This window comes from Nicotiana sylvestris, chromosome 4 (genome assembly GCF_000393655.2).
Source record: "Nicotiana sylvestris chromosome 4, ASM39365v2, whole genome shotgun sequence".
NCBI classification, from domain to species: domain Eukaryota; kingdom Viridiplantae; phylum Streptophyta; class Magnoliopsida; order Solanales; family Solanaceae; genus Nicotiana; species Nicotiana sylvestris.
The window spans coordinates 152,689,647-152,761,735 of record NC_091060.1 but is presented as its reverse complement, the minus strand read 5'-3'; the positions used below and the strand labels follow the sequence as shown (position 1 = coordinate 152,761,735).

Genomic DNA, 72,089 nt, shown 5'->3' with positions numbered 1-72,089 from the left:
TATGGCATTGCAGTAGGCGTGCTGATCACGGACCTGGATGTGTAGAGGATCAACATACATTTTGTCAGGGTGGTGCAGCATTGATGCCAAGGTGGCCAAGGCATCCGCAACCTCATTGTGAACTCTCGGGATGTGTTTGAACTTTACCGATCGAAATTGCTTGCTCAGATCATGCAAGCATTGTCGGTATGGTATGAGCTTTAGATCTCGTGTTTCCCATTCACCCTGAATTTGATGTACCAAGAGGTCCGAGTCTCCCAAGACCAAGACGTCTTGGACATCCATGTCGGCAGCCAAGCGCAGACCCAGAATGCAAGCCTCATATTCGGCCATATTGTTGGTGCAATAGAAGCGTAGTTGAGCCGTAACAGGATAATGCCGTCCTGTTTCAGAAATGAGTACTGCTCCTATTCCAACCCCTTTTGCGTTTGCAGCTCCATCGAAGAAAAGCTTCCAACCCGGTTCCTCGGGTAATTCCAACTCATTCGTATGCATCACCTCTTCGTCAGGAAAATACGTTCTTAAGGGCTCGTATTTTTCATCAACGGGATTCTCTGCCAAATGGTCTGCCAGTGCCTGGGCTTTCATGGCCGTCCTTGTCACGTAGATGATATCAAATTCTGTGAGCAGAATTTGCCATTTTGCCAACCTCCCCGTGGGCATAGGTTTCTGAAAGATATACTTCAATGGGTCCAAGCGGGATATGAGATAAGTAGTATATGAAGACAGGTAGTGTTTCAACTTCTGAGCTACCCAAGTTAGGGCGCAACATGTTTTCTCGAGTTGAGTGTACTTGACCTCATGCACTGTGAATTTCTTGCTAAGATAGTAGATGGCCTGTTCCTTCCTTCCTGTGTCGTCATGTTGCCCCAGTACACAACCAAATGAATTTTCCAAGACTGTCAGGTAAAGGATTAGGGGTTTCCCGGGCTTAGGCGGGACCAATACGGGTGGATTAGACAGATACCCTTTGATTTGGTCGAAGGCTTCCTGACACTCTGTTGTCCAACCTACTGCAGCGTCCTTTCTCAGCAGCCGAAATATGGGCTCACAAGTTGCTGTGAGTTGAGCGATGAACCTGCTGATATAATTGAGTCTACCCAGCAAACTCATTACCTCTGTTTTGTTCCTTGGCGGTGGCAAATCTCGGATGGATTCAATTTTGGATGGGTCTAACTCAATCCCCCGTCGACTGACGATGAATCCTAGCAACTTTCCTGATGGAACCCCGAATGCGCATTTGGCCGGGTTAAGCTTGATATCATACCTCCGGAGTCTTTGGAAAAATCTCCTTAGGTCTGCTACATGGTCCTCCTGACGCCAAGATTTGATGATCACATCATCGACGTACACCTCAATTTCCTTGTGTATCATGTCATGAAACACCGCAGTCATTGCTCGCATGTATGTTGCCCCAGCGTTCTTTAACCCGAACGGCATTACCCGATAGCAGTAGGTTCCCCATGGCGTAATAAACGTTGTCTTCTCAGCATCCTCCTCATCCATTAGGATCTGATGATAACCTGCATAGCAATCCACAAAGGATCCGATCTCGCGCCCTGCACAATTGTCGATCAAGATATGAATGTTGGGTAGAGGAAAATTGTCCTTGGGACTTGCTTTGTTGAGGTTGCGGTAGTCAACGCACACCCTGATTTTTCCATCCTTCTTTGGGACTGGTTCCACATTGGCCAACCATTCGGGATATCGAGTGACCCGAATGACCTTCGCTTGTAACTGCTTAATCACTTCTTCCTTGATCTTTACACTCATTTCTGTTTTAAATTTCCTTAGTTTTTGCTTGACCGGAGGGTATGCCGGGTCAGTGGGTAATTTGTGAACCACTAAATTGGTGCTTAATCCAGGCATATCATCATATGACCAGGCAAAAACATCTTTGAATTCCCTGAGAGTTTTGATCAATTCTGCTCTGACATTCGGCTCAGTGGGTTTTGGTTGATGTTAGGGGCCTCCGGTGTCTGGACCTCGATCTTATTGGTGTCAATAAGATCCTGTATGGCATGCCTTAACTTCCAACACTTCTCGGTATCGTGCCCGAGCATCCCTGAACAGTATTCACAACTGATTGAACGATCCAAATTCTGAGGCGGGGGATTTGGTTCCCGAGTATGGACAGGACTAACCAAACCCAATTGCCGCAGCTTGTGGAACACAGCGGTGTAGGTTTCTCCCAGTTCGGTGAAGGTTCTTTGCTTCCGCAACCTGTCATTCCTGGCATCTGGATTTCCCCGGAAACCTGCCCCTGAAGGATTTCTATATGCCCTTGGTGGAGGGTAAGTGTTTTGTGGTGGTGCATATATGTTCTGGGGAGCCGGTGCGCGCCATTGTGGGCGAACCGGAGGCTGAGTGTATACCTGGGCTTGGTGTACGGAACAATGTGGTTCTCGAGGTGGATAGAAATTTTGTGGTGGGTTGTATGGGTAGTTTGACCTGTGAGGCCTGGGTTGGTTGTAGTGCGGCCTGCCAGCCCTGGACCAACTGCCTGCCTCGATCGTGGCAACCTCTTCTTTCTTTCTTCTCAGCGCACCTCCCGTGCCGCTTTGAATAGCCTGGGTTGTGGCCTTAAGCGCCGAATAGTTCAAGATCTTGTCCGACCTCAAACCTTCTTCTATCATGACCCCAATTTTGACCACCTCGTTGAAAGATTTTCCAACCGTCGTCACCAAGTGACCAAAGTAGGTTGGATCCAATGTCTGCAAAAAATAGTCCACCATCTCTCCCTCTCTCATGGGAGGATCGACTCTAGCTGCTTGTTCTCTCCAGCGGAACCCGAACTCGCGAAAACTTTCCCCGGGTTTCTTCCCAGTTCTCAATAACGTGAGACGGTCAGGGACTATCTCTAGATTGTACTGGAAATGACCTGCAAAAGCCTGCGCCAGATCATCCCACGTGTACCACCTGCTGAAATCCTGCCTGGTATACCATTCCAGTGCAGATCCGCTCAGACTTTGGCCGAAATAAGCTATCAAAAGCTCATCCTTGCCTCCTGCCCCTCTCATTTTGCTACAGAATCCCCGCAAATGTGCCATGGGATCACCGTGCCCTTCATATAAATCAAACTTGGGCATCTTGAACCCAGCCGGGAGTTGGACATCTGGGAAAGGGCACAGATCTTTGTATGCCACGCTGACTTGATTGCCCAGCCCGTGTAAGTTCCTGAAGGATTGCTCCAGGCTTTTGAACTTTCTCAACACTTCATCCTGTTCAGGGGCCTTAACCGGCTTCTCAACCTCTGCCGGAACTTCCAAATGGGGATTGTAAGCCTGTGGTTCGGGTGCATGGAATGTAGGCTCAGGGGGATAGTATTGTGTATCGTGAGCCTGAAACAATGGCTCACTGGTCGTTCGCTGCAAAGGGGCTGATGCAGGTCCCACAAAAATGGGAATATTGGGTGTTGGGAGAGGTTGATGGGGTGGTGGAGCTTGGGAATCATGAGGGCTTCTTTCTTGATGATAGAGGGGATTTGGGCGGCTTGTGGAAGGGCCAGAGTGAGGGTACTCCGGCATGTGTCCCAGTGTCTCAGGGCTCTTTTGTGTTTTGGCCAGGGCTAGCTGCATTGCATGCATCTCTAGTCCCATCCTTTCAATCTTTTCCATTGCCTCTTTTAGCAACTGGCTCATCGGCCTTTCTTCCTCATTACTATTCTCTGAAGTAGTCATGCTTGTTGCTACCGGTCCTTTGGATCTGGTTTGGTATGAATGTGTTGCCAGAATTCTTTAACAACTAACTGTCTGGTATCAGACAACAACAAACTTTGTTAGTGTTAGAGCTTAACAGATTTGATCGTAACACATAGAGGATGCAATGCACCTAGGCAGTTAACCGTTTCTACATGCTTTGCTTCAAACCACATGCGTCATCCCGGCTTGTTCATTCGTCTCTTTTAAAGTATTTTGCGAAACTCTGCGTTTTATTTTATTTACATTTTCTTTATTTATTAAAAGCGGTCGAATCTTATGGGGATTGCCTACGTATCACGTCCCCGCGTGAATCAGACCAGGCGTAGTTCTGCCTCAAAGCAAAGACACACAGTAATTCTTCTGGAGTCACTTAATTTTATTATCAAAATTTGCTATTACACAGTACTTAAAATAAAAATAGCAGAAGTACAGACTCCACGGTTTTAAACTTGGTTTAATGAAAAGAAAACAACATATGGAAAAACAACCAAAGCCAAATAAACAGGACTTGACCAAAACTAATTCTCCAATTTAAGGGCCCGCGAGGCATCATTCGGCCTTTCCGCGGCTCTAGGTGTAAGGTCTCTTTGCAGGTTCTTCAACTCGTTCATAATCCGGCGGACGCAGCCCATGATGGAAACAAGGAGGGTCTTCCGAGGTGTTCGCTCACATGCCAAGCATTTCATGTAGATGTAATGCCCTATTTCATCAATCCTTGCTCGAATGCTATCTCTTTCACTGAGCAACTGCCTGATTTGTTGGTTTTTTAACCCCAGTGCCTGAGCATCGTCAGCAAGTTGATCCTGAAACAACTCCATTTGTCTTTCCATGCAGGCCATTGCATCGTAGCACTGTCTTCTGTCGGCCTGGGCGTCTCGTGCTTGTTTGACGATCCGATCATGTAGAGTGGAGCTCGTCTCCCTTAATATTCTGACGCTCATTTCATAATCCCTTATGACCTGTTGCAAATGCTGCTTCCGGGCCATTGCGTACTTTGCCCCTCTGACCTTCATCCTTGTTATGCAAGCTCTTGATTGTTCTAATTCTTCTTGGCCTTGGATGACCTGATTTCTCAAACTTGCTATCAATCTTTCATCAGAGCGACGCTTCTGTCGGTCAACGTTACTCTTACTGGCTTGGCGAAGGCGGGCCTTCAAGGTTTGGTTTTCTTGGGCTAACTTGTTTCTTTCAGCCTGCTCCGAGGCGACTTGCACATTGTTCTCAAATACAAGCCTTTCAACTTGTTGCTTTAGCTTCCCGATTTCGACCCGGTAACCTTTCTCCCTTTTTAACCATCCCCATTGCTCTTGTGAATCATCGGTGAAGTGTTGGACGTGGGCCCTTTTAGCAGGTTTTTGCCGAGTCTGAAACCTTCTTTCGAACCAAGCATCGTACTTTGGGTCTACCTCACCTTTAGCTAGCTCTCGTACCATGGTTTTGGGCTCCAAGAATCTACATTCATGCCACAGTTTTCTAATCTTCCCCTCGGGGAATATGACTCCCGGGCTTAATTCCAAGGCATGCTTGCTCAGATTTTCATCATTAGGGACTACTTGAAACCTGCCCAGTTGTCGTAATACCCGATGAGGGGCATATGGCTGGATGCTGCGAAGCCCCATTAAGAGAACATGACATTCTTCAGCCGACATGTAGATAACCTCAGTATCAGTCAACCAACCAAATGCCCATTCAATTTGGTCAGATGTTGTTGACCTTAACCGTGTAACCCATTCTTCGACACCTTCAGGAAATCTGGCGCCTGTCATGCGCTTCTTGAATCCGCTGATACAATTCCTCTCGGTCAACCCGTGGTTCATGTATCCTACTCGGTGATGGAGGTGTTCCTGCATCCATAGCTGAAGTAACAGGTTGCAACCTTGGAAGAACGTACCTCCTTCTCGGCATATAGTTAGAGCCCGGTAGATTTCGGACAAAATCAAAGGAACCACAGTACTATTGGTTCTTTTGATTGCCACGTCGGCCATCCCTACCAGACCTATCTCTATCTTTTTGTCCTTCCTTGGGCAGACCATGACTCCCAAGAATGCTGTGATAAAAGCCAAAGTACGTCTTGCTTCCCATTTGTTTCTGTTCCCTCCGTGAGTTAGCCCAAGGTTCGGTTCCTCGAAACCCTGCGGGGTTCCGTACCGCTGATACAAGAAATGGAGATCACAACACCCTCTCGATAAATCGTCATGTTGTACCTTCCGACTAATGCTTAGTAGATCCAGAAACGCATGCGGGGACACCGGCCTTGGCGAAAGCAAATATTGCCCTCTTAACTTCTCATTCAGTCCCGCATATCCGGCAACTTCCTCAAGTGTCGGTGAAAGTTCGAAATCAGCAAAACGGAATACATTGCAGGTGGGGTCCCAAAATGGTATTAGAGCTTCAAGAATATCTGTCCTCGGCTCAACACCCAACAAATTTACAAAACCTCCCAATATTCTTCCTATTACCCCTTTGCTATCGGCTTCCAAGTCATTCCACCACATGTGGAGTTGTAGAGGGACCTCGCTGAGGGCTGAGAATGGTTCATTTTGCTCTGTGTTCATCCTGCACATTTATTAGGGTGACCTTTTAGGTGAAAACAAAAACCTTTATTTGACTTTAACCAAAATCTTTGGACGAAACAAAAAAAAGTTTATTTATATACATGTGTATACATATATAACTATGCTTTATGGTATACCATTTTTGGTAAAAACGGGAAAAGAGTTGGACCCGATGAGGGTTGCCTACGTATCTCACATCCGGTGAGAATCAAACCGACGTAGTTCGGGTGATAAACTAACTGGTTTATTTATTTCTATTTTTTTTTATTTTTTTATTTTTTTTATTTATCTATTTATTATATATATATATATATATATATATATATATATATATATATATATATATATATATATATATTTTTTGTAAAAGTTTCCCAACATTCAAAACCAGTCATCATGCATGTTTGAAGCAAATAAATGCACAAGCATTGAGTAGGATGCATCAGGATGGCCTTTTCTATTTCAGGTTGCTATTCCTAGACGGACCCAACCCCTGTGTTGAGTCCCCTAAGTCAAATGCACATGATGCAAATAAACGTTCCTACTAGGGATCCGGCATGTGGCTTTGTTATACTAGGTTCAGAACCTGGGTGTTTGTTCTAGACCTGGCTTACCCGAGCGGACAGCTCGAGCCGAGGGGGGGCAGCGTACCGGGAATACAGAAGCTTCACCGGCTTAGCAACTTGTCCGAACCTCGTTCTAAATTAGGATTTGACACTATACAGAAAAGAAGTCGTACGAAGTACACCCTTCTTCATGATTTAGAAGACTCAGAAAGGATATGGGTTTCGGCACAGTTTATATACAGTTCAAATAATATCAAAGCGGTAAAAGCAGCATTTAACACGTTAGGCTCAAACATGTAAAAATCAGATAATAGATAAAGCCAAATAATAACAATTATTTTAAGCTCGAATTCTTAACCCTGAACCAGTGGTTCTGGGTAAGATCCCCAGCAGAGTCGCCAGAGCTATCACACCTCCTTTTTCCGCACCAGAGAGGTGCAAGGGGAGCTTTTTCCAATTAAAGGACAATCGAAACGGGATTGGTTTAACTATTTCAGAGTCGCCACTTGGGAGATTTAGGGTGTCCCAAGTCACCGATTTTAATCCCGAATCGAGGAAATGAATGACTCTATATTACAGTCTGCGTACCAGAAATCTAGATAAGGAATTCTGTTAACCCGGAAGAAGGTGTTAGGCATTCCCGAATTCCGTGGTTCTAGCACGGTCGCTCAACTGTTATATTCGGCTGATTTATCTGATTTTAAAATACAATTATGAACCAATGTGCCAATTTTAACTTTTAACCGCTTTATTATTATTGTATTTACAAGAATGTGAACATCGCTTAAAACACGTCTTTGGACTGCGTCACATGAAATGCACCCACAATCCGGAACGCATTTTATTTGATGTTTTGAGATTTGGATTTGGGTCGCATGAAATGCACACCCGAGTTTAAGAAAGTAAACTATTAAACGTGCGCCTAAAGTGACTATCGCGTTATTATTTTTGCGGAGGCCGTGAAATTCGCTAAACGACCCTCCCGAATTCTAAGTAATTTAAAACAAGTATTTACTGAGGGCCCCGCAATTTGTGTTTTTTATTCGGCGAGGCTCATCTCATTCTTATTTTAAAGGATAAACCTATAATGACTATATTTCCTATTAAGTTCGTCTATAAAAATAAAAGAAAATCTCTTAATTATTTACATGCTTGCAGATTATTTACAGCAGGATCCGAAATGCTTTTACAGAATAAGGAAACATGACCATGCATACGGACAGCTGATCGAACATTATGGGCCCAAATCCAGCTCATGCGGAATGGGCCAGACCTGGGCCACTGTTTATCCGAGGCGGGTCTGTTTGGTCTGTTTTGACCTGGGCTCGACCTTCATAAGGTTGAGGGGCGCGGACTTGTGCCAATTGTTATAAGGTTGTGGCTTGATAATTATAACGAGGCAGTTTATCAAAAGAGAATGAAAATTAACTAAGGCGGATAGTTTTATTCTTTGACATGCATTAAAAGAGAATGCTAATTACAAAACACAACTAATTTCCAAGACATAGCCTAGTATACTGCCAATCCTTTTGTCTGTTAACCTAACCAACATATGATATTAAACCATACTACATTTTTGTATTCACTCTATGAAAGGACCAACTCCAATACCCAAACAAGATTGTAAACCATTACACACTACATAATCATCTATATAGCAACTACATGTGGACATAGATGTCTTCAGATCTTCCCTTTTGTATTCATGCTCGACTTTCAAATTACATGGACAATATTAGTTGTGTACCTGGTAAAGAGGAACAAAAGAAGAAGGAAAAGGATCAGTTGAGTAGTGAGCAAACAACAGCAACAGCAGATTCGCAGCAACAACACAGCAACAACAACCAGCCAACAATGATGAAGCTCAGCAAGGAGTCGAGCAACAAATAAACAATCCCGGAAAAAACAGAGTAGGAAATAACAGCCCAGAATGTTGAATGTAACAGCAACAGAAATCCAATGACCACAAGAAAGCTTGGCAAACGACAGAAAAGCAAAACCACAAAGACAACCTGATCCAACTGGACTCTTACACAGTTTCTTCTAGACAATACTCATTCACAATGTTCTGAAATTTATTTCTGTTTTTCCTTTTCAGTTTTCTTACTCACAGAATCTCTCAAGACTCCAAAAAATATCCCCTTTTCTAATGGAAGGTCTCCTCTTTTATAGCCTAACCTTAACACTTTACAGTCTGTTTTACAACTCAAAATTGCCCCCCCCTGTTGTTTTTCCACTCACTTGTTTTAAATAACCAAGCTCCCATGAAATCCCTGACAGCCCCTCTCTCTTTTTGGTTGTTAAAGTGTACTGATCCCTTGTTTATTTAACCAAAGTATGGGCAGTAGGAATATAATCTGACAGCACATGCTGTCCAATTATTTTAATTCCTTAAAGCTAACCATACACATGCTGCCCACGGTCTAAACCAAATGGCATCGTGTTTTAAAATCAAAGTCTGAATCTGCCATTATAACCTTTCCCCTAGATGTTCTTTAATTCGATTTGAACAAAATCAATAGGCAATACAATTCAGTTCCTAATGGGACTCAAATACGATCACAGCAGAAATAAGCAATACGAATCAAGTTGTTACCATTAACGATTGAAACTAATTGACGACATATATCGACTCGACTATATTAATCGTAACACATAACAATCAATCGTTCATATAAACAACACGTATAGAGTCCCGAATGACTTCAGACAAATTTGTTCAAACACTGGGAACTTATGTGAATTAAACTCGTTTGACGACTAATCTAATTGATGAGCACGTATATCACAGGGTATATTCAGAACACAAACAGAAGACAATTGGCCAAATAAAAAGGCCTTTAACAGAGATGGAAGAAATCCGAATGAAAAATAACAAAATAACAAACAAACACAAAGAAATATGCTGACAACTTAATTAGAAATAAAACAAAAGAAAGGAAAACTTACCAAAAAGAGTTTGAAATCAAAATGACCCAAACCTGACTCAACTTCGAACTCTTGAAGCCGAACAAACTTTAATCAGGGTGTTCTCACATGAGAACACCTTGATTAAGGTCTATTAGACCTCAAACCCTTGTCAAGGCCGGCCAGATTCCCCAGGTGCATGTGTTCTAAGGTCTGGATTTCCAGATCTGATTTTTAGGGAGTTGTGGGTAGATTCGGACCAAACCAAGCTTGGTTTGGTCACGAGGAAGGTCAGGGGAGTGTCTGGTATGAAGATGGGGTGGTTTGGCATAGATCGAGTTTTGTCTCGAATCTTCAAATCCAGATTCGAGACGATAGGAGGTGATTCGAGGTTCGTGGTTAGTGGATTCGTGTTCAGGGTGGTTGGATGCTTTAGGGGTGTGAAGGGGGTGGTCACCGGCGTTCGTGCCGCCGGGTTTTGGTGGAGGGGAAGCTAGGGCGGCTTGCTAGGGTTTGGGGTTTCAGCTCGGGGAAGGAGACGAGTGAGGGGTGGGGTTCGGATAGGGGGCGTGGGGTGAAGGGTTGAGTTTATATATGGGGAGGCTGATTGGATCTGAGCCGTTAGATCAGATGATCTCAACGGCTTGGATCTGATGCTGAGAAATGAGACGGGGTCGTTTGGTAGTTAAACGGGGTCGTTTGGTTTAAGTGAGGGGTTGGATCGGATTGGTTCCTGGGTCGGGTTTTGAAACGGGTTACTGATAGAGGTCCTGAGCCGTTGGATCGAGAGTTTGAACGGCCCAGATCAGACGCATGATGCGGCGTCGTTTCGGGAGGTGGTCAGGGCAGGCCTGGTTTGGACTGGGTTTGAGTACCGTTTTTGGGCCCCTTTTGTTTCAATTTCTGGGCCCAAATCGATTTTAATCCTTCACTCTTTTGCTTTTTTTTTTCATTTTTTCTTTTAAAACAAAAATAAAAATAATAGATAATAAAACAACGAAATTAAAACTAAACAACAATGTAACATTTTAACACAATTATCACAAAAATATTTAAGTAAGTTAACTAAAAGCCTAGAACGAACGATGCACACATATATATATATTTTTTTGAATTTTCTTTTACCGACACATAGTTTTGTATTTTTGTTTGATAGTGACTGGATGCAAAATGGGCAGACACACAAATGACCAACAACATATGTTACGGAAAGATCGAAAAATTGTGCAGCGAAGCCATTTGTCACTATTTTTTATTTTCTTTTGGAGCGATCGTCCGTGAAGCAAAAATCACGTGCTTACAGCTGCCCCTCTTTGCACGAAGACACGAAGGGTTTTCGCGCAAAGATAAAGCGAGCGATTTTTGCCCGTCCGAATACTCCGTGTGAAGCATTTTTTGAAAAAGATTTGACCGAACCTTTGCTTCAGAGGTTTCCTACATATCCTGGGCTGAACAGGAATCAGGTCAATGTAGTTCGGGAAATTTTGGTAGCTGGGACTACCGTGTGACTGTAGTGTTTGCTGTTGTTGTGCGCTGTTGTATGCTGCTGTAGGATGCTACTGCTCAACCGATCTCCCTATTACATTGCTCTAAAAGGAAAACAAGAAGCTAAGCTAAACTGAGGATCCTGAAATCTCATCCATCTTCAACTTGTTCTTGTTGCCTTGCTTTCTTGTCGGCTAACGCTTTCCTCCGACGCCTTTATTTTGTGAACTTGGAGATGATGCTGGTCCTTCACCTTTTCTGAATGTCAGTTCTCATCACTTTGCTTGATTTGCTGGGGACACGGCTTTCTTCTTTAGATCTTCCAATGGTTTCTTCAGTGGTATGGCTTTTCATCAGAATTGTTATACTGGGCATGCTACAACGTTCCCAAACTACTTCTTTTGAGACGCGTTCCTTTTTCCTTTTGAATTGCGCGCTTACTTCTGCAGTTGTCTGCTTCTTGGTGCTGGGGATTTTATTGTTTCCCGTTTGGGGCTCCCTGTTGTACCCTTCCGTCTTCAGGTGGGGTGACTGATTCCAAAATCTAGAGCTAAAGAGTATTCCCGCATTATACTGGTGGGCGACCTAGAACTTAAATGTATTCCCGCATTATACTGGTGGGCGACCTAGAACTTAAAAGTATTCCCGCATTATACTGGTGGGCGACCTAGAACTTAAAAGTATTCCCGCATTATACTGGTGGGCGACCTAGAACTTAAAAGTATTCCCGCATTATACTGGTGGGCGACCTAGAACTTAAATGTATTCCCGCATTATACTGGTGGGCGACCTAGAACTTAAAAGTATTCCCGCATTATACTGGTGGGCGACCTAGAACTTAAAGTATTCCCGCATTATACTGGTGGGCGACCTAGAACTTAAAGTATTCCCGCATTATACTGGTGGGCGACCTAGAACTTAAATGTATTCCCGCATTATACTGGTGGGCGACCTAGAACTTAAAAGTATTCCCGCATTATACTGGTGGGCGACCTAGAACTTAAAGTATTCCCGCATTATACTGGTGGGCGACCTAGAACTTAAAATGTATTCCCGCATTATACTGGTGGGCGACCTAGAACTTAAATGTATTCCCGCATTATACTGGTGGGCGACCTAGAACTTAAAAGTATTCCCGCATTATACTGGTGGGCGACCTAGAACTTAAAGTATTCCCGCATTATACTGGTGGGCGACCTAGAACTTAAAGTATTCCCGCATTATACTGGTGGGCGACCTAGAACTTAAAATGTATTCCCGCATTATACTGGTGGGCGACCTAGAACTTAAACGTATTCCCGCATTATACTGGTGGGCGACCTAGAACTTAAATGTATTCCCGCATTATACTGGTGGGCGACCTAGAACTTAAAAGTATTCCCGCATTATACTGGTGGGCGACCTAGAACTTAAAAGTATTCCCGCATTATACTGGTGGGCGACCTAGAACTTAAAGTATTCCCGCATTATACTGGTGGGCGACCTAGAACTTAAAATGTATTCCCGCATTATACTGGTGGGCGACCTAGAACTTAAATGTATTCCCGCATTATACTGGTGGGCGACCTAGAACTTAAAAGTATTCCCGCATTATACTGGTGGGCGACCTAGAACTTAAAGTATTCCCGCATTATACTGGTGGGCGACCTAGAACTTAAAGTATTCCCGCATTATACTGGTGGGCGACCTAGAACTTAAAGTATTCCCGCATTATACTGGTGGGCGACCTAGAACTTAAAAGTATTGGAATTGCTTTCCCGTTCTTCCGAGAAAATTTTCGACAATTGGCAGAAAATTTTCTGCCCCGGTTTTTGGTGACTTCCATGGCGGTGCATCTTGCTGCCATCATCAATCCTTTGTTTTCCTGCAGCAGACAAAAGGATTTAATCAGTTTTAATCGTGGTGGTAGAGGGTGCCTTTCTGGCGAGCCGTCTTTCTCTCTTCCCCCTTCCTTGCTCTTTATCCCCATAATTGGTTGGCGGGCAAAGTTGCCTGTTGGGGGTCTCTAGCCTGCTGGGGATTGGTTTTCAATTTATCCCTTTTTCTGCTTTTTCTTTAAACACATGATGTGGGAGTCTGCTTCTAACTCCCGGAACCACTCCCTTTTGGAGCTTACTTCTTCCAAAATTTCCGGGCACAATCACTGCATTGCCTGGGACCGGCCCTTAAGACTGTTTGTATTATCCTGCATTGGGATGAATTCCCCTTCGGTTTCTGGTAGTAAGCTTTGAAAAATCCTTTCAAGACACATTTTAGGAAAAGAAATAAAGATATGGAAAAGAGAAAAACTTTCTGAACCAATATTTTGTGGGAGGAGACAATCCAAAGAACTTATCTGGAGGACACAACTGGTCCCCGTGATCATGGCGTGCACCATAGATTCCGACCCAGTCTATTTGTATCAATTGATCTGCTCGATGGTTTGACTTGCTGGGGATGATAAAGGAGTGTTCATTTCGTTTCGAATGTGGTAGCTTTGCTGATCTGTCTTGTCGCCTCATAGTGCCCTTCGAGGGGTTTTCACTAATGAGACTCTCTCTTTTCTCTCATCTCCCGGCGCCTTATGGTGCCTGTGAAGGTTTTCACCGATAAGACTCTCTCATTTCATATCCCTCATCTTACATCGCCTCTTCGGTGCCTGTGAAGGTTTTCACCGATAAGACTCTCTCATTTTATTTCTTTCGAGAATCCGGGGTGTTGTAGATACGACCCTCTCTTCCGGGGATTCTTTTGACTATCAACTCATTCCCATTCTTACGATCCTCTTCTTTGCTGGGGATCAGTGTATTATTCTCGGCCTTATTTGCCGGACTTAGCATCTCTCGAACATTGATCGGGAGGTCTTTTGGATGTTGATGTTGGTTTTGGTGTAGGTTTGAAGAAAGGCTATAAAAATGAAAACAACTTGAAGGGTGATGTGCTACAACTTTTGGAATCAAACCTTTGTTGGAACTTAAAACATAACCTCTGCCCCAGTTTTCTTACTTGGGGAATTTATTTATTTTATTTTTTACGCTTATGTTGAGCTACGGGCGTTACGCATATTGTGCCCACTATGTACATTATGCATCCTATATTTGCTATGATGCATACTATGACCGAGACGTGAGGCGCCTACGTATCCTCTTTGAGGAATCAGGTCAAACGTAGTTCCCAACGGTTTTATATTCCTTGATTTTTCTTTTCTTTCTTTTCATTTTCTTTTCTTTTCTTTTCCCTTTTCTTTTCCTTTCTTTTCTTCTCTTTTCTTTTTCATATCTTTCCCATTAGTGATTCCAAAAGAGGGGTATGAAAGAATAACTTAAGGCTCAAAAGGGGGAAGCAAGGGTTAAACAGTGTTTGGGTATAAGAAAGAATTGCCTCCGTCATCTCATTATTCAACAAATGCCAAATACAAACAAATAAACCAAAAATTGCCATAATTAAAGAAATTACGCATAATATCTCTTGACTGCATCTGAATTGATAGCCATGTCGACACATCTACCTTCGACATCTGTCAAACACAAAGCACCGTTGGACAATATTCTGGTCACGATATAAGGCCCTTGCCAATTTGGGGCGAATTTGCCTTTTGCCTCGACCTGATGTGGGAGGATCTTCTTTAATACCTGCTGCCCTACTTCAAACTTCCTGGGGCGCACCTTCTTATTATACGCTCTTGCCATTCTCTTTTGGTACAGCTGACCATGGCACACTGCTGCCAATCTTTTCTCATCTATCAGGCTCAACTGTTCCAATCGAGCCTTGACCCATTCATCATCATCAATCCCGGCTTCAGCGACAATTCGGAGGGACGGAATTTCGACCTCCGCTGGTATCACGGCCTCAGTTCCATACACCAACAAATAAGGAGTTGTGCCTATGGAAGTCCGGACGGTAGTGCGGTAACCCAACAAGGCAAAGGGTAACTTCTCGTGCCATTGTCTGGACCCTTCCACCATTTTTCGCAGTATCTTCTTGATATTCTTATTGGCTGCTTCGACTGCTCCATTCGCCTTAGGACGATATGGGGTGGAATTGCGGTGTGTAATCTTGAATTGTTGGCATACCTCTCTCATCAAGCTGCTATTAAGATTCGCACCGTTGTCCGTGATGATCACTTTTGGGATCCCAAATCTGCAGATGATATGGGAGTGAACAAAGTCCACCACTGCCTTCTTGGTTACTGATTTGAAGGTTTTAGCCTCAACCCATTTGGTGAAGTAATCAATGGTCACTAGAATGAACCTATGACCGTTGGACGCTGCTGGCTCGATGGGCCCAATGACATCCATGCCCCATGCTACAAACGGCCAGGGTGCTGACATCGTATGTAACTCTGTTGGCGGAGAATGAATCAAGTCTCCATGTATCTGGCACTGATGGCATTTCCTCACGAAAGTGATACAGTCGTGTTCCATGGTGAGCCAATAACACCCTGTTCGAAGGATTTTTCTTGCCAATACATATCCACTCATGTGTGGCCCACAAACTCCAGCATGTACTTCTGCCATAACCGTTGTTGCCTGCCTGGCATCTATGCATCTCAACAATCCCAGATCCGGGGTTCTTTTGTACAATATTCCCCCACTGAGGAAGAAACCATTCGACAACCGCCGGAGGGCTCTTTTTTGGTCTCCAGAGGCATGTTCTGGATATATCCCCATCCTGAGGTATTCCTTGATATCATGAAACCAGGGTTCGCCATCTGCTTCTTCTTCTATGGCATTGCAGTAGGCGTGCTGATCACGGACCTGGATGTGTAGAGGATCAACATACATTTTGTCAGGGTGGTGCAGCATTGATGCCAAGGTGGCCAAGGCATCCGCAACCTCATTGTGAACTCTCGGGATGTGTTTGAACTTTACCGATCGAAATTGCTTGCTCAGATCATGCAAGCATTGTCGGTATGGTATGAGCTTTAGATCTCGTGTTTCCCATTCACCCTGAATTTGATGTACCAAGAGGTCCGAGTCTCCCAAGACCAAGACGTCTTGGACATCCATGTCGGCAGCCAAGCGCAGACCCAGAATGCAAGCCTCATATTCGGCCATATTGTTGGTGCAATAGAAGCGTAGTTGAGCCGTAACAGGATAATGCCGTCCTGTTTCAGAAATGAGTACTGCTCCTATTCCAACCCCTTTTGCGTTTGCAGCTCCATCGAAGAAAAGCTTCCAACCCGGTTCCTCGGGTAATTCCAACTCATTCGTATGCATCACCTCTTCGTCAGGAAAATACGTTCTTAAGGGCTCGTATTTTTCATCAACGGGATTCTCTGCCAAATGGTCTGCCAGTGCCTGGGCTTTCATGGCCGTCCTCGTTACGTAGATGATATCAAACTCCGTGAGCAGAATTTGCCACTTTGCCAACCTCCCCGTGGGCATAGGTTTCTGAAAGATATACTTCAATGGGTCCAAGCGGGATATGAGATAAGTAGTATATGAAGACAGGTAGTGTTTCAACTTCTGAGCTACCCAAGTTAGGGCGCAGCATGTTTTCTCGAGTTGAGTGTACTTGACCTCATGCACTGTGAATTTCTTGCTAAGATAGTAGATGGCCTGTTCCTTCCTTCCTGTGTCGTCATGTTGCCCCAGTACACAACCAAATGAATTTTCCAAGACTGTCAGGTAAAGGATTAGGGGTTTCCCGGGCTTAGGCGGGACCAATACGGGTGGATTAGACAGATACCCTTTGATTTGGTCGAAGGCTTCCTGACACTCTGTTGTCCAACCTACTGCAGCGTCCTTTCTCAGCAGCCGAAATATGGGCTCACAAGTTGCTGTGAGTTGAGCGATGAACCTGCTGATATAATTGAGTCTACCCAGCAAACTCATTACCTCTGTTTTGTTCCTTGGCGGTGGCAAATCTCGGATGGATTCAATTTTGGATGGGTCTAACTCAATCCCCCGTCGACTGACGATGAATCCTAGCAACTTTCCTGATGGAACCCCGAATGCGCATTTGGCCGGGTTAAGCTTGATATCATACCTCCGGAGTCTTTGGAAAAATCTCCTTAGGTCTGCTACATGGTCCTCCTGACGCCAAGATTTGATGATCACATCATCGACGTACACCTCAATTTCCTTGTGTATCATGTCATGAAACACCGCAGTCATTGCTCGCATGTATGTTGCCCCAGCGTTCTTTAACCCGAACGGCATTACCCGATAGCAGTAGGTTCCCCATGGCGTAATAAACGTTGTCTTCTCAGCATCCTCCTCATCCATTAGGATCTGATGATAACCTGCATAGCAATCCACAAAGGATCCGATCTCGCGCCCTGCGCAATTGTCGATCAAGATATGAATGTTGGGTAGAGGAAAATTGTCCTTGGGACTTGCTTTGTTGAGGTTGCGGTAGTCAACGCACACCCTGATTTTTCCATCCTTCTTTGGGACTGGTACCACATTGGCCAACCACTCGGGATATCGAGTGACCCGAATGACCTTCGCTTGTAACTGCTTAATCACTTCTTCCTTGATCTTTACACTCATTTCTGTTTTAAATTTCCTTAGTTTTTGCTTGACCGGAGGGTATGCCGGGTCAGTGGGTAATTTGTGAACCACTAAATTGGTGCTTAATCCAGGCATATCATCATATGACCAGGCAAAAACATCTTTGAATTCCCTGAGAGTTTTGATCAATTCTGCTCTGACATTCGGCTCAATGTGGATGCTAATTTTGGTCTCTTGGACGTTATCAGCGTCTCCTAGATTCACAGCCTCGGTGTCATTTAAGTTAGGCTTGGGTTTCTCTTCAAATTGGCACAGTTCTCTGTTTATTTCTTCGAAGGCTTCACCTTCGTCACATTCAGATTCATCGTCACAAACGACCTTTTGCATCATTGAGTCGGTTTCAGATTGATTTATTAGACTAGGTCGAAGATCCGCTGTGCATGCCATGTCATTAGAACCAGTAAAAAGAGAACTGTTCAGAAAGAAAAAGAACAAGACAAAAATTAAAATGAGACAAAAGAAAAGAACTTTATTAAATTTGCGGGATAAAAAGGGTTCACACTTTTACAAAACGAAAGTAAAATTTGGATTACACCCTTGAATAATCCGATCAAACAAACAAACAAACAAAACATTAATCAAAGCCTACTACCAAGACTCCCCTCGGACAGGAAGAGGAGTAACCGTCCAATTGTTGGTCTTGGCCTCAGGCCCCACAAATTGTATCTCTGCTCTGCTGGAACCTTCTCCAGCTTCCACCATACTGACATCCGCGAACAGCCTCTCAAAACTCTGATTCAGGTCTTCATTTATACCGATCAAAGGTCCTCGAATCTTTGGGATCGCTGACCCCTTGGCACTTGCTTTAACAAAAGACCTTGAGAGGCGTGGCACTGGTTTAGGCAGAAACCAGACCCTCTTCTTCATTTTTCGCGCTTGCTTCCTGTCTGCTGCGGTTGGTTTGAACCCCAACCCGAAGGTTTCCAGATTCTTAGGAAGGGAAACAGGTTGGACTATCCCTTGAAGTTCAACTCCCAGGCCTTTTCCCGGCACAAATCCATTACCCAGCATTTCTGATACCATCATGACTGTTGCGGCAGCTACCCTAGGGTGCGGGATGATTTCTCCTTCAGAAATTTTGTTGGCCGACCCTGTATCGAGAATCTGGTAGACCCAGGGACCCTTGTCATCAGTGGTCTCTATGAAAGGCACAATGGTTCCGCCCATGGTGCATGTTGTATCCTCGCCGTGCAACACGACCTCTTGTCTTTCCCACTCGAACTTCACTGTCTGATGTAGGGTGGAAGGCACCGCTTTAGCTGCATGAATCCAGGGTCGTCCTAACAGCAAGTTGTAAGATACCGTGGCGTCCAATACCTGGAATTCCATGGTAAACAGGACCGGACCAATGGTCAGTTCAAGTACAACATCCCCCACAGTGGCTGTTCCGTTTCCGTCAAACCCCCGGACACAGATGCTATTCTCCCGGATTCTTCCACGGTCAATCTTTAACTGGTCCAGGGTGGATAATGGACAAATATTGGCGCTTGAGCCGTTATCCACCAATACTCGGGTTACCACCGAGTCTTCACATTTGACAGCTAGGTATAGAGCTTTATTGTGCTCCGTTCCTTCCACCGGCAGGTCATCATCTGAGAATGTCACTCTGTTCACCTCGAAAATCTTGCTGGCAATGGTTTCCAGGTGGTTTACAGAAATCTCACTGGGTACATGGGCCTCGTTCAATATCTTTAACAGGGCCCGACGATGTTCCTCGGAATGGAGGAGTAATGACAATAGTGAGATCTGGGCAGGTGTTTTTCTCAGCTGCTCAACCACAGAATAGTCTTGTACTTTCATCTTCCTCAGGAATTCTTCAGCCTCTTCTTCTGACACTGGCTTCTTGGTTGCCACTGGGTTGGTTTTTCTTAACTCCACCGGAGCAAAACATCGACCTGATCGAGTCAGCCCTTGCGCTTCACAACTGACTTCTTCCACCTGTTTTCCTTGGTACGTCACCACTGCCTTTTCATATTTCCAGGGCACAGCCCTGCTGTCAATCATCGGCAGTTGGACCACCGGCTTTATGGTCACCCGTTCTCTACATACCCCTTTCAACATGACTGCCGGTGTGGGCAGGATCCCTGGTATTACCAACTTGCTTGGCTCGGGTTTGCTTGCTATGACGGACGGGCTCTTCCCCAATATCACTACCGGCTTGACGCCTTCTCCCTGCGATTGTATACTCGTTGCTCCACTGGTTAAGACTTCTTTCGGGGCGGCTTGGATCATCATCACTGTTTGTGAGGGTTTTCTTAATTCTCCTCCCTCACACACCAACTCAATCATGTGAGCTTCGTGGTGCGCTGGCAGTGGGTTTTGGTTGATGTTAGGGGCCTCCGGTGTCTGGACCTCGATCTTATTGGTGTCAATAAGATCCTGTATGGCATGCCTTAACTTCCAACACTTCTCGGTATCGTGCCCGAGCATCCCTGAACAGTATTCACAACTGATTGAACGATCCAAATTCTGAGGCGGGGGATTTGGTTCCCGAGTATGGACAGGACTAACCAAACCCAATTGCCGCAGCTTGTGGAACACAGCGGTGTAGGTTTCTCCCAGTTCGGTGAAGGTTCTTTGCTTCCGCAACCTGTCATTCCTGGCATCTGGATTTCCCCGGAAACCTGCCCCTGAAGGATTTCTATATGCCCTTGGTGGAGGGTAAGTGTTTTGTGGTGGTGCATATATGTTCTGGGGAGCCGGTGCGCGCCATTGTGGGCGAACCGGAGGCTGAGTGTATACCTGGGCTTGGTGTACGGAACAATGTGGTTCTCGAGGTGGATAGAAATTTTGTGGTGGGTTGTATGGGTAGTTTGACCTGTGAGGCCTGGGTTGGTTGTAGTGCGGCCTGCCAGCCCTGGACCAACTGCCTGCCTCGATCGTGGCAACCTCTTCTTTCTTTCTTCTCAGCGCACCTCCCGTGCCGCTTTGAATAGCCTGGGTTGTGGCCTTAAGCGCCGAATAGTTCAAGATCTTGTCCGACCTCAAACCTTCTTCTATCATGACCCCAATTTTGACCACCTCGTTGAAAGATTTTCCAACCGTCGTCACCAAGTGACCAAAGTAGGTTGGATCCAATGTCTGCAAAAAATAGTCCACCATCTCTCCCTCTCTCATGGGAGGATCGACTCTAGCTGCTTGTTCTCTCCAGCGGAACCCGAACTCGCGAAAACTTTCCCCGGGTTTCTTCCCAGTTCTCAATAACGTGAGACGGTCAGGGACTATCTCTAGATTGTACTGGAAATGACCTGCAAAAGCCTGCGCCAGATCATCCCACGTGTACCACCTGCTGAAATCCTGCCTGGTATACCATTCCAGTGCAGATCCGCTCAGACTTTGGCCGAAATAAGCTATCAAAAGCTCATCCTTGCCTCCTGCCCCTCTCATTTTGCTACAGAATCCCCGCAAATGTGCCATGGGATCACCGTGCCCTTCATATAAATCAAACTTGGGCATCTTGAACCCAGCCGGGAGTTGGACATCTGGGAAAGGGCACAGATCTTTGTATGCCACGCTGACTTGATTGCCCAGCCCGTGTAAGTTCCTGAAGGATTGCTCCAGGCTTTTGAACTTTCTCAACACTTCATCCTGTTCAGGGGCCTTAACCGGCTTCTCAACCTCTGCCGGAACTTCCAAATGGGGATTGTAAGCCTGTGGTTCGGGTGCATGGAATGTAGGCTCAGGGGGATAGTATTGTGTATCGTGAGCCTGAAACAATGGCTCACTGGTCGTTCGCTGCAAAGGGGCTGATGCAGGTCCCACAAAAATGGGAATATTGGGTGTTGGGAGAGGTTGATGGGGTGGTGGAGCTTGGGAATCATGAGGGCTTCTTTCTTGATGATAGAGGGGATTTGGGCGGCTTGTGGAAGGGCCAGAGTGAGGGTACTCCGGCATGTGTCCCAGTGTCTCAGGGCTCTTTTGTGTTTTGGCCAGGGCTAGCTGCATTGCATGCATCTCTAGTCCCATCCTTTCAATCTTTTCCATTGCCTCTTTTAGCAACTGGCTCATCGGCCTTTCTTCCTCATTACTATTCTCTGAAGTAGTCATGCTTGTTGCTACCGGTCCTTTGGATCTGGTTTGGTATGAATGTGTTGCCAGAATTCTTTAACAACTAACTGTCTGGTATCAGACAACAACAAACTTTGTTAGTGTTAGAGCTTAACAGATTTGATCGTAACACATAGAGGATGCAATGCACCTAGGCAGTTAACCGTTTCTACATGCTTTGCTTCAAACCACATGCGTCATCCCGGCTTGTTCATTCGTCTCTTTTAAAGTATTTTGCGAAACTCTGCGTTTTATTTTATTTACATTTTCTTTATTTATTAAAAGCGGTCGAATCTTATGGGGATTGCCTACGTATCACGTCCCCGCGTGAATCAGACCAGGCGTAGTTCTGCCTCAAAGCAAAGACACACAGTAATTCTTCTGGAGTCACTTAATTTTATTATCAAAATTTGCTATTACACAGTACTTAAAATAAAAATAGCAGAAGTACAGACTCCACGGTTTTAAACTTGGTTTAATGAAAAGAAAACAACATATGGAAAAACAACCAAAGCCAAATAAACAGGACTTGACCAAAACTAATTCTCCAATTTAAGGGCCCGCGAGGCATCATTCGGCCTTTCCGCGGCTCTAGGTGTAAGGTCTCTTTGCAGGTTCTTCAACTCGTTCATAATCCGGCGGACGCAGCCCATGATGGAAATAAGGAGGGTCTTCCGAGGTGTTCGCTCACATGCCAAGCATTTCATGTAGATGTAATGCCCTATTTCATCAATCCTTGCTCGAATGCTATCTCTTTCACTGAGCAACTGCCTGATTTGTTGGTTTTTTAACCCCAGTGCCTGAGCATCGTCAGCAAGTTGATCCTGAAACAACTCCATTTGTCTTTCCATGCAGTCCATTGCATCGTAGCACTGTCTTCTGTCGGCCTGGGCGTCTCGTGCTTGTTTGACGATCCGATCATGTAGAGTGGAGCTCGTCTCCCTTAATATTCTGACGCTCATTTCATAATCCCTTATGACCTGTTGCAAATGCTGCTTCCGGGCCATTGCGTACTTTGCCCCTCTGACCTTCATCCTTGTTATGCAAGCTCTTGATTGTTCTAATTCTTCTTGGCCTTGGATGACCTGATTTCTCAAACTTGCTATCAATCTTTCATCAGAGCGACGCTTCTGTCGGTCAACGTTACTCTTACTGGCTTGGCGAAGGCGGGCCTTCAAGGTTTGGTTTTCTTGGGCTAACTTGTTTCTTTCAGCCTGCTCCGAGGCGACTTGCACATTGTTCTCAAATACAAGCCTTTCAACTTGTTGCTTTAGCTTCCCGATTTCGACCCGGTAACCTTTCTCCCTTTTTAACCATCCCCATTGCTCTTGTGAATCATCGGTGAAGTGTTGGACGTGGGCCCTTTTAGCAGGTTTTTGCCGAGTCTGAAACCTTCTTTCGAACCAAGCATCGTACTTTGGGTCTACCTCACCTTTAGCTAGCTCTCGTACCATGGTTTTGGGCTCCAAGAATCTACATTCATGCCACAGTTTTCTAATCTTCCCCTCGGGGAATATGACTCCCGGGCTTAATTCCAAGGCATGCTTGCTCAGATTTTCATCATTAGGGACTACTTGAAACCTGCCCAGTTGTCGTAATACCCGATGAGGGGCATATGGCTGGATGCTGCGAAGCCCCATTAAGAGAACATGACATTCTTCAGCCGACATGTAGATAACCTCAGTATCAGTCAACCAACCAAATGCCCATTCAATTTGGTCAGATGTTGTTGACCTTAACCGTGTAACCCATTCTTCGACACCTTCAGGAAATCTGGCGCCTGTCATGCGCTTCTTGAATCCGCTGATACAATTCCTCTCGGTCAACCCGTGGTTCATGTATCCTACTCGGTGATGGAGGTGTTCCTGCATCCATAGCTGAAGTAACAGGTTGCAACCTTGGAAGAACGTACCTCCTTCTCGGCATATAGTTAGAGCCCGGTAGATTTCGGACAAAATCAAAGGAACCACAGTACTATTGGTTCTTTTGATTGCCACGTCGGCCATCCCTACCAGACCTATCTCTATCTTTTTGTCCTTCCTTGGGCAGACCATGACTCCCAAGAATGCTGTGATAAAAGCCAAAGTACGTCTTGCTTCCCATTTGTTTCTGTTCCCTCCGTGAGTTAGCCCAAGGTTCGGTTCCTCGAAACCCTACGGGGTTCTGTACCGCTGATACAAGAAATGGAGATCACAACACCCTCTCGATAAATCGTCATGTTGTACCTTCCGACTAATGCTTAGTAGATCCAGAAACGCATGCGGGGACACCGGCCTTGGCGAAAGCAAATATTGCCCTCTTAACTTCTCATTCAGTCCCGCATATCCGGCAACTTCCTCAAGTGTCGGTGAAAGTTCGAAATCAGCAAAACGGAATACATTGCAGGTGGGGTCCCAAAATGGTATTAGAGCTTCAAGAATATCTGTCCTCGGCTCAACACCCAACAAATTTACAAAACCTCCCAATATTCTTCCTATTACCCCTTTGCTATCGGCTTCCAAGTCATTCCACCACATGTGGAGTTGTAGAGGGACCTCGCTGAGGGCTGAGAATGGTTCATTTTGCTCTGTGTTCATCCTGCACATTTATTAGGGTGACCTTTTAGGTGAAAACAAAAACCTTTATTTTGACTCTTAACCAAAATCTTTGGACGAAACAAAAAAAATTTATTTATATACATGTGTATACATATATAACTATGCTTTATGGTATACCATTTTTGGTAAAAACGGGAAAAGAGTTGGACCCGATGAGGGTTGCCTACGTATCTCACATCCGGTGAGAATCAAACCGACGTAGTTCGGGTGATAAACTAACTGGTTTATTTATTTCTATTTTTTTATTTATTTATTTATTTATTTATTTATTATATCTATTTATTATATATATATATATATATTTTTTTTGTAAAAGTTTCCCAACATTCAAAACCAGTCATCATGCATGTTTGAAGAAAATAAATGCACAAGCATTGAGTAGGATGCATCAGGATGGCCTTTTCTATTTCAGGTTGCTATTCCTAGACGGACCCAACCCCTGTGTTGAGTCCCCTAAGTCAAATGCACATGATGCAAATAAACGTTCCTACTAGGGATCCGGCATGTGGCTTTGTTATACTAGGTTCAGAACCTGGGTGTTTGTTCTAGACCTGGCTTACCCGAGCGGACAGCTCGAGCCGAGGGGGGGCAGCGTACCGGGAATACAGAAGCTTCACCGGCTTAGCAACTTGTCCGAACCTCGTTCTAAATTGGGATTTGACACTATACAGAAAAGAAGTCGTACGAAGTACACCCTTCTTCATGATTTAGAAGACTCAGAAAGGATATGGGTTTCGGCACAGTTTATATACAGTTCAAATAATATCAAAGCGGTAAAAGCAGCATTTAACACATTAGGCTCAAACATGTAAAAATCAGATAATAGATAAAGCCAAATAATAACAATTATTTTAAGCTCGAATTCTTAACCCTGAACCAGTGGTTCTGGGTAAGATCCCCAGCAGAGTCGCCAGAGCTGTCACACCTCCTTTTTCCGCACCAGAGAGGTGCAAGGGGAGCTTTTTCCAATTAAAGGACAATCGAAACGGGATTGGTTTAATTATTTCAGAGTCGCCACTTGGGAGATTTAGGGTGTCCCAAGTCACCGATTTTAATCCCAAATCGAGGAAATGAATGACTCTATATTACAGTCTGCGTACCAGAAATCTAGATAAGGAATTCTGTTAACCCGGAAGAAGGTGTTAGGCATTCCCGAATTCCGTGGTTCTAGCACGGTCGCTCAACTGTTATATTCGGCTGATTTATCTGATTTTAAAATACAATTATGAACCAATGTGCCAATTTTAACTTTTAACCGCTTTATTATTATTGTATTTACAAGAATGTGAACATCGCTTAAAACACGTCTTTGGACTGCGTCACATGAAATGCACCCACAATCCGGAACGCATTTTATTTGATGTTTTGAGATTTGGATTTGGGTCGCATGAAATGCACACCCGAGTTTAAGAAAGTAAACTATTAAACGTGCGCCTAAAGTGACTATCGCGTTATTATTTTTGCGGAGGCCGTGAAATTCGCTAAACGACCCTCCCGAATTCTAAGTAATTTAAAACAAGTATTTACTGAGGGCCCCGCAATTTGTGTTTTTTATTCGGCGAGGCTCATCTCATTCTTATTTTAAAGGATAAACCTATAATGACTATATTTCCTATTAAGTTCGTCTATAAAAATAAAAGAAAATCTCTTAATTATTTACATGCTTGCAGATTATTTACAGCAGGATCCGAAATGCTTTTACAGAATAAGGAAACATGACCATGCATACGGACAGCTGATCGAACATTATGGGCCCAAATCCAGCTCATGCGGAATGGGCCAGACCTGGGCCACTGTTTATCCGAGGCGGGTCTGTTTGGTCTGTTTTGACCTGGGCTCGACCTTCATAAGGTTGAGGGGCGCGGACTTGTGCCAATTGTTATAAGGTTGTGGCTTGATAATTATAACGAGGCAGTTTATCAAAAGAGAATGAAAATTAACTAAGGCGGATAGTTTTATTCTTTGACATGCATTAAAAGAGAATGCTAATTACAAAACACAACTAATTTCCAAGACATAGCCTAGTATACTGCCAATCCTTTTGTCTGTTAACCTAACCAACATATGATATTAAACCATACTACATTTTTGTATTCACTCTATGAAAGGACCAACTCCAATACCCAAACAAGATTGTAAACCATTACACACTACATAATCATCTATATAGCAACTACATGTGGACATAGATGTCTTCAGATCTTCCCTTTTGTATTCATGCTCGACTTTCAAATTACATGGACAATATTAGTTGTGTGCCTGGTATAGAGGAACAAAAGAAGAAGGAAAAGGATCAGTTGAGTAGTGAGCAAACAACAGCAACAGCAGATTCGCAGCAACAACACAGCAACAACAACCAGCCAACAATGATGAAGCTCAGCAAGGAGTCGAGCAACAAATAAACAATCCCGGAAAAAACAGAGTAGGAAATAACAGCCCAGAATGTTGAATGTAACAGCAACAGAAATCCAATGACCACAAGAAAGCTTGGCAAACGACAGAAAAGCAAAACCACAAAGACAACCTGATCCAACTGGACTCTTACACAGTTTCTTCTAGACAATACTCATTCACAATGTTCTGAAATTTATTTCTGTTTTTCCTTTTCAGTTTTCTTACTCACAGAATCTCTCAAGACTCCAAAAAATATCCCCTTTTCTAATGGAAGGTCTCCTCTTTTATAGCCTAACCTTAACACTTTACAGTCTGTTTTACAACTCAAAATTGCCCCCCCTGTTGTTTTTCCACTCACTTGTTTTAAATAACCAAGCTCCCATGAAATCCCTGACAGCCCCTCTCTCTTTTTGGTTGTTAAAGTGTACTGATCCCTTGTTTATTTAACCAAAGTATGGGCAGTAGGAATATAATCTGACAACACATGCTGTCCAATTATTTTAATTCCTTAAAGCTAACCATACACATGCTGCCCACGGTCTAAACCAAATGGCATCGTGTTTTAAAATCAAAGTCTGAATCTGCCATTATAACCTTTCCCCTAGATGTTCTTTAATTCGATTTGAACAAAATCAATAGGCAATACAATTCAGTTCCTAATGGGACTCAAATACGATCACAGCAGAAATAAGCAATACGAATCAAGTTGTTACCATTAACGATTGAAACTAATTGACGACATATATCGACTCGACTATATTAATCGTAACACATAACAATCAATCGTTCATATAAACAACACGTATAGAGTCCCGAATGACTTCAGACAAATTTGTTCAAACACTGGGAACTTATGTGAATTAAACTCGTTTGACGACTAATCTAATTGATGAGCACGTATATCACAGGGTATATTCAGAACACAAACAGAAGACAATTGGCCAAATAAAAAGGCCTTTAACAGAGATGGAAGAAATCCGAATGAAAAATAACAAAATAACAAACAAACACAAAGAAATATGCTGACAACTTAATTAGAAATAAAACAAAAGAAAGGAAAACTTACCAAAAAGAGTTTGAAATCAAAATGACCCAAACCTGACTCAACTTCGAACTCTTGAAGCCGAACAAACTTTAATCAGGGTGTTCTCACATGAGAACACCTTGATTAAGGTCTATTAGACCTCAAACCCTTGTCAAGGCCGGCCAGATTCCCCAGGTGCATGTGTTCTAAGGTCTGGATTTCCAGATCTGATTTTTAGGGAGTTGTGGGTAGATTCGGACCAAACCAAGCTTGGTTTGGTCACGAGGAAGGTCAGGGGAGTGTCTGGTATGAAGATGGGGTGGTTTGGCATAGATCGAGTTTTGTCTCGAATCTTCAAATCCAGATTCGAGACGATAGGAGGTGATTCGAGGTTCGTGGTTAGTGGATTCGTGTTCAGGGTGGTTGGATGCTTTAGGGGTGTGAAGGGGGTGGTCACCGGCGTTCGTGCCGCCGGGTTTTGGTGGAGGGGAAGCTAGGGCGGCTTGCTAGGGTTTGGGGTTTCAGCTCGGGGAAGGAGACGAGTGAGGGGTGGGGTTCGGATAGGGGGCGTGGGGTGAAGGGTTGAGTTTATATATGGGGAGGCTGATTGGATCTGAGCCGTTAGATCAGATGATCTCAACGGCTTGGATCTGATGCTGAGAAATGAGACGGGGTCGTTTGGTAGTTAAACGGGGTCGTTTGGTTTAAGTGAGGGGTTGGATCGGATTGGTTCCTGGGTCGGGTTTTGAAACGGGTTACTGATAGAGGTCCTGAGCCGTTGGATCGAGAGTTTGAACGGCCCAGATCAGACGCATGATGCGGCATCGTTTCGGGAGGTGGTCAGGGCAGGCCTGGTTTGGACTGGGTTTGAGTGCCGTTTTTGGGCCCCTTTTGTTTCAATTCTTGGGCCCAAATCGATTTTAATCCTTCACTCTTTTGCTTTTTTTTTTCATTTTTACTTTTAAAACAAAAATAAAAATAATAGATAATAAAACAACGAAATTAAAACTAAACAACAATGTAACATTTTAACACAATTATCACAAAAATATTTAAGTAAGTTAACTAAAAGCCTAGAACGAACGATGCACACATATATATATATTTTTTGAATTTTCTTTTACCGACACATAGTTTTGTATTTTTGTTTGATAGTGACTGGATGCAAAATGGGCAGACACACAAATGACCAACAACATATGTTACGGAAAGATCGAAAAATTGTGCAGCGAAGCCATTTGTCACTATTTTTTATTTTCTTTTGGAGCGATCGTCCGTGAAGCAAAAATCACGTGCTTACATTTGGTTGCAAAGCTTTTGTACATGTACATAAAGATGAGAGGTCAAAATTAACTGCCAAGACAAGGCAGTGCATCTTCATTGGTTATGGCCTTGATGAGTTTGGTTACAGGCTATATGATCCAATTGAGAAGAAGGTCGTGAGAAGCCGTGATGTTATCTTCATGGAGGATCAAACCATTGAAGATATTAACAAAGCAGAGAAGCTAAAATCTCTAAGTTCTGAAGGTTTAGTTAATCTTGATCAAATTCCTCATACAAATGTGGATGACGTTGGTGGGCTCAATGATGATGGTGATGCCCAGAACCATATTCCAGATCAACATATTGATGGTGGTGGTGATAACAATGCACATGCTGATGAGGTAAATGCTCCTACTCACGAAGCTGTGGACGAGTTAGATTTTTCACTCAGGAGGTCTTCTAGACCTTGTACTCCTTCCTCCCGTTATTTGCCCAATGAGTATGTATTACTCACTAATGGGGGAGAACCTGAATGTTATGCGGAGGCCATAGAAGATGAGCACAAGGATCAATGGATTGAAACCATGCAAGATGAGATGAAATCTCTGCATGAGAACCATACTTATGAGTTGGTGAAATTGCCTAAGGGCATGAGAGATTTGAAGAATAAGTGGGTGTTCAAAGTTAAAGCTGAAGAACATAGTTTGAAGCCCGTATATAAAGCTAGATTGGTTGTCAAGGGATTTGGTCAAAGGAAAGGTATTGACTTTGACGAAATATTTTCTCCTGTCGTAAAAATGTCCTCCATTCAGACAGTTCTTGGTTTGAGTGCCAGTCTTGATTTGGAGATTGAGCAGATGGATATGAAGACTGTTTTTTTTTTCATGGTGACTTAGAAGAGGAGATTTATATGGAACAACCTGAGGGCTTCAAGGCAAAAGGTAAAGAAAATCTTGTATGCAAACTTAAGAAGAGTCTATGTGGATTGAAGCAAGCTCTCAGACAGTGATACAAGAAGTTTGAGTCTGTTATGTGGGAGCAAGGCTACAAGAAGACTTCTTCAGATCACTGTGTGTTTGTACAAAGATTTTCTGATGATGACTTTATCATCCTCTTGCTATATGTGGATGATATGTTGATTGTGGGCAGGAATACTTCCAAGATTGACGAGTTGAAGAAACAGTTGAATAAGTCTTTTGCAATGAAAGACTTGGGTCATGCTAAACAGATTTTGGGCATGAGAATTACTCGTTCGAGAAACGAAAGAAAGCGTTACTTATCACATGAGAAACATATAGAACGTGAACTGGAGCGCTTCAATATGAAAAGTGCTAAGTTGGTTCGCACATCGCTTCCTGGTAATCTAAAGTTGAGCAAGAAGATGTATCCTACAACAACAGAGGAAAAAGAGAGAATGTCCAAGATTCCTTATTCCTCTACCGCCGGAAGTTTGATGTATGCAATGGTATGCACTCAACCAGATATTGCTCATGAAGTCGGTGTTGTTAACAGATTTCTCAAAAATTCAGGAAAAGAGCATTGAGAAGCTGTAAAGTGGATACTCAGGTATCTAAGAGGAAGCTCAGATAAATGCTTATGTTTTGGAGGATCAAATCCAATTTTGAAGGGCTATACAGATTCTGATATGGCAGGTGACCTTGATAACAGAAAATCTACTACTGGATATTTGTTTACTTTTTCAGGGGGAGCTATATCATGGCAGTCTAAGTTGCAGAAGTGTGTTGCACTATCTACAACTGAAGCGGAGTATATTGCGGCTACTGAAGGTGGCAAAGAGTTGATATGGCTCAAGAGATTTCTTCAAGAACTTGGATTGCGACAGATGGAGTATGTTGTCTATTGCGACATCAGAGTGCAATACACCTAAGCAAAAACTCCATGTACTATGCGAGAACAAAACACATCGACGTCAGATATCATTGGATTCATGAGCAAGTGAAGAACGAATCACTTCAGGTCAAAAAGATTCACACGAGTAAAAATCCTACTGATATGTTAACCAAGGTGGTACCAAGAGACAAGTTCGAGCTTTGCAAAGAACTTGTTGGCATGCGCTCAAACTAGAATATCCGGTGTTACCTATTTCAAGTGAATGAGACTGGAGGGGGAGATTTGTGGGGTCCATCCCATCAATTAAGGAAGACTTATTTGTTGGGTCCATCCCATCAATTAAGGAAGACTTTCTTCTTTTTGTTGATTGTTCAAAATTGGCAGCAAACATTTTTCTTCTGCATTGTCAAAAAGGGTAGGCTGCAGAAGGAAAATGTTAAATGTAGTAGGCGTGAGAGAGAGGCTCCGCCTATAAAGGAGAGCTTCGACTCTCATTTCTGATACATCAAATCTCAGACAATACATCTGAGTGAGAGAGCAAGGTATTCCATAGACTATAAGAAAATAGTCTGTGAAGAAAAATAGAGTGTGAGAGATATTGTAGTAAAGTGGAAAAAAGCAAAAGAGTATTTTTTTAAGGTGTAGTGGTCTTACGAGTATACTCGTTACTACACAGCGTAAAATTCCTCGATATAGTGATATCAGTTGCTCTTCTTGGCCGTGGTTTTTTCCCTTATTCGGAAGGGTTTCCATGTAAAATATATCTTGGTGTTATTATTGCTGCATTTCTATTCTTGCTGATTTAACCATAATTTAGTATTCCGCGTTTATCACTAATACCGTGAATATTATTTTTACGGGATTTATTCCCAACACACGTGGTATGCGCGTTTTTAGACTTCAAGATGACATAGCCCGAGGGACAAATTCGTAAGATTTGTTGGGCCCAAAACAAACTATATGTATCATGAGCTTCGATCGTGACACAATATGGCCGACCAGTGACGTACTTGAGGTTTGGGCATTAAGTAGTAAAGTTTCGTTACTTTATTAATTATCCAGCAATTATAGAAGCCAGAAGTGAAAGTTAAGTCATAACTCTTTTCCCTAACTGCCATTATTTCCTAATATAAATATGGCTTAACTGATCAAGGTATTAACAGGTGGACCTACTTATGATCATTAACACTTGATGTCACCTGGGACCAAGATGTTGATTGTAGTTGCTCCAATTTTTGGAAAAGGTTTCATTGTGATTAAACTACATTATAAAAAAAATACCTATTTTATAATTATTTATGAGCTACTCCTGGTATTGCCCACAAATTACACAGCTTATTCAAATAGCTTAATAAGATAATCACTTCTGGGAAAAAATAGTAAACCATAACTTGCATATTTCACGAAGACGAGACAGTAGTTTGTGTTTTTACGATTATTCAATAGGTTATAAACAATACAAATGAAGTAGTATTGATTTTAATCTTTATACACTAACAGTGTAGAACTTAACAATTTATATTATTAACTCACTTAAATTATAATTACAAGTAATCAAATTCGTACATCAAGTGAGATCTTAATAATAGTCTGAAAAATAAGATGAATTACCTATTATAACATATTAAAATATACTAATAGGATAACTTTTTATTATATTGTTAAAATTTCTCTATAATTTTTCGTACTCTCGTTTTCCTCAAGCAGCTTACACATGCGATATAGAGTATGATATATTGAGGATATATGCATGGCTTATCTCCGTACATATATGTGGCTTTGCCGTAATAAAATGATCGTTCAAGTTCCAAGTAGCAACGTAACTTGCGTTCCCTAGTTAGTGTTCTTCCCAAATTGCGTACGCAAGGAATACTTTTTTCCTTTGTTATTCTCATCTCAATATAAGGAACATTAGAGAATGAAATCAGAAACAATTCGCACCCCAAAAAATTATTCTTATTTCTATCCGTCTGGTTTGTATGTACACACGCTCTTATTTATTATTTTTTAGAACCTTAAGAACTATTCTTTCCGGGCACCTTCTTATATATTCCTTACCGTACGTACTCCAAATTGGCTACCTTTTCCTTGCAAATTCTTGAGAAACTCTTGCCTGTAGGCGTAAGGAAGATTTTTGATTCACCGCATTGGGCCTAAAAACTAACGAGTTTATTAGTTGGTCGAATTATCAATTTTTACAACAATTTTTAAGTGAATGAGATTGGTCGAGTGGTCTCAGTTGGAGATGGAATTACACGTGTTTATGAATTGAACGATATTCAAGCTGGAAAAATAGTTGAATTTGTCAACGGTGTGAAAGGAGTAGCCTTGAATCTTTTCCACATTCTATTTCTACCTCAAATACTACAAGTAATCATTTAAAAAAAAATTAAATCATTGAGTATCACCAATTCAGTAGTACACCTTTTTATATATAAAGAGAGAGACATTCGACCTCTCTCACAAAAAGAAAAAAAAAATGGTTAAAAAAGAGAGGGGAGAAGAATTTATATAGTCGTGTCTCTATATTGATCTCACAAGTAGAATTAATGTAGCCAAGTTAAAAGGAAAGGAAAGTTGACCGTATGAGCACAAGTGGAATACAGAAAAAAAGTTGGATAGACTAAGTGAAGATATGATAACAATATTCATATTCCCGTAAAAGATATAAGAATAGTTATATTTAATATCCGAAAGAATACGATGAAATGATAAAAATAGCTGGTTATAATTTGAGTATAAGAAAATAATTCTACAAAACATTTTGTACTTTATGTTACAGATCTAATATATCTTGGCATAAAAATTTGGGGTGAAATGAACTACTATAGTATATAACTAAAAACCATTTGTAATTGGCCATATATACTGTATTAAAAGGTCAGCTCGGTGCACGAGGCATTCCGCATTCACGCAGGATCCAGAACGAGATCCTGCACCCCAAGGGGCGTAATGCATGCAGCCTACCCTAATGCAAGCATCAGTGGCTGATTCCACAGCTCGAACTATAAGTCACACAAAAATAACTTTTACCGTTGCTCCAAAGCTCACCCTGCCGTATACGGAGGAAAAAATAACAACAGAAGGGGAAAAAGGTGGGATCCAATCAGCAAAACATAACACCACTCAAAGCATTAGAAACAAAGTTTAGACAAAGAGAGGAACTTTATACAAAATCATGCAAATCATAGCTACGGACTCTCTCTTTAAGCTATGTGGGATCGGTTAGGTTCCTTCATCCTTGCATTGGAAACAAACCATGTTTCTTGCAATTATTATAATAAGTTTTAATCTATTGCTATTATTTTAATTAGTTTAACTTTTATATCGTAACGTCATAAAAGAATTTAAAACTATCAGATCACTTAAAACTAAAAGAAACACATGACATGTTAATAAGTGCCATTATCAATCTGGAATATACAAGATAGACATGTTATAACAAGTTAAAATATTTTTTACAGTATCATTGTTAAATTTAGTTGTTTCTTTAGTTGAAAATAATGTTGGTAATTAACATTTGGGTAGGTACTAATGCCAAGAAAACACAATTTCCTTGCTCATTTCTCTCTGAAGAAAAATGATTATTAAACATATGATGATTACTTTGTGAAAAGCTTATTGTTATCATCATAATACTCCTCACTAGGACTACACAATATTTATCTTCTGTTCCTTCACTACTTGAATTTCTTCTCTTTTACTTGCAATTATTGAATAGACATTGATGAATTGTGTCTTTTCAAAATTTTCTAAAAAAATCCCTTGTCTGAAAAACAAACTCTAGAAAAGGAAAAAAGATAATGAAGTGGCTTCACTTTATAAATGATTCTACAACACATAAAAAGTGAAAGTTTTAGTAGAGGTTTCTTGCTGGCGAAGGCATAAAGTAATAATGCATGTGGTAGTGCCAATAATATGGTCTTGTTTTTCATATTGGGGACCTCTTATTTGCATTGGATCTTTAATTACTGCAAACATTCCTTAATTACTTTTTCTTAACTAGTAAGTAATATATGATCAACAATTACTAAGGAATATAAAGGAAGCTAGAGATGGTTGGGCAAAGTGTAATTATCAAGTAGTCTCTCGTGGTGGCAAAAGATACCACCAAATCGTAATTATCTTTGTCCAAATTCAAAACGTGCATTCATAAACAATGCATTCATTCCTTAACTACCACTTTTGAAGAACATTAGGATACTTAGTTTATTAAACATTTATTCCATGCATTTCAAGTAATCAAATTTTTAGATTCTTCTCTTTCTCAATAAGAATAAGTAACAAGATTCAACTTTTTTTTATTGGTTTCTCGCTAGGTGTCCGAACTCACTTTGGGAACCCAGCTAGTGCCACATAAGAGGAATTAGGTAAGCGCTACTTATTTGAATTTTTTATTTTTAAGACTCGAACCTGATACCTCTAACAAAGTAAGGTAAATGAATTCTATTCATCCCATCACAACTTTTGATAGTAATTTATTTTAATTTGCACGTGGACTAACAATATCCGATTAGGTCTATGGTTGAATCTTTTTGGATCAACGTGCCAATTACTGTCCTGACTGTTTACATGTTGCGAGTAGATTAAATTCAAGAAAATGATAAAAATAAATAAGTAATTAGGATGTTAAATTAAGCTTGAGAAGATACAAGATTTGGTAAGGTTATTTAGGTAATAAGGGTAGCTAGCTAGCTTATGAAGTTGCAATAAATTATTAAAGGTGGCTTAAGATGAAAACAAAAAGGGTAAAAGAGTTAATAGAACTCAAAGGGGTTTTGAATAAAGCCATCTTTTTCAATTTCAAGGGAAGTTTGTTTGTCGATGAAAGTTTGTTTGGCTTTAGCTATTGTTGAAGTTAATGACTTTGCTTAATTTAATCAGTTAATTCCTTTTCTAAGTTAGTTGGAGACTCTTCGTTCTTATGTTCCCATCTTTGTTCACTTCTCTCTAGACTTTGTCATGGCCCTCGAAATATTCGTAATAAAGAAAAAGATACTCAAACATATTATATAATTGGTGTATGAAGAGCAAACTTTTCAAAAATATTTGTTGAGACGTAGAATTACACCCCATTTATATTTTATCTGTTTCACTTTATACGAATCTATTACTATTTGGCGAATGAAACAAAAATAAATATTGACCACATTTTTTGTATATACTTTTTTAATATTTTAAATTATTAACTATTGCAACTTATACAATACTTTTATGTAGTTTTTAAATATGTAAGTTTTATAAATACGTAGTTCTTGAGCCGAGAGTCTTTCGGAAACAACCTCTCTGCTCCTTCGGGTAAGGAGTAAGGTCTGCATATACACTACCCTCCTCAGATCCCACTAGTGAAATTTTACTAGGTTATTATTGTTGTTGTAAGTTTTATTTCAGAAAAAAATCAAAATTGTATATATGAATTTACATAAAAATTAATCAGTTTGACCCTCATATTCCGAAAAGGTTCACATAAAGTGAAATGGAGGGAGTATAAAATTATTGTCACCATGTGCGGATCCACCATTATAAAATTTTTTGCTTAAACGTTGCATATATATATAATGATATTAGAATTTTTTTTTAAATATATTTGCTTTAAATTTCACATTACACATTATTATAGATGAATTATTGCGAGTGATACTCTGTATTTATGTATTTAAAGTGTTATTTGTTATGTTGAAACGATGTCACAAGATATCAATAAGCACACAGCTTAAAAAGAAACCCTAACATCCGGTATTATAATTTGTAAAGCTATAATTAACTACTTTTCCGTTGTACTTCACGTATAAATCCCAATAAACATGCAAGTAGGTATAAACAGGTCACCAAATAGAGAAAAATACAAAATGAATATAAATGTTCTCCTTAAAAATAAATACCAAGCAGAGTGGAGGTCAAGTGTGGGGTGGGTGTGTTAGTTGAGTTGGGTAACCATTGATTACATGTATAGGCAATTGTATAAATTAGCTCACCTTACGAAAACTATAGCTATAAATTATTAATTCTAGAAATTAAACAAAGAAAAAAGACGAAAAATACTATAATCGTTCTTTCTACACTTTTCGCTGGTCATAGTTGCAATCGGGGGTGGAGCTAGAGATCAAAGCGCGAATTCGGTCGAACCCAATAATTTTGGTACAACTCTATATTAGTCTTAAAAAATTTACTTAATACATTCAAATTATTAATTTAAAATTACTAAAATCCTGAACCCAAAAACTTCTGGTTGCAATGGGTCAAGCTAATGTTGAAGACTTGATTTAATTAATGCATGCGATGGCAACTACCAAAGTGTCCAGTGCTAGTATATTCTGCAGGGTATTAATTTATTGCTTTAATTTCTGGTTAAAGTCCTGTAAGTAAATGTAAATTTACAAACAAAAAAAAAAATATTTACAGCAACTATATAATACATTATTAGAAGTATATTAAGACAACTTCTAATATTGCAATTGGCAACTTAAAAAGGTTTACCAAAACATTTCTGAATTTTGTATACGAATAAGACGAGTATGTATCTGTAATACAACGCTTGGATTGATCCAAAACTATCGCACATATTAATGTAGGTAAATTCCATTAGAAGAGACATGATTTGTGCTGTAAGTAATAATTATGATTTAATTAATCAGCATGATATTGGCATTTTATGATCCCGTAATTCCATATACCTGCTTTAAGCTCCACGCTTGGGTATTCTCTGAAATAATTAATAAATAAACAAAATAAAAATTACTGTTAAAACAATAATAAAATACTAAGATAAGTTATTAAGCAATCATATATTTTTACCTAATCTTGTCATTAAAGTATCATAATCAACTGTCAGGGTACAACCCATAAAGCATAGAAGTACAAGTTCTCAATGCGTTTCCTTTTTTATCACTTGGAAAACGCACTACAGTAGTACGACAGTTATGCTCGCAAATCTTTCTTCAGGCCCCACTTTCTCTCTCTCCTCCGCGTATATTTTCGCCGGACGTTCGTAACGGTCATATTTTCCGATAATCTTTCTCTCTCTAAAAACTACCAATGTAATAATCTCTACACATAAATACACGCATTAATATACATAATTTTCCGCTTGATCTTCGTAGTTTTCACTGATTACTCTATAAATTCAGCTGAATTTTTGGAGAATTAGGGTTTTAAGATAGTGAAATGAAAAGTTTCCGGAGAGATGTGAAGATTGTGTGAGAGTAGCAATGGTAGCTGCAGTATCAACAACGAAGCTAAATCCTAAGGTTACGTCGAATTGTTCGAGTTATCAGAATCCGAAAAGGCCGCCATTGTTGCCTTCAGAAGCTGAGAATAATGGACGTTCTAGAAGACCGAAAGCCAAAGAGGTTAGTTCCCGGTACCTTTCGACTTCTTCTTCATCTTCCGTCTCAACGACGTCGTCGAATAATACTTCGACTACTTACTCTTCGTCGTCAAAATCCGTTGCCTCATTGCGGAGTCAGTCGCCGATGCTGACTAGGACGGTTCGACCGGTTGCGACGCCAGTTCGGGATTCCGGTTCGATTAAACGGTCCCAATCAGTGGACCGGAGACGGCCGGTGACGCCTGTATCAACAGAGACGTCTACTGCGGCAAAGCAGCTATTGAATTCCAGTAGGAGCTTATCCGTATCGTTTCAAGGTGAGTCATTATCTATACCTGTCCGTAAAGCAAAACCTGCTCCTGCGACGAACAATTTTGGTAGTACTGTAAGGAAGGGTACGCCGGAGAGGAGGAAAATCACGGCGGAGTTTATCACGCCGGAGAGGCGGAAAATTGCGGCAGCTGCAGAGTTAGTTACGCCGGTGAGAGGAGATCGGACTGAAAATGTAAAGCCGAGTGATCAGCATAGGTGGCCGGGGAGGTCAAAGTCACTGAATTCAAGTTTTCTTACACGAAGCATGGATTGTGGTACTATTGACAAGCCAAAATTTGGATCTGAAAGTGTCATTAAGTCATCGATGAAATCGGTAATTGACATATATCACAGAGCTAGAATTGAAAGTAAATTGAAACCTCAAAGTGTTAATGATGAGATTGATATGAAGTCAGCTTATGGATCAGCTATATCTGTTGATGCATTGGCTTCAGATAGTGAAAGTGTCTCTTCAGGGAGTACTACAGGTGTCCATGATGGTCCAATTGTGACTCAAGGGCGAGGAGGTCCACGAGGTATAGTTGTGCCTGCTAGGTTTTGGCAAGAGACTAACAACAGGATCCGACGAGGGCCAGAACTTGGTTCTTCTGTGGAGAAAAATGGTACATTGAAAACAATGGCTCCTTCAAAGCAAATTGGTAATAAGAAGTTACTGATTGATAGCCCCATAACATCACCTCGGGGTGTCCCAGCTTCTAAAGGTTTATCTTCTCCTCTTCGAGGGGGTCTAAGACCAGCGTCACCAAATAAGGCATTGACATCTCCTTTACGAAGGATGCCAAGTCCTACAAGAACAAGAAATGGTATTATGGGTTCAATATCTAATAACTCATGCATCATGCCCTCAATTTTGAGTTTTGCTGCTGATGCAAGAAGAGGGAGGGCAGGAGAGAATCGGATAGTTGATGCACATGAATTAAGACTTCTATATAATCGTCACCTTCAATGGCGATTCGTCAATGCGCGAGCAGAAGCTGCACTAGAGGCACAGACAACAACAGCGGAGGTAAAACTTTTTAACATGCTTTTCATTCTCTAAATTTTGCTGATGACAAGTTCATATACAATTTGTTTTTTGTTCAACAATTTACAAAGAACCGGAATCATCATCTTGGATTTTATTACCAGTTGTGAACCTTTGTAATGAGTGTTATTCATGGAAATGAAATCAATCTATCAACTATGGCTCAACTCCAAATTAGTTGGGATTGGATTTATGGTCTATAGCCATTCCACCTAATTTAGCTCATTAATTCCGATACTGGTAGAGTAAAGAGTAATTAGAGAGATGAAAATTTGCCATTAATGGTGAAGGATTATCTCGGATCAAATTAAATAAGGAGAGTATATGAGGAATTCAGTTCACGGTTTAGATGAAGTGCATTGAGAAATAGCATTAGACTAAAACTTAGGAGATTCGCTTTTCTGTCTCAGTTTTCAAGTAGATATAGAAATACCTCAACCAGCGGTGGTGGGGTTATACTGTTCAAAGTGCGTGATTGAACGGGATAACAAATATATCCTTCTTTCTGATCTATAACATTCTATACTTGAGGATTAGTTCCTATTCAGGGTTTTGTCTAATTTGATGATTTAAGCCAGGGGAATAGTTAAATATACCGGTATAAACTCCAATACTTAATAAATACATGATATGTGTTGTTCTTTTTTACTTGGAACTTTAATTGCTAAGCAGACATGTTTTGCGTATGATGAATCAAAGCCTAAGACAGTAATTTCTTCTTAAACTTATTCACTTACTTTCATACTCCATGTAAATGTAATAAAATCATGTATCATTCTTAACAATGTGAAAAACCAAACTTCAAATTTTAGAATGAAAACTGTAAAATGTGTAGCAACAGTTATTTATCAAGTTAAGTTTAATATACAAATCAACCCGCATTAGTGTAAGTTTCTTCTACCCAAGAATTTACAGTGTAAACAGAAACTCAGCTGTGGTTTAGATTAGAATCTGTGAAGATTTGGTGTCACTAATGTGAAATTTTCTTTTTACCAGAGGAACCTGTACAATGCATGGTTGACTACTTTAAAATTGCGGCATTCTGTTAAGTCCAAAAGAAATCAGCTGCTGCTGTTGCGGCAAAATATGAAGCTATATGCCGTCCTCAAAGGACAAGTAAGCCCTCTTTTCAGTTCTTTTTCTCTTTACACCAAATTATTTTCAGATATATAGATAGATATCAAAAAGATGCTTTTAGATACACATACATCGATGAGATAACCACTTCTTGCTTGTAGATCCACAAAGTCATGTATGCATTTGAAAAGGAAAAACAAGAAACAAAGATGAAGAGAATAAAAGTTAACTTGCTATGTAGGAAGAAAACTGAAGGCCCAGGGGTTTGGGGAGGGGGCAATGACATGGAAATTATTGGAGTTAATGCATAATGCTTGGTTGATTTGCTGTAACTAGTGGAAAATATATTGTTGAAGGAAAAACGTCTGCCAATTACATTTGTTATGCGCCCTGTTATATCTCATATTGGTGTTCATCATGCGCCTGAGGTGTACTTGCTGCCTAAGTTGGCCTGAGTTGGCTGATAATTTTTTATTTGGTGTGAAATGAAAAGTATATATACTTTGTTTGATTTCGTATACTACCTTTTATATTGTTTACTTGATTCGTTTATTTTTTGTTTATAAATAAACTTCAACCTTCACTTGTTATCACTTTCTCTTTTATGTAAAATTCAGGGGCCATGTTTGGATAATTGGAGTATGATTGATGGAGATCATCGCAATGCCTTGTCAGGGGCTATATGTGCTCTGGAAGCCAGCACTATTCGTCTCCCTGTTGTGGAAGGAGCTAGGGTACTTTTTCCTTTTCATTCTAATTGAAATGATCTTTTATGCAAATTCTGGATGCATTCTTTTACCTATTGGTATTAGTGTTTCAGGAATAATGGTTTTCGCTTCTATTATCTGCAGGCAGAAGTTCAAAATGTGAAAGATGCTATTTCTTCAGCCGTTGATGTGATGCAGGCAATGGGATCCTCAATGTGTTCTTTGCTTCCAAAGGTTATTATTCTTTCTTTGAATGATCAAATGTTAATGCTCGGGGTTCTTTCTGGTTATGGCCAGTGGACTAGTATCTGTTTTCAAGGGGGTGAGGGGAAGGAAGGCTGTGAACTCTCCCAATTTGCATAGCCACCTATTTTTACTAGGATGTGTCTTATCTGCAATGCGAAAGTGGTACTCTAATGCATAAAGAATATCTTCATTGGTCAACTGCATGCTTTCTTGTGTTCTAACTTGCTTAGGAAGCATTTAAAATCAGTAAAATATGATCTATCTGTTTTCAAGGGGGTGAGGGGAAGGGGAAGGAGGCTGTGAACTCTCCCAATTTGCATAGCCACCTATTTTTACTAGGGTGTGTCTTATCTGCGATGAGAATGTGGTATTCTAATGCATAAAGAATATCTATACTGGTCAACTGCATGCTTAGCAAGCATTTAAAACCAGTAAAAGATGATAAAACCGAGGTGCGCGATAATAATAGGTCTTAGTAGAACAATTTCAAATTACTTTTAAAGTTTTGTTTAGTTTGGTGTTTTATCTTCTTTTTCCTTTATTTTTTTCCTCTTTTCCCCCTTGAAGTTTATCTATATTTTTTAGCACAAGACTTAAGAAGCCGGGGAAAGAAAGCACGCAGAGAGATGCTTGCTATCATTTCTTTTTTAGCTTAAGTTTGTGCAATCTTGTTAGAAGTCCTGACAACTAAGGTTGGGACCTAGAAGTCGAGGAAGTCGGAATAAAGATCATGTAGACCAGGTTTCAAAGCCAAAAAGCTGGTGACGTCTTTCCATATGCAAAAGTTTTGGTGGGAAGAGTTACCCGATATATGTACAGGTGGGAGATATAGGAACGGGGGGAAATCGTTAAGGTGTGTGCAAGTTGATCCGTACACCGCCATAATTAAAAAGATGTTCTTAATAGTCCTGCAAATATTCCCTAACAAAGGAAAAAGTTTGTTGCCTCAACCATGGAGAATCTGTTTCAACATGTGAAAGTGTTCCTAAACAATATGCGGTACTGCTTATTTTGTTGCAGAAATGCATTAAATGAAGAATGAGCGCTAAATTGTTTGTAGAAAAGCGGGACCTTTACCACTGTTTTGGAAGGTGTTTAAGCGTGTCCTAAGGCGCCTCGTTGGCAGAACATCCTGAGACAAGTGAGTTAGGTACTTCCCCATCACTTGGGCATACGCCACCAGTGCACCTCATGCCTCAAGAACGATGTGATGCTCGGAACCATCAGTTTAAAATCTGGAAATATTAACCTCAGTGCCAGATGGGATGAGGTTTGGGTGAGAGATAAAAGGTTGATTGTTATGATAAGGAAGAAGGCAAAAGATTTGAGAGTGTAAGTGAAGGAAGAAACAGAAGCAAAACTGAAGAAAAGAAGTCTTCGTGGGAGGACCTTGGTTACGTATATTGACTAGCTATGGAGAAAGACAATTAAAACTGAGTATGAAGCGATTGGAGATGACAACAACAAACTTTCCTCAGGCCTTTGAGAGACTTTTTTCTGTTTTATCCCTAGAGAGTCAATAAGAAGGGCCGTCTGAGTGTAGGCTAGTAGCTTTAGTGGAAGTTAATTTTATCAGGAAGTCCTATGGATAAAGGAAGGTAGTATTAACTATCTATAGAGAAAGGCAATTAAAACTGAGTAAGAAGTGATTGGAGATGGATAAAGGAAGGTAATACCAACTAGCTATGGAGAAAGGCAATTAGAACTGAGTAAGAAGCGAGTGGAGGTGGCTACAACAAACTCTCCTTCAAGCCTTTGAGAAATTTTTTCTGTTTTTAACATCTGAGATAGTCAATGAGAAGTGTCGTTTAAGTGTAGGCTTGTAGCTTTATTTGGAAGGTAATTTTATCAGGAAGTGTTACAAAAAAAAGTGAAGATAACATAGTTATCTTTTGAGTTGAATTAATTGGATTTGAATTTGGAATGAAATACTTTCTTGATAAGTCCCACCTGCAATTCGAGCTAGGTGGATCACTGACAAGTGACAACAGACTATTTTGTCTAGTATGGTCCTAAATTGGTTGTACAATTCATTTTGGTCAAATCATCTCAATAAATTTTACTGATCAAAGAAGAATCTAAAGAATCTTTAAAGAAATGAAATTAGTATTTGATAAGAAAGATTTACTGTTTGTGAAACTTTGCTAAAGAAACTAGCATTTTCCCTCCAATTTTGTGTGATATATATATATAAAATTTATTCTACAATTCTTTTAAAATTTCTACAATTTTTATGGTCTTTGAATTTTTTTGTAATTTATAAAATATCTAAATGTAAAATTCATGGGGCTTATGCCCTTTCTCTCAGTCTCTGGTATATTAGATAAAACTCTTGTCTCGCTCCACCTCCTTTTAAACATTGGCGCACTTGCAAAGTTTGTGGTGTTTTCTCACACCCATTCTCATTTAGATTTCGGCCTCTAGTGTCTTCCTGTGTGATCATGCTACTTCTTTTCAATGCTATTGTTTTAGGTTTATTTAACTTATGCTGTAATGACTGACGAATTCACAAAAGAGAGGATTGTGATTGACCAGCCTTGATCTTTGATTCACATTATGAATTCAACTTAACCGTCAAATGTTTGTGATAGACTTGTTGTGAGCTGTAGAAAATATCGAGAACACAATCAATCAACCAACAACTAAGCCTTAATCCCAAACGAGGTGGAGTCTGTAAACAAAATACAAAACTCTACCCAACTTAGTCAAACTGTCATAGGGTTAGTTAGATGGTCATGATCTTGATTTTAGATGCGTATCTCTGTCTCAGAGGTAATTGAAATGACAAATTTAAGTAAAATTGAGTAAAAAAGCATACCATCTGAAGCAGGCAAAAAGCCATGCATAAAGAATGACAGTGGATTGAGGGAAGACAGAAACGCTATGGATGATATAAGTTTTTTCAATTCTCAAGAGTTCTCTAATTTTATTTAGTCATTATTTCTGTAGAAACCACAAAAACACATAAAAATATGTAAATAAATACTAACAGATAAAACAAAATGGAGAAACATCCAAAATAGTGTATAGCTTTTCGAGTGAAAGTTGAAGTAACTCAAATGTGAGTTTGAGTGCAAAATTGAGTTGTTTCCGTTATTCTTCAGCAAACAAATACTTCCACAGTTAACTATCCTAGTCCCGTATTCGATTTGCTTGAGTCCCTTCTTTCCATTTCTTCGAGTCATTATTCCACACAGCTGCACCTCTCCCTTTTTGCCAAAATGCATCATTTTTCTTTCCCCACTTTGGTGGAATTCATTTGCGTAAATCCCTAAAATAAGCATCATTTTTTGTCCTCTCTTTGGTAGAGTTGTTTTGCAAAACATCCTGGTGCATGATATTGTTGCTTTTCTCATACATGGTTGAATGATATGAGGTGGGACTAATTCCAGCATTAATTTTTCTTTACAACCTTTCTGGTCTCTGTTTTTTTTTTTTTTTTTTTTTTTTTTTTTTTGCAGCTGTACTTTCTTAGAGAGCATCTCTATCGTTCATTCTCGAAAAAGAGAACATCTCTATCGTTGAGTTTAGGAGTGATCTCGATGGTTTTTTACAAATGTGTTCTTTGTTGAAATTCATTTACGTGATTTGTTAAATGCTGATACAGCTGAGTTTAGCTAGAATGACACTATTGAAATAGACCGGGCATTACACTACCAGGAAATGACACTATTGAAATAGACCGGGCATTACACTACCAGGAAATGACATTTTACCTATTCACAAGCTGCAAAAATGCAGCTCCCAATCTCAACAAATTGTTTTGCTGTGACATTGTTAGTAACTGGTTGTGGTTCATTACTTGTCCTATAACTTTGTCAGATGAGGTATCTGTTGTAACGTTCTCGTTTAGTCATTTTTTGAAAGAGAGTACGAATATTCATCCTTAGTGCTTGCAGCTGGAATTTTCATTCTCATTTCTGGATCAGTAAAGCAAAAATCTTAGCGCTTGAATATCAAACCTGCTTTTCTTATAATCTGTTCATTTCTCAAGGATTCTGATCAGAGTTTGCCTAGTGTTCAACTTATCTTCTCAGTTAATAGTCCAAACTTCCTTCTAGTTTGTCAGTGCACATCCCTCGGATTGCTTTAACAAGGTTAATTATATATGTGCACAGGTAGAGCAGGTGGATTCTATGGTATATGAGCTTGCAGATGTAGTGGGTAACGAGCGTGCTTTACTTGACCATTGTAACGATCTCTTGTCATCACTGACTGCTCTACAGGTAAAGATGAATTTCCTTTATACCTAAAGCTTTTGAAGGAAAACCATTTGAGAAATGATCATTTCTATGTTGCCCTTGAGTCGAATAATGTGCTTGAGTCATACTTCATATCAAACAATCTATTCTAAACTGAAAAAAGTTTGTAAAACAGGTGAAGGAATGTAGCCTGAGGACACATTTATTACAATTAAAAGACGCGGTTTCTTGCTCAACAACAGAAGTGTAAAGCTGATCTTTTTTGACTGCTTAACGGAAACACTAACATCAAAGGAAGCACTTCTTTAACCCAAGTGATGGTGATATGACAAATTGGTTTCTTTTATAGCTAGAGTTACCTGATTCAGGCTTGTGGAATGCTGCAGTAATTGCATTTTTGTATGCATCGTGAGTAGGAAATTGCTGCTTTTATGTTTCATAGCAGCGCTTATATCTTCGGTTTTTAGCTTCAGGAACATTTATAGATGTATATATACTTCCATCTTTAAAAGTAATCCCTTCAATGATAAGTTGGATGAAGTAATAAATGCAAGATCTTTGCACACGCGTTGGTAACTTTTGAAACTTTTCATACAAGGAATTGTAGAACCAGCGTTTAACGGATGTAATAAAATAAGGTAATTTGTTCAAAAGAAAACTAAATTACGAGCGTTTAATAAATTAAATTACATATGGATTAGTTCTTTATTAAAATGCATACATATCAAGCCTTGTGAAATTTGCAGAAATCTTTCATTTATGCTTTACGTTTTCCGTATCTAATCTTCTAACCACCCAATCGGTAGTCACATCACTAGAATATTCAAATGATAAGATATTTTGCAAGTGCAGACACTTAAATGTGAATGGTTACTTTAATTTATGGCATTATCAAGTAGTGGTTAATAAAAATAAGTGTGTTTAGGAAAAAGAGTCCACTTTTCCTGGGTAGCCGCCAGCTTGTACCAGCTTGTTTTCATGAGGTTGCCCTAGAAATAGTATTGGAATTAGTATAGGCGGATCCAGGATTTTAATTCTATGACTTCAAGATTTCGATTTTAACTATTGAACCGATCACCTTGTTTGAATTATGGGTTCATAGCTCAATTTTTTCAACAGTTGTAGTGATTTTATACCGTCTAGAATAAAAGTTATGAGTTCAATTGAACCCATAACTAAACTGTTGGTTAGCTCCGGGGGATTAGGAGCTTTCGGATCGAAAGCTGGGTTTGCTAAAACTTGATGTATAAATAATCTTGTTGCAGTTAAGGTTTCCAACATTTTTTTAAAACTATTGTCTTTTGTATTTTGCTTAATTAGGCATAATCCCAAGTACGTGGAGGTTACGGGTTCGAGCCGTGAAAACAACTTCTTGCAGAAATGCAGGGTAAGGTTGTATACGATAGACCTTTATGGTTCAGCCCTTTCCCGGACACCGCACATAACGGGTGCTTAGTGTACCGGGCTACCCTTTGGACATAAATTCAAGTAATTGACCCTAAACTTTTAATAACTCGTATTATTTTATACTATGACATTGACTAGACATTGAGCCTAAAATGCTAAATTTGAACTATATTTACTATTTAGCACCTTTTTGTAGGGGATTCATTATGGGCTGATTTGGGAAGAGGAAAAAATACAAGAGTTTAACCACATATCTCAACCATGGTCAAGTGTTTGTGGAGGATAGAAAACAAAACAGTGGGACCTACCCAAGCGGATGCGGCGAGAGGCAACCGCCAGCGAATCTGCTTTTGTCCGAATAGAAGAAGGAAGTAAATTCAAGTGACGTGGTTCCCACTGCTGAAGGTGGGAAGCTAAAATGTGGACCCCATGCTGATGTGTACCGCATGTCTTTTGAATACGCCTTTCTCTCTCCCACATTCTCCTTTCTCTCTTTCAACCCTTTTTCAATTCTCCCCTTCCCAAAAGGCACATGTATGTATATATCACCCCAACATAATAATTAGCTTTGCTTACAAAAATTCACATATTTAAATCCTAATACTAAATATGATCTAAGTTTAATTGAGCACGAAATTTAAAGAAGTAATAGATATTTAAAACTTATAATATTAAACATGTCATCATAGAGAGAAAACGTTAATGCATAACCAACCGGAGAGATAATATGTCCTCAAGAAATATAGGTTGGAAACATGTATATGTGAGAGCTGTTTCAGAATTAATAGGTTATACTTCATCTTTTTTTACTTTAAAAAAATGAGAGAAAAAACGTTGCAAAAGATGAAAAGATAACATTTTACTTGTTTAGATATATTAATAAGGAACGTGGGCGAAGCTTCAAGCACCTACAGCCAAACAAGAATGTTCAATTGAACAGCCTTCGCCAGAAAATTTATGTATACATAGGTCAATTTCTATTATTAGAGTACAATACTTTGTTCCTTTCCCTTGGATTGAAGTTTGTTTTTATAAATGAACTTTTATCGATACATTTGCATGTTGACTATCTATTGGTTGTGATGAAAGGTGTTCCTTTGATGGAGCTTTGGCAGATTTTTGATGTTCTCCACTTATATATGAGTTCTTTCTTTCCATCTTCAATGTATAACCCTTTTATGTATGCAATTAGTTGAGTGTGACTGTAAGTGATGAGATTTGTATAGTTCTCTAGATATTATGATGGTCTCATTTACCTCTTTATTGTGACAGCTCATGCTTAAGCTTTCAATAAGTCCATGATTACGAATTTACTTTATGTGTCGAATACCCAATTGGAGTACGTAATCCTTATTAACTTGGGAGACTTTTAGGTTTAGTTGTGTGGTACTAGTATTACGGTTAAAACATAACCCTTTATCTTTGAGCACGCACTTGGTAAAGTAGGAAAAAACTAGTGTAAACTTATTCTATAACAAGTTTCAAAAAACTAAATACATTAATAAGAAATATTTATAGTTACATGCAAATATTATTAGTTTGATCACATTTAACATTCATTATACCCAAAAGAAAATTAAACATGTAAATCCTCAATTTCTTACAACACCGAGAGGCGAGAGCCTCTTTTCTTTCGCTTGATATAGAATAACTTTGTCTACTAAGACTTGGACATATGAGAAAAAATCACATAGTGTATGTTGTATCTGTTGAGACTTAAACCTGAGCTCATAGGGTTTTCAACTCATTTTATTCTACTAGGTCACACTATTTGGTGCTACTCAAGCTATCTAATATCTATCTTACTACTACACTTTATATAGATGTGAATATATTTTCCTTTTGGCAGCAGTACTTATAGTATTCTTGTATTTAGTGAATAAAGATAATGTTACTTCTTGGATAATATATATATATATATATATAATGTTTTGCAAGAGACTGAAAATTACTGCATAATATGTAACAACACCACAATCATATAAGATGAAATAAAAAGTATAAGTCATGGTTATTTCATTCATATTTATTCAGCCAAAAAAGATACGTCAGTGTGACACAAAAACGTCTCAACCAAGTTAGGGAATTGACTCAAGATCTCTAATGTTTAGAGATCAATTACAGTTTCCGATTAAATTCCAACTGAGTTTAAATTCAAAACATCAAACTCAACTGGAAATTAACTATTATTATTATTATTATTATTATTATTATTATTATTATTATTATTATTATTATTATTATTATTATTATTATTATTTTCTACTTCTAAGTATCTCAAACGAAGAGATTAAGAAGTTTTGGCTCTTTATTACCACTATCTAAACCCAGTGACACATCCGATAACTCAGTCTCTGAGCCTATAGACGACATCGTATTCCATCTCTTCTCCAAACCGACCCAGTCCGTTGTATCGGTGTGATCCGATCCATCAATGAATGATCCGGATTTGTTTGAGAACTGGTTTGGAATATCCCACGCGCCGCCGCAGCGGAAGGATTCGAAGGTCTCGTCCATGTAAGCCGTAGGAGTGAGAGTTCCGGCAAAAACTGGCCGTAGATTGCCACCAACGAGAACCGTCTCCACCGCCTTTTGACACACGTGCCAGTTACCCGTCGATAATAGCCCTACCGCACCGGTCACCGGATTCACCGTCCGCCCGCACGCTTCGAACAACAGCGATTTAAACAAAGCTGTTAGAAAAGTTCATCAATTTATCAGCCAGGTATATATCCATTTTCCTTTTATTTTTTCCAGAAAATAAAACTCAATAAAATAAAAAATAAAAAAGGAAGTTCGTGTTAGGGGCGTGTTTGGTAGCAGTACCAGGTCTTCGATTTTCGGGAACAGCGGAGATGAAGGCCATGAGATCGCTACGGCCAAAAAACTTGGAAACAAAAAGAGTAGCGTTACCTTGAGCGCGAGGATCGTCAATTCCATCCAAACACGCCCTTAAGGTACAATTGTCACTGCATCTTCTTCGTAATACTCTACACCCATTGCAGCTCATTTTTTCTAGGAGAGTAGTATTTTTTCTATTTCAGAGTCCACCTTCCTTCACACTAGGGTCTACGAGTAGAGAGAAATGGGTAAACGATATAATATAGACAAGTGAAGGAGAAGGAATAACTATGGTTAAGCAAGTGTGGTTAATACAGTGGCTGTACTGTATCCAAAAGCAGATTTAGAATTTTATGTTCGTTAATGTTTCAAGTATTAAGTAGGAGTACTTTTTTCCTAATAATAAGTACAACTCGACAATATTTTTTATTCTTTGGTAGTGTTGAAAGGACACGAAGTTCAAGATTTTTTTTTTTCACAAACATGCCATATACAGATATATCAATCTCTTCACGACAAATTAAAAAAAAATATTGTTCATAAAATGATTGAGAGGAAATAACTATGTACAAAATGATTTGTAATATCGTATTTGTTGCCATAAAGTTCATATGTGGCTCTGTAGCATCAAAGGATGTAGTTTAACAGTTGATAGAGTTAAAATAAAATCACACTAGATCATAATTCAAATTCTAACAAAACAAAAATTAGATGGTTTATTTTTTTTTTCCTCTAAATTTGTGCAAAATTATTCAATACTTGTATACCAATAAGAGGATGCAAATACAATAGTTGCTCGAAGGGAAGCTTTAGAGCAACGGTAAAATTGTCTTTATGTGATCTATAGTTACGAGTTCAAATTGTGGAAGCAGCCATTAATGCTTGCGTTAAGATATGCGATTTACATTGTACTCCTAGGAGTGCGACCCTTCCCCGTACCCTACAAGAATACGGGATGATTTGTGCACCTGTGAAAAAAAAAGAGAAAGAAAGATTAATTATGAGGCTCGTGAGGAAAAGAAGGAATATGAAGCGTCTACATTTTTTTTCCTATCGTGTTCCAAAGTTTGGGTTCGAACGGCTCCGTGTCTCCGCAACTTTACATCTCAATTTAGAACCTCTACCATTGGATATTTGGATTAATGGATTCTCCCTTTCTTTTCTTACTTTATTATCACGAGATGACATTTGACTCTTATTGTCCTTTTATTTGTACTACTGGCCTACTTTCTATTCATCCAATAGATCAACTTGAAGGTGTTTTAAGTTGGTAATCTCTTCCACCATTCCTTTATTTCTTCTATTTGCTTGTTACAACTTAAGAATAATTCTTTTTTGTCCTGCTTCAATTGCCAAGAACAACTCATAATGCTTACTCAACTTTTGAGGTGTGACATTTGGTCCTCTTGAAGTTGTTAATGCAAATATTAAAAGTTACATTACAAAAATATATTACTCTATTCGTTTCATTTTACATGATAATATTTGGCTGAGGCTTATGTATTATATCAGTTTTTGTATCGAAATATTAATTGACAAGAGGTATGATAAGAAAAACAACCCATCAAAATTTACAATTGAAAAGTTTGAAGAATTTGAGTCCTTAGAAATTGTGCAAATTACAAAAAAATGAAATAATGTAAGCGTTTTAGGACGTCCAAAATGGAAAACATTGTTATCTTAATTGGGATGTAGATTGAGTTAAATGATAAAGGTCGCTTTTAGGTAAAAGTTACGAGAAGGCAAGACAATGTGAGAGATCATATTTGAGAAGCCAAAGCTAAAGGTGATTTAAGTACTCAAAAAACCTTAGGTAGTCAAATGTTCAAAAATCAAACAATTAAACACGATATTTCAAAGTGATTTTGAAGCTCTTGTTTGGGTGCTTGCTTTTTATCATAGATTGATGTAAATCCTAATTTTTTTGTAAGTTGATATTGTGTATACATAAGCTACTTTCTTGTGGTGGTTTATTGTAATTTCTTACAATTTAGCTAATTGAGATAACTAAAATAAGAGCTAGACTACACATAATGATATTTCTCAGCTCCTCACCTTTTGATCTGAAATTTTTCATAAACTCTCAACTTATCCAGATAATCTGTTATTATTCATGTCAGATATATTCATACGGAATTGATTGAAATGAAAATAAGAATAAAAAAGATTATCTGTGAAGAAGGTTAGTAAAAGCCGCAATATTTTCAGTGGTTATTGGGTTGGGTTGAGTAGGAAGTGACTCGATCGTCATTGTAGAAATGACACCAGGTAACCATTTTAGAGAACCGAGTCAGTATGTTCTGAATTTCAATTTTTCAGTTTAATTTTTTAAGACACAAAATCTGAAGTTAAAATTGTTAGTTCAAATTTAGGACAAAATAAGTACTGGCTAATTAATAAACAACGGTACTAAAAATAGCTATTTGTGTACTTCCCCTTGTTCATTCGGCTTAATGAGTACTTTCCATTGATAATTCATCTAGTTTTCGTTTGCGTTGAAAAAAAAAAAGAATTAATTTAAGTAGCTGCCTACTTAAGCATTTAAACTTAAAATAGCCAATGGAATATAATATATGTTTAACCTATATAATATGTGTATAGTCGTATATAATCATTGTATAATTTATATATACTGGCTAGAAAATGTAAACAGTAAATTTAACCGGCTATTATGTAAAGATTTCATCTCGTTTTCATTTGCAACTGACTAATAGTCGGGCCAACTTTGTTTACAATTGAACTGGGCTCGTCCAAACTATTAGTAAAAATTGCACGGGGCGCCCTATTTGGTCGCCCCCATTTAACCTATACCCATTTTTAAAAAAACTTTTAACTTGTACCCACTTTTAAACAACTTCAGCCCCCTTTTTCCTTCTTCTTCTTCTTCTTCTTCTTCTTCTTCTTCTTCTTCTTCTTCTTCTTCTTCTTCTTCTTCTTCTTCTTCTTCTTCTTCTTCTTCTTCTTCTGTTGTTGGTGCTGCTATGAAACTTCAGTTCATGGGATGATTGCAATAAGTATGTTTATCAGATTATTTAAAAACAAATTATAAATAATTTTTCAAGTTAGTAGACAATAATTTGTGAATATTTCCACGTACGGGAAGTTTAAGGTCACACTTAGTGATTCTTTTCACGATTATTCTGTTCTTTTCACGTTTATTGTTTCCAAAATTTATGATTTAGATACCGTTGGCAATCTGATTATTTATCTAGTATGTTAGAAAGCTTTTTCAAAAACTTTAGCTTATATAGTGCTGAAGTTTTTACAAATGAACTAAATAACTTCAGCATCTTCTGCTGAAGTTTTTGAAAAGGCTTTATGACAAAACTAATGAATCCAAGACAAAAAAATTTCAGCTTATTTAGTGCTGAAGTTTTTATAAATGAACTAAATAACTTCAGCATCTTTTACTGAAGTTTTTGAAAAAGTTTAATGACAAAATTAATGAATCCAGGACAAAAAAACTTCAGCTTATTTAGTGCTGAAGTTTTTATAAATGAACTAAATAACTTCAGCATCTTCTGCTGAAGTTTTTGAAAAAGCTTAATGACAAAACTAATGAAAGATGCTGAAGTTTTTGAAAAAGCTTAATGACAAAACTAATGAATCCAGGACAAAAAAACTTCAGTTTATTTAGGCAATTACAAACAAAAACTTCAGCAAATAGAGAACAAAACTTCAGCTACTATGCTTAAGTTCAACAATTACAAATAAAAACTTCAGCAAATAAAGAATAAAACTTCAGCTACTATGCTTAAGTTCAACAATTACAAACAAAAACTTCAGCACACTTGGTTCAACAATTTTTGCTACTTCAGCCCCGTATGCTGAAGTTACTCGAAAAAGTGGATACGCTTGCAATTTATTTTGAAAAGTGAACACAAGTTAAAACGTGACCTAAAAGGCGGGTATAAATGCAAATGCCCCAAACTATTATGCCAAACAATGGCCGGATGATTAAGAAACGACAGATTTGAAATAAATCTCTAGCGCACCAAATTTATAATCCAATGGCCAGACGGCCCAGACCCTCTTTTTGGTAATCAATTGTGTAGTTGGATTTATTTTGGGAGTTTTTCTTGTATATAATTTAATAGAAACTTATTTACCTCTAATCTTTTAGTTTTGTAGTTTTTTAGTTTTTAATAAGTATCTAGATTATTTTAACAAATTATATGTATTTCCTCCTTAAAAGGCCCCCACCCTATTATTAGTGCCTTCAATTAAGGGATTCAATTAAATCATTTCCTTTTTTTCCTCTCCTCTCTCTCTTTTTTTTCCTTTCCATAATTTCTTCAGTTTGTTTGCCTAGCTCACTCATCCACAAATTGGTCCATTCGAAGACCAAATATACATATGATTCTCGAGCATATATACATACAATTTCATTTTTTTTTAAGATTTATGATTTATGTGGATTGGATATTCTTGCAAGTAATTGAGAATATCCTTTGAAGTTTATCTCAATTTTGAGAGAGATTGGTTAAGTATAGAGTTGGTTTTAGATGAAAATTCCTAGTGAAACTCGAAAAAGAAGAAGTTGCAGGAAATGTATGATGATTGTATAATAATTGTATTATACTTGTACCTGATACATCAATACCTAAAACAGAATTGTATCATAAACGTATCATACTTGTATCACAGTTGTATCTAACTGGTATTTGATACATTAATACCTAAAACAATATCTGATACAATACTAACACAATTCTAGTACCTTTATAACTGATTTATATGATAAATTTAAAAAAAGATGACTTTTCTTTGGAAAATTAGTTAATTCAAAGATTTTTTTTTTTGTTAATTGATTCAAGGATTTAATAATTTGTTCTTAACAACAAAGAAATAATTTGTTTTTGTTGATTTAAATCTTAATATTAGCCCATCCCAAATTTTAAACAAAGAAAATAAAAATAAGGACTACTAAACTAATATTCGTAAACATTAAAAGAAAACATGTAAAATTGCTAAATCAAAATGTAGTTGATATGAAGGACCACAAAATTGGAAGGAAATTGAAAGTACTGGAATTAAATGATATGAATATTTTTCAAATATTGGAGAAATAATTAAATGACTATTCCTATGTATTTAAAAAATAACTTAACTTACTATGTTTTCTAATGAAAACTTCTTTTACCAGATAAAGAGACAAATCTTACCTTAACGCACAAAATGTAGGAATTTGTAACTTCTAAATTTTTTCAGAAATCATATTCTTTCTTCGTAGAAATCTTTGGCATGTCATAAACTTTTAATATTAAGTATGTCGGAACAAGCGAAAAGGAATTAAAATCGTACAATAAAACAACACTCATTTACTTAATTTTCATATTATGTGTGTCCTTGCTCCAAATACTCAAATTGAAGTAGCATTGGAGAAGGACCACTCTCAACTTCATCATCGACAAAACTCATGGCAGATGAATCGTTGGATGATAGGTACAGGCGCTATGTACTTTTGAGCGAATAATGGAAACTAAAATTTAATATTGATTCGCCTTCTCCTTATTCTAAATCTAATTAGGTTGAATTGACCAACCATAATATAAACCCTAGTGTTCATAGAGAATAAAGAATTTTTACCTCTTTAATAGCTATATTAGTAGTACTCCCTGGACTTGATCAATTTATTTTTTTTATTTTGGTCCAAAATAAGTGTCCATTAATATAATCATGAAATGAAAAAAAATTATTTTTTCAAAATTACCCTTATGTACGTATCCCTAAAAAGTCATTTATTCCTCACATTTGAGAAGAGAAGTAAGTACTATTATAATTATGGTGCAACATTTAATGAAGGATAGTTCAGTCACACTAACTATTTTCGTCTAGAATTTAGTATTTTCTTAATGGGTGTGCCAAAAGCAAATTGGTCACTTATTGTGGACCAGAGGGAGTAATAAACTTCCTACCTATATTCTCATATTCTTTTTTCCTTTTGAACCTATATAATTTTAATATATTTGCTTTTGAATTCCTAAGTATTACGGCAATTCAAATAAGGAAAGATTTAATAACCAAAATTTTAGCTGATTTACTATCCCAAAATTAGCAAAATAATCAAATTACAATTTTGTCCAATATAAATACTACTTTTAAGGGGTAAAAAAGGCGAACGATATTTCGTTAAGGGCTTTCGTGCTTTTAATATATTATAGATAGATGAAATTCGAATTTTTAAGAGGGTGGTGGTGAAGGAGAGAGAATAAGATACTAAATTTAAGAAATCTTCCATTTTTTTTAATGATTTTATACATAAATGGTAAATATAGATATAGAATATAATTAAGTACGAACCTAAAATAATAGTGGTAAAAGTTTTTATTGATTTATAGCTTGGTAAATTTTCCATTTATTTTTGGGAAAATTACGCGACACATCAAACATTTACACTGTATTACTATTCGTAGCTATACTTTCAATAAATTTACCATTAGTAGCTACAGTGTTTTAGGAAAATTCTTTTATTTTTTTTTGAAAATTTTCTTGGGTAATAGCCTGTATAACAGTCAAACCTTTATATAGCGCTCGTTTTTTTTGTTTTTGTTTTTTTTGTACAAGGATCAAAAGAAGGATCTGCATATAGTGTTTATTGACTTGGAGAAAGCGTATGACAAGGTCCCAAGAGAAGTGCTGGAGATGTCTGGAGGTAAAAAGTGTGCTGATAGCTTACGTTAGAGTGATCAAGGACATATATGATGGAGCTAAGACTAGGGTAAGGATTGTGGGAGGCGACTCGGAGCATTTCCCAGTTTTTATGGGGTTAAACCAAAGATCTGCACTTAGCCCGTTCTTATTTGCCTTGGTGATGGATGCACTGATACACCATATTCAAGGGGAAGTGCCATAGTATATGTTACTCACTGATGATATAGTCCTGATTGATGAGACACATGACGATGTTAACGAGAGGTTGGAGGTTTGGAGACAGGTTCTCGAGTTTAAGGGTTTCAAATTGAGCATGACTAAGTCAGAGTACCTAGAGTGCAACTTTAGTGCCGAGTCGAGGGAAGTAGGCATGTACGTGAGGCTTGGATCACAGGTCATCCCTAAGAGAGGTAGTTTCAAGTACCTTAGGTCGGTTATACAAGGGGATGGAGGGATCGACGAGGACGTCACTCACTGTATAGGGGTGGGGTGGATAAAACGGAGGCTAGCATCTGAAATCTTATGTAACAAGAAAGTGCCGCCGATATTCAAAGGTAAGTTTTATAGAGTGGTTGTTAGACCGGCCATGTTGTATGGGGAAAAGTGTTGGCCGATTAAGAACTCTCATATTCAGAAGATGAAGGTAGGTGAGATGATGATGTTGAGGTAGATGTGTGGGCACACTAGAATGAAAAAGATTAGAAATGAAGATATTCGGGAGAAGGTGGGCGTGGCCCCTGTGGATGACAAGATGCGGGAAGCGAAACTCAGATGGTTCGGGCACGTGCGTAGGAGAAGCCTGGATGCTCCGGTGAGAAGGTGTGAGTGGTTGGCTTTGGTGGGTACGAGAAGAGGTAGGTGACGGTCTAAGAAGTATTGGAGAGAGGTGATCAGGCAAAACAAGACACGATTGCAGATTTCTGAGGACATGGGCCTTGATAGGAAGGTCTGGAGGTCGAGCATTAAGGTTGTAGGCTAGGGGTAGTTGAGCTTTTCCTTCTTCATAACGGGGGTGAAACGAGTTTGATAAGGTTGATCTTAAACGGCTTATGGTTAATGTAGAGTCCATACTACCATTACAATTTTTCATAGCTCCAGACCTCATTTGCTGGTTATTATTATTGCATGTCATTTATTTTATGGTTTTTAGGATGCTGTCACTATTTCTATGGTTTATGTTGACGATACTGATGAATTGTCTCTTCTTGTTTTATTTCAATCTTCCTGAGCCGAGAATCTATCGAAAATAGCCTCTCTGCCCTATCGGGGTAGGGGTAAGGCCTGCGTACACACTACCCTCCCCAGACCCCACTTTGTGGGATTTTATTGGGTCGTTGTTGTTGTTGTTGCAGCTATAGTGAAATGTTATTATAGAGAACATTCATTATAACATAACATGAAATTGTAGTTGCAAAGAAAATTTAGCCGCTATTGTAAGATGTTGTTATACAACATGATTGTTACATAGAGGTCTGATGTTTTATACTTCAATGCCACATAAGAAGGAGTGATTTGTGTGGTGTCCAATTTTTACGTGCACGTATTATAGAAGGACTTGGTTCTTCTATGTGTTCCTTATAGTAATATTGCAGAAATAATAAATGCAGAAAGTAAAGAACACAAGTATTTTTACGTGAAAAACACCGGGCTCAAAAGGTGAAAAAATCACGACCTACTACTCAGTAGGATTTTTCCCAACACTTCACTAAATCTCTGAGCCAAAACATCATTTACAAAAACTCTTTGTAAACTTAAGGATTACCTCTAATCCCGTTGTGGCAACCAGCCTCTAATTGTAGCGACAATTTCAAGTTAACTCTAACTTGAATACTCAGAGTACCTAATACAATTGGTTCTAGATAAAGCTGAAAGGTACAATTTGAAAACCACCTACTATAATAAAACTAGAATAAAAGACAGACACTTGAAACAGGTTCTTCTATGTGGTTCATGTAGCTTCAGGTTCGCGCACTTGAATCTCACAAGAATTGCTCGAAAAATACCTTGCTATTTTGCTCGCAATTCATGTTTAATTTCAGTTTTTGTGCGTACCTGTAATTTATAGAGTTAGTAGAATAGAAAATAACTAGAGTCCCAATGTTATACTCTTCCTTGGTAGAAGTGTTCTAGTTAACTTCAACTTCTAATTCCTTCTTTATCTTGAATAGTGTTCTCTTTGAGTAAGGAGTCCTTTTCCTTATCAATTATGCAACCTTTTCTATCAGGAGATATCAGATATAACAAGTTAAGCTTATCTCCCTCACGTGCATCCCTTATGCTTGAATCTGTTTGTGTCTGTGTACACTGTGGATGGACCTGGTTCAAGCTTGAGTTCCTTTGTCAATCATCAAAATAAACTTCACTTGGGCCAACAAATTTCCCCTTTTGATGATGACAAACTCTGTTCTTTTCATAAGCGTAGGCCCTATTTTAACTCAGCTCACCATCAACACAAAGTTAGAACACCTATTTTAAAGTCATTAATCATCAATGACCAGATTCATTAGGTTACAAACATAACATTCCAAAGGAAAAGAACAACCTAATTCCCCTTTTTGGCATCATCGAAAAGTTGCACAATTATGACAAATAACCAGATTTTAGTAGAATTTACTCATCGCCACTGGGGATACTTCAAATGCAATCATGGATTCAATCATCATCAATCAATCTAAGGATATTAGCCATCTAAGAAATAACAAAAAATAATTAGAGTAAGAAGTAGTGAATTTCATTGATTGATAAGATCCTGCCACAAATCATAAGAAGAAATAAAAACACTGGACCATGAGCAAAAGAAACAAAAAAAATCACATCTGGGTCACTAATTGGTCTAACTAGGCTAGGAGGCTTAAGGCTGGGAAGAACCAGGTTCTTGGTTTTTGGCTTGAAGCAGTTTCAACATATCCTGAAGAATGCCATTATTCTTCTAAGCTCCTTTGCCAGCTCAGCTCTGAGAGCATCTCTCTCAGTCTCTACTTCTTCCAATCTCTTCTTCAGCCTATCAATTTCAACATTCTTAGCCTCACTTTCTTGTATCAAAGCTCACACTTTACTGTTCACATGTACCTTTTTGGACGAACCAGGTTCTTTGGGAGTGATTTGGACTTTATAGTCACAAGCAATTAGAGTGTTTGCCCCAAAATGATCCTTACTTGTACCAACTTCCCATTTCTTGATTGGTACCTTGAAATGTGCAAGTACAGCCGTGAGAATAAAACCATATAGTATGGAGTGAGTTTTGGTTCCATTTAGAACCCTATCAAGAAGCTGAATGATAAATTCAGGCCAATTGATTTGCCTCCCACTTTCCAAACATTCCATAAGGACCAGGTCCATGAATGTGGTAATGTGCCTCCTTTCCTTCCTAGGTAGTACAACTTTGCTAACAAATTCAAACAACATTTTGTGGGGTGGCTTCATCTCACTTTTGTAAATAACCTTGGTCTCAAGATCTTCTTTATTGTCACCAAACTTCCTAGTAATGGCAAGGGCAGTAAGGAGATTCTCTAGACTTGGCCATTTGAGCTTCTTATAATCATTGTACCCTTCAACAAGTACACCTAAGATCTCTCCTAGTTCTTTATCATCAAACCTCACTGTCACCCCTTTGACCACACTGGTGACCCTAGCATCTATGATCTCACAATTTGCCATGAACTCCACAATCTCAGTTCTGGCCAGCTTTCCATCCATCTGAAGGACCATGTCCTTCCAACCTTGCAATTGTAACTTCTCTAGTAGCATTAACATCCCTTCCTCCTCCAAGTCCCTGAGGAGTCTACATTTCAAGATGGTTTTCTTCCCAAACTTAACCATATTCTCAGCATCAGATTCTTCCTCCACTCCATCTTCTCCACTCCATTCTTCTTCCTCCTCTATTTTTACTTTTCCTGATTTTAGTGCAGACCTGGTTCTTGTAGCCAAAGAAGATGGCTCATCAGACTTTGTTTTTGAAACAAACTTCTTTGTGGAAGTCTTGACTTTCTTTGCCTTTGGAGTCACAACCTCTATTTCTTCTGTCTTCTCTTCATGCCGAAGGACCAGGTCCATCTCATCAATTTCAACTGCCTCAACAGGATCAACCACCTTCTTGTTTCCCTTAGCAATAACTTTCTTCGTACTTTCTTCTAAGGCCTTTTCTAGTTCAGCCTCACTTTGCTTCTTATTACTCATTGTATCTCTTCCTCTTGTAGAAGGAATCTCTACAGGGATAGACCAAGCATCATTTCTTTTCTTGTTTGCCCTAGCAGTACCAGAGACTTTGACTCCTAAACTCCTTTTCCTTTTAGGATTGTAACTGTCAAATACCATTCTCAGTAGGTCTGTGAGGAATTCCTGCTCAGATGTAACAGGTTCTTGAACATTTTTCCCTAATGGAACGAACCCCTCAACAACTTCTCCAGACACACTTCCCCATGTTTCTCACTCCAAACTACCATAATACCCGATTCTTTAGTTAAACCAATAGGAGTGGGTGAAGATTCAACCGCTCTTTTTCCCATTCCCCTCATAGAACATCGAGCACCCTCACTCTCCTTTTCTTTTATCTTTTTATTTTTACCACCAATTTTTCCAGACTCTATTATTTCAACACCAACCATATTTCCTCCCAGAACAAACTTAGTTTCCAGTTTTTTAGCAACCTCAGATATGATTTCAGGAGTAACTTTAGGGACAGATGTTACCTGCTCTGTCTCAGAAGAAACAATTTCTTCCCTCTCAGTAGCAGACTTGAATATTCATCAAATTTTTGGGGTTCTTCCCGAATCGCTTTCAAATTTTATTTATTTTCTTGATTTGCTCTCCACCAACGACAACCTTGCGAGCCATCATCTTTATCCTTCCTTTCTTAGAGATGGGTGTGGTTGAAGGTGTAATAGATGGTGTGGGTGTGATTTCCTTGGGTGGTGATGAAGGATTCTCAGAGGGGTTAGCCATTTCTATGCTTAGGTATGAGAAAAGATGAGTTTGAGTGTGTTTGGAAGATGAGATAAGATAGATGGAATTTTAACGGCTTGGCAATTAGAAGTGAAGAAACACTAAGGCTTAATCAATTTAAGGAGTGTTTAATTGGGTAATGATGGCATTTTTCAGAAGTCTAATCAAACTGAAATTCAGTTTGAAAAGACGATGAAGAGTGTCCCTAGAATCTAGGCACTTAATGCGGTTTTGGACTCTTTTTGAACGAAACTGGTTCATTTCATAAGGAATAAGTTCAAAAGGGTTTGAGATTAAATGGGACTCTCCTCTTAATCATGATCCAAATATAATTATTCCAAAATATGTAGAGTGGAGAATACATACTAAGTATTCTTGATGAACCAGGTTCTTCACTAAGAAATTTCTTGTGTAAGTTTGAATTTTTCAAGAAAATAGAGATAATATCATTAGAGATTAATGAGTCATTTCAGCATATGTCACAAGAGTATACTGATGAAAGTATGAGACTGAGAAAAATCTAATCTAATTATGTACAACAATTCACAAATTTTTCTAACCAAAATTTTGAGTTAGAACTGGTTCCTTTTAGGTGATCTTAATCATCCGTAACTCTAACCTTTTCCTTTCAAAGCGATCTCTACTTAGAGCTTTTGTGAAGATGTCAGCTATTTGCTTGTCAGTACCACAAAATTCCACATTGATCAAACCCTTCTTATAGTTGTCCCTCAAGAAATGATACCTAACATCTATGTGCTTAGTTATTTTGTGATAAACCGGGTTTTTAGTCATACCAATTGCACTAGTGTTATCACGGAATATGGGGATACAACCTACATCAATTTCAAAATCCATTAATTGCTGTTTGATCCACAATAATTGAGCACAACGAGGCAACAACGACATACTCAACTTCAACAATAGATAAGGACATAGAATTTTGCTTTTTGGTGGCCCAAGACACAAGACATGAGCTAAGAAAGAGTGCCATACCTGAGCTGCTCTTTCTGTCCACAAGAAATTCTGCATAATCGGCATCAACATATCCCACTAAGTTGAAATTACTACCTTTTGGATACCATAGTTGTCACGCCCCGAACCTGGAGGGCAAGACCGGCACCCGGTGCCTCACTTATCCTTGCATACCAACTTGCAACTAAGGGACGCTGAACATATAATGTTATACTTTGGCCATGGGGTCACATTGCAAGACAATTGTGAAGCAAAATATAAAACTGAATGGAAAATAATGTTGATTAAACATCAATATAAAGTTGGGTCGACAAGGCCGTCATAACTACTACAGCTGACAAACCAACAAAATATACATACAAGACCCAACATACTGCACTAATTGACAGGATATGTCTACAAGCTTCTACTGATAGATGTACTATGATCGGATCAGGGCCCTGACCTACCCATAACCTATATACATATATACATAAGATGAACACAAAACTCTAGATCCGGCAACTCCGAAGGACGTGGAGCTTATCGATAAAGCTGAACTTGGACAACACCAACTGAGAAGGTTTACCTGTTTGTCTTTCTAAACTTGCACGCATGAAATGCAGCATCCCCAAAAAAAGGGACGTCGGTACAAAATAATGTACCGAGTATGTAAGGCAATAAAATAACTGAAAGCTGAAACTGAACTGATAATATAATAACTGAAAGTAACTGGGAGTCAAAGATGATCTGGTGATATACTTACCTGTTGATACTGACTCAACTCTCTCAATATAGTAAGTAAAATAAATGTCCGGCTCTATAAGGCTCGGAATATATGACTGCTCCGCCGTAGTAGGCTCGTTCATAGGCACTCGGCCATGCTAGGCTCTGTTCTCGTCCATTCTGGACTCGCTCATAGGCGCCCGGCCACAGTAGGCTCGGTATATAACTTACCATCTAATCAGAGGTTGCCCAATAGGGGCTTGCCCACCGATTATAGCTCGATAGTGGTAAAAATACTATAATACTGTGTATATATATAGACACTCTACTTTCTTGACTGGAAGAAGACAATAATCAATTGAATATAAAGTCCCAATAAGGGAGAATACTGTAACTTATGAGACAATGATCATGCATATAAATTCGGGAGTATGAACTTTTTTTATGCCTCGTTATCAAATACATGTAATTACGAGATCATGACAAAACGAAGGAAGGGCTTATCCTTAACATACCTGAGCCGATTCTCTTGACAATGCCTCTTACATACATCAATTGCGACAAAACACGTAATGGCGGTTCGAAGTAGGGGAGAATCCGTGTGATATTCTTGAGAAAGATTTCACCATACTCCCTTAGAATCACAAAATGCCGTTGCTATTATATTAAATAGTCTTCGTATGAAATGTTGAAGCAATTACATTACCAGAATTATATCTCTCTTTGTATGAAGTAAATCACATTACTATGTTGGTTAGATGTAAGCATCTCTGTCACGACCCCGGTTCGCCCTCCGCGAACCATCATGACGGCACCTAGTCTCTATGACTAGGTAAGCCTAACAATGTGGAATGTAAACAATAATTGCGGAAGAAATAATTAAAAATTAAAATAGTAAAATGAAACAGTGTTGAAGGTGCCGCTCGGCACATACAATAACAACTCTCGAAGCTAATAGCAAATTCCCAAAACTCGGAATCTCACGAATCACAAGCTAAGAGATAAATAAGAAGCTCTAACTCCGGAAATGTCTAAACAAGGGGAAAATACTGAAGGGCTATACTTATTACAGAGGGATAGAAAGGGACTCCTCGGTCTACGGACACGACAGATATACCTCAAAGTCTATACAGAAATGCCTCCTCCCAAGGATGATAGAACTGAGTGGAAGTACCTGGATCTGCACAACAAAAATGTGCAGAAGAGTAGCATGAGCACACCACAGCGATGCCCAGTAAGTATCAAGACTAACCTCGGTAGAGTAGTAACGAGGAACAGTCAAGACACCTACCGGTCCAATAAATTGTACAATTATAGGAACAACGGGATGTAATGTATATATAAAGACTACATGAAATGGCTAACAATACTACAATCTCAATAAGGGAAGAAAACCGCAAGCAACACGAAATACCAAAATAATGACACAGAAGAGCGAGCAAAAACACAACCCAAATCCTAGAGTCACAATACAATAAAGGTAAGCAATAACTCAGATCCTACCACAGTGTTCACATCAGGTCTTATCCAATGATTTCCACGAAATACCAAATCTCAGACAATTACAACTCACAATATTAGTACCTGAAATCTAACACTTGGCATCCTATGCCCCCATCAGCCTCATCATCATACTGACAACTCACTTGCTAACCAGGGACACTCTCACATATATAATAAGTAAACGAGGGTGTATATCTATACTCAACAAAATTAGGAGGACTTCACATCTAATAGGAGTGTTCAACTACCTGTATGCTTGTGCAAGTACTCTAACAAAATTCCTACTAGCTAATAGACGTAAGGAGAAGAGCAGACAACACATACGATGTTTCCTCCCAACTTCCACGAGATAAAGCTCATACAGGTAAGCATACCACAATCACAATATTAAACAAACAGGAATGCCCCCAGGCCATCACGAATCTTCACAATCAATCCCTGACATAGCCCACCTTGTCTTGCCACGTGTGCAAATAATAACATAATAAGTGCCCGCCTTGTTTCGCCACACGTGCATCATAATGTTCCCACCTTGTCTCGCCACATGCGCAACCCACATATAAGCATATAAACATATCCTGCCTTGTCACCGCATGTGCAATATATCAATAGTAACAATAGCGCGGCAAAGACCTCGTGCAACCCCTCAACAACAACCGCACAGTAGAGACCTCGTGCACAACATAACCACAACCGCACGACAGAGACCTCGTGCACCAACACAACCACAACCACACGGCAGAGACCTCGTGCACCAATAACCACAACTGCACGACAATAACAATGATAGTAATACAAAGTACAACGAGTGAATCTACTCTAAAACTTCAAATCACAAGGAATCGATATAACTAGTTCACAAGAATAGCCATAGTAAGAAAAATGGAAGGCATAAAGGGGACAGTTCAACAAAAGGGGAAATTAACATGTAGTGATAATCCCAAATAAAAAAAAATCAGTATAAGGAAGACAACACGAGTCTAGTAGTCCCAAATAAAGGCAAGCCGACAAAGATATAGGTCATCTAAACTCCGTTTAAGGTTGGGAAGTTACAAGAAAATTGGGTAATTTCAGTTAAGGGAAGGTGATCTTAGCTGCACTTAAGACTAGGCGATTATAGGAGGGATGACAATAACTCTCAGTAACGTAGGCAGTTATGAAAAGGTAGCATGATGATAAGAGAGACGAAGTTCTTCAGTTAAATCAAACAGGATGACAATTAGGCAATAAGAGTAAATCATGCAGCAAACAATTCCAACTAAGCATGTAGAGACGAAACTAATAAGCAGGAACTCAGTCATATCAAGAATAACTCCATACATAGTGAATATAAGAACCTAAGAACCCTAAGAGGCCAACTATCCACAATTAAGTCCGGGTACGCTCTCGTCACCTCGCGTACACGGATTTCAATCAACATAGAAGACTCAATCCTAAGGGAAAGTCCCCCACCCAAGGTTAGGCAAGATACTTACCTCAAAGATGATAAACCGATACTCTAAGATGCACTTCTCGGGTGAAAAGACCTCCGGATAGCTCAAATCTAACCAAATTAACTTCAAAGTACAAATAAAACACATAAGATACTATTCTGGATCATAAAGTTTCAATCTTGATCAAATTCTAAAAATCGGTCCAAAAGTTGACCCCCGGGCCCACACCTCAGAACCTAATTTTTTTTATAAAAACTGAATACCTATTCCGATTCGAGTTCAACTATACAAATTTTATCAAATTTCGATACCATTTGGTCCCTCAAATCATGATTTTTCACTTTGAATTTTTTCTTCAAAAACCAACTCTTTCCCCAACCCAAAACACAATTTAAATGATAAAAATAAAGACAAATTCATGGAATATATTTAATTCTAGTCGAAGAACACTTACCCAATCGAATTTCGTGAAAAACCCAACAAAAATCACCAAGAACCGAGCTCTAGAAGTCAAAATGTGATGAAAATGGGGAAACCCTCGATTCTGGGATATATTGTGTCTGCCCAGATTTTTATGCATCGCGAACACGAAGAGAGGGCTGTGTTCGCGAAGAAGAAAAGTTAAGGCTGCCCAGGTTGTGTCGCGCCCCCTTTTTCTCGCGAAATCGGGTTTATGATATTTGGAGGGACAACTCATTCCCTTTGGGAACTGCGTTTGAAGAGTCGCCACCTAATGATTAGGGTGCATTAGGACACCAAGAGAGATTGATTTGAATAACCAGAGATAGGGTAAGGGCTTGAAATTATTCTAAAGGGGAAGGTATTAGGCACCCCTCAGAATCCACTAGTGTGATTCCTGGCCAGACAATTATTGTGAATTTGGGAACAATTAACATTTTAGCAAATAAGGCTCAAATAATAGGGGATTTAAATTTAAACACATAAGAGTTTGAAAGAACAATTAAAAGACGAGTGAGAGGAAATTGTTTATATTTAATATGGATCACCCCACACAATGTCTGGTAATCACTCCTCAATGAGGGGCTACACGTGACATTATTGCGTGGTCATCATATCCATATCTACCCTTCCCACCCCGTTAAGGTATTTAAAGTGCAGATTGGTCACGATTACCTATTACGTGCTATTACCCGTCCTATTCCTATCAGTCCCGGAGGCACTTAGGACTACTAATCCTAAACGGAAAGGATGTTGGGCTTATTTGGAGTTTCAAAGGTAAAACTCTAGGAGACATACAAAACACATATTGTATATTTTGGGGAAAACATATAAACAAACAGAGGCTCAGATATACCTCCTTAAACAAAGAAAGAATACAATTAGCATGACTTACACATACTGTTTAGGTCTGATTCAAAAGGTATTAAAGACGAGGGAGAGGAAATTGTTGAGGCGGTTTCAGCTTATCAAATAACTCAGATAAGAAGTCCGAATCAGGCCTACCTGCTGGTGGTAATTATTAATAGAAGCAAATTCAGTTTATATTTGTTACCCTAAGGCTCGCCTAAGTGTTGGACAAAGATCCTATAAGCATGGTATCTACTGGATTCAGAAAGCAATGAAATGGTAAGGCTCGAAATGAACTGTTTGGATGCATACTCTTTAAACTTGCTAAGTGAGGGACTCAGATTATTGAAAGAGAGAGGCGAAATTTAAACGAATTGAACCATTACTACTGGTTTTATATCTAAAACCGAGTGAGGCGAATCAAATTTTTTTAGAAACTCCTATAGGCATGCTTTCTAGGCATTACTGATTTAAGACTTTGTAGACGCGGTGTCCAAATGTGGACCTTGTTTTAAACCTTATGCAGAATTGAACATTTCTGTAGGCATGATTTCTATATGAAATTAAATATGCAGAATCCTATAGACATGATTTCTAAGTGAAGTTTGAACATGCAGAATTCAGAACATCCTATAGGCATAACTTCTATATGAAGTTTAATATGTAGAACCCTATAGACATGATTTCTAAGTGAGGTTTGAACATGCAAAATTCAGAACATCCTATAGGCATAATTTCTATGTGAAATTCGAATATGCAAAATTAGAGCAGTCCTATAGGCATGATTTCTCCCCTTAGCATGCATAGTTACTCAGCCCTGTTTCACTAACCAACCCCAAATGTTTATTACAAATTATTATAAACCAGAATAAATAAAATTACATCAGGAAAAGTAAAAAAAGTACAACTAGAGGAAGCCTGATTCTGACTTCCTCTCTGAGTTACAAGATAAACCCAACTCAAAGACCATTGATCCAAAACCTTTCTCCAATTTGAGTGTGTCAGAGCTCCCTAAGAGCCTCAAAGGGACTCCGGGCAGTGCTCACACCCAAATTGTATTATCAGAATACGGGCAAGTGCGGTGTGGAAGTGCTAGCCCTCAAGTGTCCAAGTTCAGAGGGAGCTCAAGGGGTCCCAAGGCAAGGCTCACAAGAGGGGGGCAGAACCTAAAGTCTAAGAGAGAGTGCAAGTGAGGAACAAAGTTATAAAGGGGTGAAGAAGAGGGAAACAACTACAAACAAGTACACAAAAGGGGTTTAGGGGAATAGGAAAGTTGCAAAGAGCCTATGTGCTTAGACAAGGGTAAGCTTTGGGCATGCACAACAATAGACAATGCTGGCATGCCTATAAGCCTATCAGAACATACAATATTAGAGAAACATAGAGGCAGGGGTCAAGCTTGAGTCATGGGCAGTAATATTCAGTACTCTCATGCCTCAAGCAAACCATTGCATCAAACACATTGGGGGTGGGGGTTTGGGGATTCATAATAAATTCAGAACAGGCATAAGGAAATTATAGCATGCTATAATAAGTACTGAACTAAACACAAGCAGTAGACAGACAAGAGGGTAAAAGTATTAAGTAAACACATTGTTGTGATGCTGGAAATTTAATCAAAACATACCAGTTTAAATAAGCAAAATACAACAGTAGCAGTACTTGAAAGAAAACAGGCCACAGTACAAGTAACAAGAGAGAGAGTGCTTTTTGAATGTGAGTGTGAGTTCAGAAAACTAGGAATGTTCGTGTGTTTGTGTCAATAAAAGAGCATGGTATTTATAGTTTGAAAACAAGCAGAGAATAAGGCAAGAAAATAACTATGTACCAATTAAAATCAATTAGTAGAAGAACTTCCTTTAATTAAGGAGTTCAAACATAAACGGTAATGAACATAAATCATTTAAGGAAAGAGATCAAATAAGCATCTAAAGTAGACAATTAGGGGTAAATACATAGGAGTTTAATTAAGGGAAGGATCTTTGAAATACATGGTTAAACAAATAAGGCAAGAATCAATCAATACATAGTAAATCAAGGAGTCATAGATTCGAAATTACTGGTCATGAATAAACCAAGTCAGAAAGGTTAAGGAAAGTTTTCAAATCAAACCAAGAAACATGGAAATTAGTAAAACAAGGAAAGAATTAATCAGACTTACACAAGGAGGTCTGAAATCAATCAAAAAAAGTCATTTTAGAGGAGAAACTCAGCATATATAAAGAGCAAACAAGTATTTGGCATGCGAGGCTGAATTTAGGACAAAGAAAAGTGCCATGCAATCTCAAAATCAGTAAGTAGTGGACTATAGGAACATGGTAGTCACATAGGTCAGTTTCAGTAACTCAGCAATGGAGAAGGGAGAGAATATCAAATAGCATGCAAAGGGTCAAGTAAAAGATCTTATAGAGTTTAGTAGGAAGTCAGAATCATATAAAGAAACAAAAGTTGAAACAAAGATTTTGAAACTCAGTCGAGCAGTAGATGAAATGACTTCAGGAACTCAAATAAGTCCAAAGAAATTAAGGTTTTGAAACCAAACAAGTTCAGAGATGAGGAACAAACAAATCACATAGCAAATAGTCTCAAAATTCGAATGAACCCCAAATTTTAGGGTTTTTACCATCAATCGAGTATAGAGATGAGAGGCAAAATAGTCAGGCAAAGATATCAACAAAGAAAATATATCAGAAACCTTAAGAAAAGACTAAGACTTTAACATAAAAAAATACAGTAGAAGAACAACATAAGAACATAGTAGAACAATCAACATAAGAAACATAGTAGAACACGCTAAAAATCAGAGAAGGCTTCGAACTAACTTAACAAAACCCTAAATCGGAAAAGATAAAGGTTTTGAAGGTAAAGTTTTGAAAGAGACTTTGAGAAAACGTTTAAAAGCTTAGAGAGAACACAGATCTACAATGGATCTAAAAGAATCAGAAGAACCTCGAAGGTTAGGGTTATAGAAGAAACCCAAAGGGTGAGAAAGACTTGGAAATCATCGATCTAAGCAGGAGAGGTTGAGATCAGGCTTGAATAGCCATAGCCGGCCGGAGGAAGGCCGAGGATGGCCGGAGATAGCCATAGCACTGAAAACATCCGAGGTGTGGACCAAATTTCTTCAAGGTCGGGCCTTGAGGCCATGATAATCAGGCATGTAGGAGTCATAGGAGGCAGATACAGGCTAAAAATCAGAGAAGGCTTCGAACTAACTTAACAAAACCCTAAATCGGAAAAGATAAAGGTTTTGAAGGTAAAGTTTTGAAAGAGACTTTGAGAAAACATTTAGAAGCTTAGAGAGAACACAGATCTACAATGGATCTAAAAGAATCAGAAGAACCTCGAAGGTTAGGGTTATAGAAGAAACCCAAAGGGTGAGAAAGACTTGGAAATCATCGATCTAAGCATGAGAGGTTGAGATCAGGCTTAAATAGCCATAGCCGGCCGGAGGAAAGCCGAGGATGGCCGGAGACAGCCATAGCACTGAAAACATCCGAGGTGTGGACCAAATTTCTTCAAGGTCAGGCCTTGAGGCCATGATAATCAGGCATGTAGGAGTCATAGGAGGCAGATACAGGCCTCTAATGGCTTTGGAAGCCATGGATTCAGGCGATTTCAGGGTGGAAGCGGAGGAAGGCGGCTAGGGTTTGAGAGGAGCTTGAGAGAGAATTGGGGGATGGGGGAATTCAAGGGCGACTGCAGGTGCAAAATGACTAGGGTTTGGGGGTAGGTCGGGGTTAATTTAGGAAAGGGCAGATGTGAGCCGTTGATCTAAGTGATCAATGGCTGGATTAAAAGGGGAGTCCGTTATTTAAAAGGGTCGTGGGTCGTGTAGATTTAGAATTTGGGCTGGGTAATTGGGTTTGAGATTGTGTTCAAATTGGGGTTGATTTAGGGCTATAATTGAAATAAACGGGGCTAGTATTTAAATAGCTACTTTTCCCTTGCTTGATTTTATAAAAATAGTAAAATAACTTCTGAGAATAAATTAAAGGTACTAAAATGATTCATAATACATAATTATCAAATAAAAAATACTGGAGTCAATTTTAACAATATAGTTACAATTAAATCTTTAAAAGAGGCCAATATCGCAATTATATGCAATTTAGTTTGAAAATACTAAATAAATTGGTAAAAATATGCAACAATTCCGTTAGCTATATTTTAGTATAAATATGAGAAGCCAATAAATGAATCACTGAAAATGATAATTTCGGGGATAATTATTGGGTTTTTCTTGATAAAATAGGGCAATAAATTGATTTAAAAAATCTTTAAAAATTAAGGAAAAATAAGAAAACCTTTGGACATACTTATATATGCATATACATGCTATTTTAAAAGTATTGTGCATATTAAAAAATATACAGGGAAAAATTGGGTATCAACATTTGCCCCTCTTTACTCGGAAAGGATGAAAGAGTTGTCGGGTAAAGATATGATGACCAATTTTGACTGAACGAAATGGTTTGAAGAGGTTTGGCCGTGCTCTAGATCCTGAGCTGCCTACATATCC

General features: G+C 39.1%; 1 protein-coding gene across 1 annotated transcript; it reads left to right on the top strand.

The window, feature by feature from the left end:
• Positions 1 to 37,969: 37,969 nt before the first annotated feature.
• Positions 37,970 to 46,368, top strand: LOC104231874 (QWRF motif-containing protein 2-like). The gene is made up of 6 exons (XM_009784935.2): positions 37,970 to 39,553; positions 40,568 to 40,687; positions 41,266 to 41,382; positions 41,500 to 41,589; positions 45,720 to 45,827; positions 45,979 to 46,368. The coding sequence occupies exons 1-6, from the start codon at positions 38,096 to 38,098 to the stop codon at positions 46,051 to 46,053; spliced, it is 1,968 nt and encodes a 655-aa protein (XP_009783237.1). The 5' UTR covers positions 37,970 to 38,095; the 3' UTR covers positions 46,054 to 46,368.
• The last annotated feature ends 25,721 nt before the right edge of the window (positions 46,369 to 72,089 follow it).

What these genes read in the sequence shown, in the direction of transcription:
- LOC104231874 (XM_009784935.2), top strand. Translation starts at nt 38,096, where the DNA reads ATGGTAGCTGCAGTATCAACAACGAAGCTAAATCCTAAGGTTACGTCG. An exon ending in CTGTTGTGGAAGGAGCTAGG is followed by an intron (nt 41,383 to 41,499) that starts GTACTTTTTCCT and finishes TATTATCTGCAG; the next exon opens with GCAGAAGTTCAAAATGTGAA. An exon ending in TGTGTTCTTTGCTTCCAAAG is followed by an intron (nt 41,590 to 45,719) that starts GTTATTATTCTT and finishes ATATGTGCACAG; the next exon opens with GTAGAGCAGGTGGATTCTAT.